The 57,644-nt window shown below is 37.4% G+C and overlaps 4 protein-coding genes across 6 annotated transcripts; 3 read left to right on the top strand and 1 right to left on the bottom strand.

Moving 5' to 3' along the window:
- Window positions 1–10,451: 10,451 nt before the first annotated feature.
- Window positions 10,452–13,205, top strand: LOC110107596 (zinc finger protein GAI-ASSOCIATED FACTOR 1-like). Its single transcript, XM_020837883.2, has 4 exons — window positions 10,452–10,943; window positions 11,023–11,419; window positions 11,499–11,656; window positions 12,244–13,205. Exons 1-4 carry the CDS (start codon window positions 10,823–10,825, stop codon window positions 12,975–12,977), a joined length of 1,410 nt encoding a protein of 469 aa, XP_020693542.1. The 5' UTR covers window positions 10,452–10,822; the 3' UTR covers window positions 12,978–13,205.
- A 3,867-nt stretch (window positions 13,206–17,072) lies between these two features.
- LOC110107585 (pentatricopeptide repeat-containing protein At5g48910-like) lies at window positions 17,073–18,583 on the top strand. The gene has a single exon (XM_020837865.2). The coding sequence runs from the start codon at window positions 17,099–17,101 to the stop codon at window positions 18,581–18,583; it is 1,485 nt and encodes a 494-aa protein (XP_020693524.1). The 5' UTR covers window positions 17,073–17,098.
- Window positions 18,584–19,616: 1,033 nt separating this feature from the next.
- On the top strand, window positions 19,617–48,013 carry LOC110107588 (J domain-containing protein required for chloroplast accumulation response 1). 3 transcript variants are annotated; one of them, XM_028698301.1, is made up of 10 exons: window positions 19,617–20,216; window positions 21,792–22,435; window positions 22,564–22,737; window positions 22,946–23,319; window positions 23,491–23,590; window positions 30,382–30,458; window positions 44,232–44,291; window positions 44,388–44,465; window positions 46,891–47,067; window positions 47,786–48,013. In XM_028698301.1, exons 1-10 carry the CDS (start codon window positions 19,738–19,740, stop codon window positions 47,822–47,824), a joined length of 2,202 nt encoding a protein of 733 aa, XP_028554134.1. In that variant the 5' UTR covers window positions 19,617–19,737; the 3' UTR covers window positions 47,825–48,013. The 3 variants fall into 3 exon arrangements, with proteins under 3 accessions (XP_028554134.1, XP_020693527.1, XP_020693529.1); XM_020837868.2 differs by having other exon boundaries at window positions 19,620–20,216; window positions 22,946–23,325; XM_020837870.2 differs by having other exon boundaries at window positions 19,621–20,216; window positions 21,792–22,423; window positions 22,946–23,325.
- A 5,675-nt stretch (window positions 48,014–53,688) lies between these two features.
- Window positions 53,689–54,981, bottom strand: LOC110107591 (homeobox-leucine zipper protein HOX14-like). Its single transcript, XM_020837875.2, has 3 exons — window positions 54,813–54,981; window positions 54,416–54,738; window positions 53,689–54,028 (listed from the first exon to the last, which is right to left on the bottom strand). The coding sequence occupies exons 1-3, from the start codon at window positions 54,877–54,879 to the stop codon at window positions 53,774–53,776; spliced, it is 645 nt and encodes a 214-aa protein (XP_020693534.1). The 5' UTR covers window positions 54,880–54,981; the 3' UTR covers window positions 53,689–53,773.
- Between the last annotated feature and the right edge of the window lie 2,663 nt (window positions 54,982–57,644).

Here is a 57,644-nt window from a genome sequence, read left to right as displayed (position 1 = left end):
ACGAAGTGACAGAGCGACTTGGCGCATCGCAGGCTTGCAGCATCAGGTCATTTCGCATGCAGGGCGAGCACGCTAGGCAGCACATATGGGCAGAGCAATTTCCGTGTTAATTTCGGGTCGATTTTTGGGTTTTCGTGTCAACCCGAACCCGACCCGAAACTCAAATCGGGTCAGTTTTTTGAACCCGAACCCGACCCGGAAAAATATGGTTTCGGGTCGACCCATATAGCATACGGGTCAAGTTCGGATCAGATTTTGGGTCCTGTCAAAAATTGACACACTATATTTTCCTAGTCGTATATTAGCAAACAAAGCTCTATTTGTGTAATATGAGCAAGAGTTATAGCAAATGAGAAGCTTTTTGATAGCCTTAAATATTATAATATTTTTATGTCATTTAAAATATTTTGACTCACAAATTTATTTGGCAGTCTAATAGTTAACACATCTAATGCTCTTAATTTAAAAGAAGGTAAAAATAGGCATAATAAATAACTTTTTTTTCAAATTAATTTTACAATTATAGCATTTTTTAATAAACAATTTAAAAGATGACCTTCCCACTATAATTTTAAAATTATAGCATTTTTCAAATTAATTAAAGTTAATACATATATTGCTGATCCAGTGGGGGCCCGGGACCCATCGCGGATCTGCTCCTGCACGTGCTTCAAATAAAGAGGGCAATATTTCATGGAAGCAATCTTCCCCTCATATTTATTTATGAAGCCAATAATATTCATATGATCAATTGCATATATTCATAATCAATAATATAACATTTATTTTAAATATTAAATAATATAATATAAAAATAACCATACTCCTATATATATTTAGATTTATATATCATAAAAGGGGACAAAACTCTTATATGCCCTACATAGGAAAAATGAAACCAAGTAAGAACTTAGGACTTAATGAATAAAGACATACTTTATAGCTCATAAATTAATTAAATAAGTGAGATAATCATGCATTTCTTAACCAAGATGCAACCCCACAAGGAAACAATTTGAAAATGTCTCAAATTATGTATCAATTCAGACTTGCGGTAGAACTTCAATTTCTTGTCACTTTTGCATTCTTCATTGCTGATTATTTTTTTATGTATGATAGTGATCTTATAAAGTTTTTTTTTTTTTTTTCCAATGGTATGGTCAAATTAACCTTGAATTAAATAATTTTATTTGAAATAGGTTTCATCTAGTAATAAATTTTAGTGACTTTCTAGTAATTTTTTATTTATTTAAGGATTATTTGATTTATTGAAAAAGAAATGTAAAACAAAATTGCATGTTGTGCAATAGGAATGAGATGTATGTAAAATGTTACAAGTTATTTGGATGCGTGTAAAATAAATGAAGCGGGTTATTTTTTTGTTTGACTGAAAGGTGAATGCATTGTAAACTTAAGATGATGGAGTTGTGGGTGGTGGTGGGCGGTGGACAGCCGTAGAGGCATTAACAACAACTGACAGTATATGGCGTGTGGTGTTTGGCAGCTGTGGAGGCTGACAGTGGCAAGCGGAGAGGGACGATAGTGGATGCATGCCAATGATTGTTGGTAGTTAACGACATCAATAATAGAGAATTTACATAATATTTTAAAAATATGTCAAAACTAATAATTTTCAAATATATCAAAATTGAACTCTTTTACTTTAGACCAAAATTTGAATCCTCTTTACTACGGCCTCACCACTAGTGGGGCAAAGCAAGTGTCGGTTTGATGCTGTTGGGTGGCCCCTTTAGGTTCTGCCGAATGATTAGTTACACTGCCAAGCGCTCCCTTTAGAATGACAATGGATAAATACCCCATTCAAAAAATTTATTAAAAAAAAAACTTTATACCAAACAACCTTCTTAGTAAAATTTATTGTTATAATTATGTACCATTTTTTTTATAATTTAATAATATTTTGTTTTAAAAGTCAACGCTGTCAAAGAAAGATGTTGATTGCTTGGCATTGCGGGTTCAAATACGGCAAAAGAGAAGGATACGCGGAATTGTAGAGAGGTTGGCGGGATAAGCCAGACAAGTAGAATTATCTCATAGAATTTTCAATATCTAACAAAAAATTCAATAAAATATTGACTATATTTGTTTTTTCATCTTTAAATAATTTATATGCAATCTTTATTTTAATTTGTTGACTACTGCATAATATGGACTATAATAACTTTTTTTAAATAATTATATTTTATTAAAATAGTCATGATGGTTGGGAACCCCCATCCCGCGTGCGTTCTCTCAATCATGGGAACGGGTTACCAACTTACCATGATTAGTGAGTGAGTACGGTTGGGAACACCCATCCCGGGTTCAAATCCCCTCTACTATGTCATATCTTCTTCATTAGGGCAAAGCAAATGTGGGCCTGATGCCGGTAGGTGGTCTCGCTAGATTTCGCCGAGGAATTAGTTACGCCGTCAAACGCTGTCTTTATAGTGACAGTGGGTAGATACCCCGTTCCCACAAAAAATTTCATAATGATAGAAGGAGAGTTTATCATCGTAGTATTGAATGAAAATTTCGCGCGCACATAAGTTTAGAGCAACTTGTAGAAAATAATTTTTTTAATTGAAAACTAAAAAAATCTTTAAAATAATGGGTATCACTCAATTGAACTAGTTTTAGTTGAGCGCTTGAACATTAATGCTTCGTTTGGAATTGCTTTCTTAATGTTTTCTAAGTCGCTTTTAAGTGAAAAAAATAATTAAACTTAAAAATTTATACTAAAATGTTGTTTTAAAAACCAGTAAGAAATCTATCACAAACGGAGTCTATGAGATGTGGAGTTGTTAAGACATCATGAGATGATTGATAAGAAATGTTAGAGATTGGGCGACTCTGAGTTTATTAACAAAATTTATAATTTAAAAAGTTATAATGCTTTTCTAATATTGTCGAAACATAGGCTGATCATAGCTCATGAATAATCATATTAATTCTTTCTTGGAGGATCTAAAATTAGTAACGTAATAGCGATCAATTTTTCATTTTATTTTTCATTAATTCAAAAAAATGATGATAATCTTGATAAAAATAATTGAAATTTAAAATTAGCTAGACAAAACTTATAATTGAAATAATTTAACTATGATTTCTTGTGATTAGTAAAGTATATTAATGAATATAGATAATATCAATTTCATTTAAAAATAAATATATTTTTTTAAAAATTCAAGTCAAAGGGGGCCAATATCACAAAAAAGTATTACTTCATATATCTTGGATAAGAAGGGTAAAAGACAAATAAGCTGAAAAAGGTGGGGGTTTATGGAGAAAAGTCCGCCTTAGATAAAGAGCTTGGGAAAGGAAGTCAAGAAACAGCCTAGATTTTTTTGTCGCGTCCAGTTAATTGCCGCGTAATCCTTTTCGTTATTATATTTATAAGGGTTTAATTCCTAAATAAAGATTAAATAGTGACTAAAATGCATTACCCGACCCTTTTTACTTACTAGAAGCCAGAGTTGGTGCAGCGGTGGTGGTAGAGGACAATAAGAGAATCTTATGGGAAAATGACCAAAACACTTATCCACAGCTGGTTCATTGAGGGGTTTTTGGACTTTTATCCCTTGGCCATTGATATAATGATTGTAAATTAATTAAATTTAATTTTAATAATATTTTATTTTCAAATTATATAAAAATTTAATTTAATTTAATTTTAATCATGTTAATTGCCATGTGGCGTACGTGGTGGCTTAGCGGCATTGTAGGGCATGTGGCAACACAGGGAGTCAACGCGCGACACGTAATCTGAGTTCTCTTAAGTGCGTCAGGGGTCGAACTGGGCTCCTAGATCGACTACAAGTTGGATGGATGGCCCAAATGCTGCCACGTCACCTCCCACGGTCTGAATTCCGATCCGTTGTTCATTTCGTCGGTTGAGTCATGCCGCCCGATCTATTTTGGACCATCTGATCACACATGTATCATGATCACACCCTTTTCCCTCATTTGGCTAAACCAAAGCCTAAACATGGCTTAGGGGTTGCACTATCTCTTTGGGAGGGGAATGAGTTGATCTAGAACAAATTATGGAAGGTTTGGTGTAGGGTTTGGATTGCAAAGGTAGCATGACTGCTTAAGCTCATTCGACCATTTTACTAGTCAAAATAGTCAATGGAGCAGACACGACATTCAAGGGAGTTTATTTGGTTATTTGGGTGAGTAGCCAAGTGTTTGGAGCCAAAGGATTGAAGTCTTGGTCAAATGCATGGAAATGTGGTGGGTTTAACCCCTCCAATTGGGTTGATCAAGTCAAATCAAGAAGGATTTGACTTTGAAAAATTTTAGACATGTTTTAAATATCCAATTAAATGATTTTGAGAGGTTAATTTGGCTTGAAGTTGGTTGGAATATTGACTTTATCATTAGTTGAGTGTATGGTTAATTTGGTTAACCAAGTCAAATTTTAGACATGTTTTAAATATCCAATTAAATGATTTGGAGAGGTTAATTTGGCTTGAAGTTGGTTGGAATATTGAATTTATCATTAGTTGAGTGTATGGTTAATTTGGTTAACCAAGTCAACCCATGGGTTGGGTTTGGGTCCAACAAATTTGGTTTGATGATTAGAGACCAATGGAGGTGATATCAGGTAAATATTCACCCCAGGTCTATAAGATACCGTTAGATGGAGAAACCCATAACTGCTCCCAAGGATCCTTCTGTGAGGTTGGATTGACTACCTCATATGACTAAGTAGATCATTGACCACAATGATCCGGGAAAATGAAATAATGGGATCTTAATCGGGTCTATCATCATTCCCCCACCATCTGCTTTAAGTATATTGTGGTAAATTTTTAATTTTAAATATCAAATTTTTAAATACCTAAAAACTGCTACTACTATATATCGAATATTATGTATCTATTTGATGACTAACCTTAATAAAAAGTTATCTCTCATTATCAGGAGGGGTAATTAACAATAGGGGCTTGCGCCTATAGGAAACCTGAACTCAAATCATGAAATCCTAGTAAATTGAGGATGAAATCTTTGGGTGACGTCTTATTCAAAACCCAATATGCCTTCTGAAAAATTTCCTCATAACTTAAATGTTTAGACTCCCCACGATGACCCAAAACGAAAAGAAAAAATGGGCTCCGCGGCTGGGGTTGAAATTTTTGGAGCCCTCAATGGGTGGAATGGATTTGAATAGTTGAAACACACACACACACACACACACACACACACACACACACACACACACACACACACACACACACACACACACATTATTAGTAGAGCAGTGCGACACAGAAGTGAAAGCACCGCAATGCTCCCTCTAAGAGCCCACAGTTTCATGATGCCACCATATAAGTACGCTCCTCTGACCATCATTGCCCAACTACAATTCTATTACCTTCATCACTCAACTGAGGTCATCCAACCACTATTGGTTGATTGTGGTCCTTTCATCTTCATATAACCTTCTACATTAGTCACGAGAGTTGTGATCAACTCAGCCTTTTGCTCTTCATCAAAGGCTATACTGATTTGGTGCTATTTGTATTTTCCTTAGATATCGACACTTCTTCCATTATCTTATTTATCTCCAATGCGAAATATTTTTTAGCTAAGTTGGATGCTTTTTTCTTTGTTATTTTCCACTTCTTTGACATAATAAATTCTTAATTATGATAAGTATCACCTAACTTTCAATACTTGACCACTCTTCGAGAACTTCTCAATGACATGATAAGTAGAGATGGCTTATTATAAATTATTTAATAGTGGTTGTCCAAAGATTACATTACACGTAGTTAGTGCATTGACTATTCTGGTAGTGAGCTAGCTATCTCCTTCTCCCCAAGTAATCAATAAGGCGATTACCCCTTTATCTCTTTGTGCCATCTAAAAAAGATTATGAAAGGAGCAGAGGTTAGTGTTGCGCGTGAAGTGCTAAGGTTTATCCTCTTATAGACACTCTTAAATATGATATTCATAGAGATTTGTGTATATATGATAATCATTATGAGTGTTGTAATGATCACCACATCTTTATATGTATTACCATTTATAGATTGATCAACTTCTATGAAGATGGATGATGGCACGTCAGTAGTAGGCGTCCTAGAGTTACTTGCTCAATTTACCTCTCATGACTTTAGTCATTTAAGGCTTGATTGGTGAGAAACTCCTCACTAACTCCTCCATGGATATCGATAACATTGTTCTAGATCACCTATGCTAGGATTGGTTTGTTATAAATCTTCTCCATTGGCGCCTGACCTAGCATTCTTTTGCATCAATAAGAACAAACTCTGTAGGTTTACATACTTTGATGAGCTCCTTCACCAAGCTTTACAAGTGTTGATAATCCTTAGTGTCATGGTTGTGGCCATGATGGTAAGTGTGGTACTATTATTGCTCATGCAGGTGACACTAGTTCTTATGGGCATCAACTTTTTGAAGAAGTTCCATTTTGAATGGTCTCAACTAACTTGGTTATGAGGACTCATACTAGAATTATAGTTTTCATTTGATGAATATGAAGTAATATATGCCTCTTATCATGGCGATTATCGCATCATTTTTTATAGTGCACTTGCCCATCCTAGTGTTGAGTTCTCATATGTTGGGTATATCTTCTTTGAGCATAATAGTTTCTCCTCTCATTTGTCTGGCGTTATGGTGACTTCTTTAAGTCCCTAAAAAATGTCAAAATTTTGCTTTGAAATAGCTTATTTCCTTTTTATTTGTTGTAGTAGAGGCTCCATACTTTATGTTGTATTCCTGATCATTTACATTTCAATATCTAATGTGAAAACATTTTCCCCAATTATTATTTTCTACATTCTAAAATAATATGTATAATAGCCACATTGGCTATAAAATAATACATATAATTGAAAATTTTAAAATGAAACCAAAACAATATTATTCTTAGGCCTCAAACCACAAGTTTCTTACATTTATCTGAAATCATATAAAATTACGTAATGAGGAGATAGCCCACAAATAGCTAAAATCTTACAACTAATGCAAGATAAAAAGGAAATAATATTATGCTGTACAACTCAACCAAAATACTTAGCTACTATAGGTCAAGTGCATATCAAAAAGGCCTCTCTCAGAAACCATGAGTGAAAGCCACTTGGGTGCCATCATGATCTAAATATGTCACATCCAATATATCCTTCTAAAATTTTTTGATGAAGCTCCGAAATAATTCACTTGTTTCTTGCCTCATTAGCATTAAGTCTTGAGAGTTCTAAATCTACCTTTGTGCGATGAAACATTATGTCACAGATATTCTTTTGAATTTGGCGAAAGAAGTAATGATTAAGTTGTAGATGTGAGAACCATCTCATAGGTGATTTTTTTAAAGTTAAAGATAATCTTCATTTTAATTAGTACTTCACTAAAATCCAAGAATGAGAGAGACAACCAACTCAACAAAAGCGATGCGATCGACAAGATTCATCCTTCATTTATATAAATTCATATGAGGGATTTTGAACTTTTTTATATACTTTACCTTAAAAATATCCCTCAAGAAAGCATTGACAGTCGACATCCTTCTCTTCTCAATTTACTTTCTATGTGACAAAGAGCTACATTCGACCCCTCACTATCAAGATAATAATGTCTTATCAGTGGCTGGACTATAGGTCACTGTTTTGGCTTCAAAAAGTAATTTTCTTCAAGCAATTTCACTTTATGAGTGATTCTTCAAATTTTCTTCAATGCTCCTTGAATCATTTGAACACCCTCTCCTCAAAATCAGAATGTTGATGAATAGTTACGTATTTTGATTTTCTATATTAATTGATTCTTCAACTCCTCATTAATGTTGTTCTACTTTATGTAAATCCTCTTCTAATTATTGGCATGCTCCACACTCACAGCATCTCTTGAGACGTTGAATCCGAAAATGTTAGTGAATCACACGCAACTATAATGAGAATGATGAGTAAAAATGAACATGAAAATAGAGAGAGAGAGAGAAATGTAAGCGTGAGAAGCTTTGAGATTTGAATAAAATAGGACTGAGCACAAAAAAATTACTTCTTAAAGATAAATTGAGAAAATTGCATAAGTAGAGCACACACCTAGACTCTTTGATACAAATTGAGTAGAACTGCATGAGCTTAGCTCACCCCCCAACTCTTTGACTTATAAATTTGAGTTGGGCCTTAAGCATTGCAAATTTGATTGCATACATGACTATACATAAATAAAAGAAAACACAATAATAGTTTAGACTAGTTAGAAGATCCGGCTTGAATTGTAATATGCCGGGCAATTGACTTACCAATCAATTGTTGGCCTTAAGAAGTTGCCCTTTGTCGAATAATCATCAGGGTCGAATTAACAAATACTAGTCGCTAGGTTTAACTGATAAGCTTTTCTCGCAGGCTGGGAAGAGTTCTTTGACTATGATTGCCTACTTAAAATGAATTCTTTTGCAGACCAGTGAGTGCGAGATTGAGTATTTCTAGTTAACTTGCTTGAACCGACTTGAACGAATCTTCTTTATACGAATCAAAATATATATCTTAATATAGGCTGTACAGGTCAACCCTTGATACATTTTTTTATTGATGAATATATATATATATATATATATTCTTTATTTTCTATTGTATTTAGCTACAGGCAGTTGTTTTAAAATTATTTACCTCAAATATTTTCTTCGTGAAGACTTCCAATCGCTTCAATATTTACTTAATTATTTTAAACAAAACAATTTTTTATAAAATTCCATTAATGATCAGATTTCATATATTTATATCTTCATACTTATCAGTTCATTTTATATTTTTATGTGCATAAAAATATTGATTAGCCGCTATTTTTCTGATCTTTAGAGTAATAAATCCTTATTTTAGAACTGTCGTATGTAATAAAAAGAATTTCTTTTGCTGTCAACTACGTAAATTGAAATCTAAGTAATTGATTGTAAAAATATCTAAATGAAATTCCTATAGTTACAACAAAATGAAAATTTATGCTAAGTTTCTAATTTTTTTTGGGTTAAAATTACTATTATTATATTCGATCTATAGTTTAATTCTTAATTTTTTAAACGAAGATTCAATACATACACAAATAAAAGGAACATTCAAGACTTCTAATTTATAGGTGGAAAATTCATAAAATAAAAAATTCATAAGGCCAATATCCAATTTTTTTTCGAATGATTCAAATTTTATTCCATAAAGGATTATATAATAAGGACCCAAAAGCTGACAAACCCAAAATACAAAGCTAATATCAAAAATTACAGACAATAAAACACCAAAAATGAAAAACCGGTGAAGAAGGCAAAGAAGCCAGGTAGACTCAAAACTTCATGCAACCACCTAAAAGAAAGTAAATGACCATCCATTGGAGCAACAAGCCACAAATCAAATAGAGGATAACCAATTGAAATATTCCATAATAGAAATTATGTTGTATAGTTTATGTCAATCAAGAGATAACGATCAAGCGATGATAGTATGGCGATATAAGTTGTATGATGGCGATCGGGAGAATGATAACGAGTGATGACAATCATGCGAAAGCTATCAAGTAATGACAATCTAGTGATGTCAATTGTTTAGTGTGATTGTTGGTGTCAATCATCTAATAAGTCTATGATGGTCATCAAATCCCTTAGCATTTTCTAACCTCATGTTCAACTCAATTTATATATTCTCATTTATGCGAAGAAAAAAATATCTATTTATAGTATTTTTTTAGTGACATTTTGATAATTTTAGTTAAAATATTCAAAATACTTCATCAAACAACTCATATTGATTCTCTTGATCATATACCATTCTATGACAATGTAGATATCTCTATGATATCCTTATAGAGTATTTTCGAGCTCGTCGGCATTTTCTCTTCGAGATACTCATTGTGAGTGTAGTAAGCACATAATATTTACAGATTGTATGACTCACCAATTAATATCACAACGATTCAAATTTAAATACTTATATTATTTTGAATTATTATTGAAATATAAATTTATTAAAATTAAGGTTCTATTTAAGTTTAGTAAATAAATTATTGAATTAGAAAATTTTTATTAAAAAATAGTAAAAAAAAAATGCTACAAATGAAGTCTAACTTTTGGATAATCTTAAAAAATAATTTAGATAAAGTGTTTGGGAGAATTAGTAAACCGAATGTGTGAAAAGTAGGGAAATAATGAAATATTCATCTTAGCAGGAAGCTATATGCCTACTTGTATTTGGGTAGACTCCACTTACATGGGTCGGGTCAAACCCGCCCATCATTACTAGGAGAGGACGAGGTCGGTCGAGTCCCGCCATGCACTAACCGACAAAAAGAACAAGGCCACTGCTTAAACCCGGCCAATACCAGGTTAGATGCCGCGCTTATTCGTCTACTCACACGTGGACGGCCAAGATTTCTCCACGTCTGACTCTAAAGGAACCTAACCACGGTTTTATCTTAACCAGTTAAAACACTCCACCTTCCTGCCTTTGCCCCCATTTTTCTTCCTTCGTTTACATCCTCTCTCTCTCTCTCTCTCTAAAATGTTCTCTCTGTACTGACGGCGGCGCCTCCTTCCTAGTGCCGCCGGCGAACTTGAGCTTCGACTTCGAAGTCTTACTGCACCCGTGGAAGGAGCCGAGGAGTTACGTTATCGATTGTTACTGGGTCTAGCTTGAAGGCGTTGGGAGCTTGATATATCTGGATCGGAGCTTTGCGGGAACTCTCCTGGCGGCTGCGGCGGCCGCCGATCTTATCGCCGGAGGCTTCCGGACATGAACGCGGGCTATTTGGTTTGAGGTTGACCTGCAATTAATCGAAGGGCACGCTCGATCCAGGATCGATAGTAATGGTGGAATTGGAGATTTCAACGGCGATGGCGGCGTCGAACTCAGTCTCCGCTGACGTTAGCGTATCGTCGGCTCAGGTGCCGCCGGTTAAGAAGAAGAGGAACCTCCCCGGAATGCCAGGTAGATTTACCTAGATGCTTAATACCGAGATATTTTTTTCATCTTTTATATGCAGAGATTGAGATTTCCTTTTCACTAGATCCGAACGCCGAGGTGATTGCTTTGTCGCCGAAGAGTTTGTTAGCGACGAACAGGTTCGTATGCGAGATCTGCAACAAAGGTTTTCAGCGAGATCAGAACCTGCAGCTTCATCGGAGAGGACACAACTTGCCATGGAAGCTCCGGCAGCGGACGGGGAAGGAGGTGAAGAAAAGGGTTTATGTTTGCCCGGAGCCCAGCTGCGTTCACCACGATCCATCGCGCGCGCTTGGGGATCTCACAGGCATCAAGAAGCACTTCTGCCGTAAGCATGGTGAGAAGAACTGGAAGTGTGATAAGTGTTCCAAGAAATATGCCGTCCAGTCCGATTGGAAAGCCCATAACAAGACATGCGGAACCCGGGAATACCGCTGCGATTGCGGCACCCTTTTCTCACGGTGAGAGACAATCGTCAATTATTTCTGGTTTGGGATATTCATTTTGCGCTCACTGGCTCGCTTTGTTCTCTGCTTTCAGAAGAGATAGCTTCATAACGCACAGAGCATTCTGCGAGGCACTGGCAGAGAACTCGCGGCCGCCACCGGCGAGTTCGCGGGTAGAGGAGGTACATACGGCGTCGCCGTTGCCAGCTTTACCGATTCAGCAGATACCGCCAGCGCCGCCGGAACAGCAAGGTTTGTTTTATCTTTTGTTTTTTGGATGGATCAAAAGCTCGCTTTTTCTTCTATTTTGGATTACCCTGGCTATCGATTCTTGATTTGTATATTTTATTTGGGGGAAAAGGGTAAAGCGGCAATCTTCTCGTCCTGGGTTCGTCGAGAAGTGTATTTTCCGTAGGTTTTGTCGGCTCTCTTTCTCTCGTTGCAATAAAAAACGGAGCTTGGATTTTCTCTGCCTTCTTTTCTTTTTTAAGTTTGTTAATCTTGTTCAAGGACCCAAGTTATCGATAGAAATAGAAAGAAAAACCTGGGAGTTAGACGGTGATCGAGGTTCCTTTCTTTCTCTCGAGAGATTAATCAAACGATAAATACACCAAAAAACAATTCTGATTGAAACATTTCATCTGCTTTCATTATCTGGACGGAGCTGTCCCCAAGCTTGCAAACTTGGGAGTGGGAGACGATAAAGAAGACCAAAGAGACAAAAGGATCAAATTAATTCCCCAATTAATAAACCCATCATTGCCCCTTTCTATTTCTTACATCTTTTATCCGAATATTGCGTTCCATTGCCTGATTTTTTCTCTTTTTGCCGCTTCCAGATCCGGAAAACGCAAGCAAAGTACTACACTGCCCGCCACCGCCGGCGCCGGTACCGGCACCAGCGCTTAGCAGCAATAGCAGTACCACAACAACAAGCGGAGGTAGCAGTAACAGCAGCCCCGCAGCAACGTCAACATCCACCAGCCTCTTTGCAAGCCTCTTCCCATCCTCCGCCCCCCCTGCAACCGCCGCACAGACCACGACATCCTTCCCAACCCTCCTCGCCTCCGATGCCTCAGTAATGGAACCTCCCTTGCTCTGCCTCTCCTCCTTCTTCCCTCTGGCGCCGGAGCGACGCCAGTCCCAGCCCTCTCCGCATATTTCGGCGACCGCTCTCCTGCAGAAAGCCGCGCAGATGGGTTCGTCGTCATCCAGCTCTTCTTTCCTCCGTTCTCTTGGCTTGGCCACCTCGTCAACAAACAACACCGGGAGCGATCTCTCCGGTGGCGGCTCCCTACATTGGAGCAAACAGCAACAGCAGCAGCACGCGCCGTCCGGGCTCGGATTGGGCCTCGCTTATGATAGCAGCGGTATCGCCACCGCCAATCTGCCGGAGCTAATGATGAGCTCTTCATCTCTCTTCGTGCCCAAGCCAGCTGCCCTTGACTTCCTTAGCCTTGGTATGAGTACGCCTTTTATGAACTCCATGGGCGGTGGTGTCGGGAGCTCTCCGCCGGAAAAGACATGGGAGGCCGCCGCCGACCAGAAACCCAACGGTTCGACGTTTCTCTAGCACAGTATGAAAACAAGTTAATCACGTCTCTCTCTCTTATTAATTTGCTTAATTTCTAATTTTGTTAGGTATAATTTCTTGTTTTAGCTTTCTGTTTTCGCCTTTTTGCTGTGTGTAACTGTGCTCCTTTTTTTTTTTCCTTTTGTTAGTGTGCTAAAGTAAATTATATTTTTCAGTTAAATGTTATTTATTTAAAAAGTTTATATATAGGGCTGATATTTTTGCTTCTTAGTGTTATCAAATCAATGTATTTGTGCACGTGTCTATATATTTCTACCATATTTTTCTTTAATTATATGTAAGATGAAAAAATGGTGATATAATTTTAGGGTATGTTTGTGTTGGCTGAGTGTTTTATAAAAAAAAATTGTGAAATTATTATTAAATTATTTTTTTATTTGATATGAATATTATTAAATGTTTTTTTTAATTGAACAGTTGATTTTTTTAAATTATCATATTTGGTTGTAAAAAATATATTTTCATTTCAGAATTTTCTATAAAGAATAGTAAACAAATTTATAGTTAAAGTTTCAAAAAACAAAATAGTGAGAAAATGCTCTCAAATTGCTCTTTAATATAGATGCAGTAGTAATATTTTTAATCATTAAATTGTTCAAAATAGTCTTTTTGTTTATTATCATATAGTCATTTTAGTTTTAGAGTATAATATTGTTTCAATTTAGTCTCTTAATGATACAAAATAGGTCTAAAATATCTCTTTGAGATTAAATTGGAATCAATTTTGTAAAATCAAGGGACTAGGGTTTCGTTTGGGATGCCTTTCTTATTGCTTCATGAAGCAATTTTTAAATATAAAATTTACTTTTTTAATTGAAAAGCTGCTTTAAGAAGTGGTAAGAAAGTGATCCCAAATGAACACTAAATCAGGTTCAATTTTGTAACAAAATTATAACATTCAGATATATTTTAGAGCAATTTTGTATAGTTGAGAAATTAAATTAGAGCAATGTATTATTTTAAGAATAAATGGGGTATACATTAATAATTAGGAGATTCTTTTGAAATTTATATGTAATTTTCACCATTTCTCTTATGGCATCTCTAACCGAAAAACTCAATTTTCATTCTAAAATACAGTAATATATCAAAATGCAGTAATTTGTCTCCGATTAAATTTTAGTTTTTAACATTAAAAAAGAATATTTCTAGTATATTCTTTCACATATTTTATTTTAACTTGTTTTTTTAATTTTAAAATAATAATAATAATAACTGGTGAACAAGCATTGTTCACCCACTTCCTTCTAGCATTTTTTTTTGGCGAGCAATTGAGCGACGCTATATAGTCGTTTGAAGTTCAGCTTGAGAAGCTATTAGCATGTAAGTGACCAGAGTTAAAAAGAAAAAAAAAAACATAAAAAATGTCATATTTATTTGTACTTTTTAGTTTCAGAATATAACATTATTGGTTCAAATTACTCTCTTAATTATAATACAAAATATATCTAAAAGGATTTTTTTGAGATTAAATTATAATCAATTTTGTAAAGTCAATGGACTAAATCAAGTTCAATTTTGTATCAAAATTATAACATTCAAAAATATTTTGGAGCAATTTTCTATAGTTGAGAAATTAAATTAGAGCAATATATTATTTTGAGATTAAATTGTGCATACACAATAATTTGGATATTATTTTGAAAATTTTCCATGTATTATTAGGGAGATTATTACGTGTGGAGTCAGGACACATAGAACCGTTCAATTTTGTGATTATTATTCACCACTTTGTTTTTATTTCGCTTTTACTATTCATAGTCACAAAACTGAATGATTCTATCTGTCTGAACTCCGCATGTAATAATTTCTCGCATTTTTAATCATTTTTCTTGGCATATAAATGACAAGAGTTAAAAAGAAAAAAAACATAAAAAAAGATGTCATATTTATTTGTACTTTTTGCCTCTAATTTTTATCAAAGAGGCATCATGAATTCTATCTATATGTGCAGCGGGGTGGATGCTTTATTCAACGGGTGACTATGTTTACCAAACTTTGAACGGTATTCGGTGGCTTGACGTTTTCTCCTACCTCGGTCTGTCACCTCTGCTTAGTAATTAGGGTGAAATAAATAATCGCATGAGAGCCAAAACGAGCATTAGAAAAATTTGTAAAAAATTCAAATCAGGAGAAAAAGTATTAATATTGTTCGGTAGTGTTGTCTCTTCTAAGAAAACTTGACAAAATAAGTTGCTCGCATATGCGACAATGAATCCTTTGGTTAAGGGGGAATTATGACGTCCGTACATCTAATTCAGATGTGCCACATCACCCGAATATACTGGATCCCAGTGTATTTTGATGATGTGGCGCGTATGGAGTGGTGTCCGGATGAATCCGGACACCGGATGTAATAATTTTCCTTGGTTAAGAGAATAAAAATATGCTAAGCATCATTTGGGACGGCTTTTTGACTGCTTTTTAAAGGGACTTTTTAGTACATATTTTTGTACTAAAAAACTGCTTTAAGAAGCAGGAAGAAAACCGTCCCAAATGAAGTCTTAGTTAATGTGTACAACTTTATTAACCTCTGTTTTCTACAATGGCAGCATGAAGGCCTAAATAGTCAGCAGAGGCAGAAATATGTGTAGATATATAACTAAGTTTTGCTTTTGCTCAAAGTTATATTTTGACAATGTATATTCTTTTGGTAGAAGAAATAATCATTCTTAGGTTAAAATATATCTATGTTTAGAATAGTGGTTTGAACGAGACGAGTCGAGTCGGGCTTAAGTTAACTTTAAGCTTGGGGTTGAGTTTGACAAGTGCGAGCTCTAACTTGAGCAAAAATTTTGAGCTGGCTTAAGAGCCGGCTTATTTATAATTAGTGATGGGGAGTGAATGATTACGATTCAAATAGTTTTTTATAATAAAGTTATAAATAGAATGAGAAATTAAAATATTAATAATAAAGAATTATTTGATATAAGAAAATGAGATATATTTTTTAACTATTTTTATAGTTTTATACATGAATTATTATAGACGATAACTTCCCAGCATAAAACTTTTTTAAAAGCAGCGAACCAAACAAAAATTATATTTTCTAGCCTTTCAAACGTCAACAGTGCCATGTTTAAGAGATGAGAGCTTTCAACAACATGACAAGAAGCTTATTTATTGTTTTCTTTAACTGATAAGCTTATTTGAATTAAAGATTTCTCGAGTTGAATTTATGATTATTCGAACTTCAATTTCAATAAATTTATAGTCAATTTGATTATCCTGATAATATGAACATGACAATATCAAAAGTAATAATATCTAAACTCAAATGAGTCCATCAGGCCACCATTGTCTGATCATTGCTATAGGATCGTTGTCGCTTTGACAATTGTTGTTGGATCGTCATTGCCCAACCATTATCACAGAACTCTACTATCGTTGGATCACCTCCATCAGATCACTGATGCCTTACTACTGTTATTCAATCACGGTCGTAGGCCTGCCGTTGCTTGACCAAATCATTGGATTGTCATCTTCTAATCATTGTTGTCAAACTTTAGTTGTTGTCGGACTATCCCTATAGGCCCCCTACCGCCCAACCACCATTATTAAATTGTCATTATATGACCAACATAATTGAATTGTCATTACTTAGCTTGAATCATTGGAATACCTCTCATTTCTAATTAATTATGTGATATGTTCTACATTCACTCATACTCTTATAATATTGCCTTCTTCGAATTAAGGGACTTAAAAATCAGTTCTACCATTGTTATCTTTCATTTGATTTCCTATATCAGGCCTGTATTGAGAGGACAAATTTCTATAAGATCGACATTTAAACTTGCATGAAATTGAGAGTTGAAATGTAGCGATGAATGGAGACAATAAAATAATAAATTTAAGTTTTGTTTGGGATGATTTTTTATCACTATTTTTTATTATTTTTTAAATATTTTTATATACTAGTAAAAAAATGGCACCAAAGAAAAATTAAAGGTATTGAAGAGTTTTTTTAGTGTTATATAAGCAATTAATATATTTTAGATATGTAGTTATTAAAATTTTAAGTAATACTTATCTAAGAAAATAATAATAATAATAATAAAAATAATCGTTGTTCTCCTAGACAAGGGCGACAGATTTTCATGGCCTCCTTCTCCCCATCTTTCCCTCCATTTCCCCGTTCCCACGCCGTCGACACTGTCGCCTTCTCTACTAAGGTTCTCATCACGCAATCTTCTTCGTTTCCAACTCAGCATTCGACCTTCACCTACAATTCCCGTATCCGGGCCGAAACCGAAGCCGGACGCCCTGAGCGGGCCCTCCTCCTTCTCCACCGCATGCTCGCTCAGGACACGCTCCCACTCGACTGCTTCACCTTTCCCACCGTTCTAAAAGCCTGCACCCATCTTTCCGCCTTCGCCGAAGGAGAGCAAATCCACTGTCTTTTCCTCAAATCCCACTTCGCCGCTTGCGACGATGTATTTGTGCTCACCTCGCTAGTCCATTTCTACGCTCGCTGCGGCCGTTTAAAAGATGCCCGCCTCGTGTTCGACCAAATGGCCAACAAAAATGTGGCTTCTTGGAACGCGATGCTCGACGGGTATGTAAGGTCCGGTGATTTACAATCTGCTTACAAGCTGTTCAATGAAATGCCTGATAGAAATGTTGTCTCTTGGAACACTTTGATTTGTGGCTTTGTGAGAACTGGTTGGGCTTGGGAAGCGCTGAAGCTTTTCGTCGAGTTTCAGATGTTGGGGATGAAAGCAGACGAGTCAACAATGGTGAGTGTCATTGCAGCGGTTGCGGATCTGGGGCTTCTTGCTTTAGGAAGAAAGGCCCATGCATATGCCATGCGCTGCTCGTTTTCTTTTGACAGAGCTCTTGGCGTGGCGTTAATTGATATGTACACAAAGTGTGGAAGCATTGGAGCCGCCCATAAAGTCTTCATGACTATTGAATCAAAGAATGTTGGCCATTGGACTTCCATGATTGCTGGATTTGCTTCTCATGGCTTTGCAGTTGCTTCACTGCAAGTGTTTGTGGAAATGATGAACTCTGGCACCTTGCCGAATGATATAACATTTATTGCTGTGCTCAATGGCTGTAGCCATGGAGGATTGGTATATGAAGGGTTGGAGTGTTTTAAGCTTATGAAGACCTTCGGAGTTGAGCCGAGAGTGAAGCACTATGGGTGTTTGGTTGACTTACTCGGTCGAGCTGGGCTCATAGATGAAGCAATGGAACTTGTGAGCGCTATGCCAGTTGAGCCCAGTCCAGTGATCTGGACTAGTTTGCTTGCGGCTTGTAAGAATTATGGATGTACTGAGGTTGGGAAGGTTGCAGCAGGGAAGTTGATTGAATTGGATGCAAGCAAAGGAAGCCCTTTTGTTCTCCTCTCCAATTTGTATGCAAATTTGGGGAGGTTGGAGGATTTCAGTATTGTAAGGAAAGCCATGGAAGACAGAGTAATGACAAAGGTTGCTGGGTTCAGTTCGATTGAAATTGATGGCCATGTACATGAATTTGTGTCTGGAGATAAGATGCATTTCAAAACTAAGGAGATCTATGGTGTGTTGGATGAGTTAAGGAGTTTCTTGAGATGGCAAGCAGGGAGAGCTGTGTTCTGATTGGTATATGGATGTAGAGCTGTGTTCGACATCCGCACAGAATTCTCTCTTCTACGTAACATATGTCATGTAAATAATGCAAGAGGTATGCTAGACTTCACACTGAAATATAGCTTGCTTTCTTAAACTATTACCATTTATGCTTCTATTTATAGTAAAACTCATCTTTAGCCAAGTATTGATGAACCTCGATAGGTCATTAGCAAACCTCGATTGGGATTGAACTAAAGTTTCTTTTAGGATGGTTTTCACCTACGAGCGAACTCCCCTCGTTGCTTTGGTGCTTATGATCAAAATGTTGTAGCTTCAGATCCGATGGGAAGAACGTCGTCCAGGAGCGTAGTTGAATAGCGACAAAGGCGCTAAACCGGTTTACGGGTCAAGTCGGGTTGACCCGAACCCAAAGCGGGAAGGGTTCGGGTCTGAAAAATTGACCCGTTTGTAAAAACGGGTCGGGTTGACCCGAACCTGAATAGTGCTGGATCAGTTCCGGATTCGACCCAAACCTGATCCGTGACCCGAAATTGACACCCCTAGTCTTCTTCTTGTTTTTTAAAACAATTTTCTAAAAACTTATTTAAAAAATAACTTTCTAAAAAATTGTTTTACAAAACAGTAAAAACGTTATTCCAATCGAAGTTTAAGTCATTACTCGTTGGGAGTTGGGAAGTTTAACACAAAAAATCAAGAGATATGAAATAAATTTAAAATTATTAAAATTTTGTGGAAGAAAAAATAATTTTAAAATATTTGGATTTGCAAAGTACAATTTTAAATGGCGCGGGAATTTCATGAAACTATAACCACATAAAAATCGCCAATGAAATTGTGAATTGTCCGGACGGTATCCTCACCTCCCCTGAGCTGGCAACACCCGTCCTAGTGTTTTACGCCTCTACCATCTCGTCGGATGGTGATCGGACCGGAGCTCTACTTCTCCGGGACCCATCCAGCGCAGCCAAACCACTGCGCGCCAAAAGAAAAGCAATGGCGGAATATCTCCTCAGCCTACCGTTATCTTCTCCCAAAATCTACTCCTCTTGTCCACTCCACATGCCGCTTTCCTCACAGGGCCCCGCTTTCCCTTCTTATTCCTGCCCTGGTTTCTCCACTGCTTCAAAGTTGGAAACTTAGTTCCTGTTCAGTGATTCCAAATGGAAATCGTCTCCGAGAGGGAGCGGATCCTCCTCGGCTACGCACCTCGCGACCCTTTCTCCGGAGTTGAATTGAGCTCGCAGCGCCGGAGCTCGGACATCGACTTCCATGACGTCTTTGGGGGACCCCCGAGGCGGTCGTCGATCTTCGAATACCGTCGGAACCGCGCGGATTCGATCGATTCGTATTCTAGAGCGAGTCGAGGGCGGGAAGACTCGGCCGAGTCTCGCCGCTCGAGTCGCGGGTCGGGGGAGAAGCCGGTGTTTGGCGATGGGAGTGGGTCAGGTCGGAGGCGGCAATTGGGAGATGATTTCTACAGCGATATTTTCCAGAGCAGCGACTCAGCCTGTTCTTCTCCGAAGAGAGGTGATCGGGATGCTTTACAGTCGTCTCCGGGCTCAAGGGTCAATAGTCCTAATCGGCCAACACCGATTAGGTCGGAGTCGTTGTTTGGGGGATCTTTGCTCTCGCAGTCCAGGTGCTTGATTTAATGTTCTCTTCTTTGTTTTATAGTTTGTTGGTTGATTTTACCTCTCACTAAGAATTGAAATGAAATTTCATAGTTTGAAAGTAAACCCTTTCCAGAGTTTGGTGGAAGATGAAGGAATTCAACATGAAGTTATACCATGTAAAAAAACTTATTCTTAAAAATTGAAGAATTGTTATTCTTGTTGATGTCTCAGTTATAGAAACTGACTTAATTATCTTTTGAATGCCATGAAATATTTATGGCAGATGACCTAGCTTGGTGCTTTACTTCAAATGTTATCACTGTTAGCTGCTAAACCTTGTAATTATGATGTTGACCTAAGTTTAATAGTGTAAGCAATTCCCGACCTTCTTCTCCAATAGTTTAATAAACCTGAAAAACACAATTCTATTTGGTATAACCTTTTTATTTCGTTTATGCATATCCTATTATTTAGTTGTGTCCCAAACATTAATTTTGTGTTAGACCGGTCCAATTACAACCGGTCCCTAGGGGGTAGAGAGAGAGAGAGAGAGAGAGAGAGAGATGAGTGGGATCCACTAAAACTTCAAATTCAAACTCTTTGGAGGGAAAGGAGGGGGCGGCAAGGGATCCTTAGTCATTTGGCTTGATTAATTAATTGTTTTTTTATTAATTAATTGTATGCTTTAAGTAGGATGTGGGAATTAAGGTTAGGGCATGTTTTGATTATTGTGTTCTTGTGAGAGTTTCTTCTTGGTGTCTTGGGCTCTAGATTCATCTAGAGATTGGAAGAGAACGGTCCTCCTCTCGAATTGAGGATCAATTGTATCTTTGCTTTCGTTGTTTCCGTTAGTTCTCTCTTTTGCAATCAAATTACTATTTGGAGAGTTTTCCACCAGATTTTGTGTGAATCATTTGCTATTTTTCTCTATCTTTTTTAAGGTTTACTTGAAATATTTAAGTATTTCATATCATTTTGTTCCTCCAATTTTTGCTGTTAAAATTGTACCCTATTCTAATTTTAAAATTCGGATCCATCGAATTGAAACTTTATCCCTTCTTGTAGATTCTATCTGTTAAATGCTCCACTAGCTCATATGTTTAGTTTGTTCAAATTATAGTTTTTTATTAATTAGAAAAGAAACCTTAACGTGTTTAAAATCTTTGAAATATTATTGAAGTGGCAGAAAACATGTAGTTTTCGTGCTTTTCCATTTTCACTAATTACAGTTAGGCATAGTTTTGTATTTTTATAGTACGATTTCAATGGCCTGTGGTAGAATCCTCTAAAACAAAGCCACAATTTGGTTGAATTAATTGCACGTCAAAAATGAATTAATGAAGTTATTTTGCTCCATCCTAACTTCTTAAAAAAAAAAATCCCAGTCTATGCACTGTTCTTATACTGCCCCACCCTGAACTTATCCTATAGAAAGTCACTTTAAGGTACCAGCTAGCAGGAGATTTCTTTGCAAAAAAGAAAAAAAAAAGGTAACAAGAGTCTGGTGGCATCCTGTAATATTCCAATTTGTTCTAAGAAAAAGTTCACCTTTTATTGTTTTCTCTCTTTTAAAGTTCTGATCATGACTATTTAATTCTCAGCTTATCAGAAAAAATGGATAAAGATTTGGACCATCCAGGATTTGGATCTATAACCCAGCACTCTGTATCCAGAAATGAGGATGAACGATCTGATGCTTTCAGCTTTTCATTATCTCCTAATGCTTCTTCTACTGATTATTTTACAACACAACCAGTTCTTTGTCATGGTGATCTAAGAAACAAGAGCTATGCTTCCTATCGTCAAAGTGCATTATCCCGCCGAATTCCTTCTAGCTTTGAGGGTTTGGCAGACACGATGGAACCTTCTTTTCAAACAGTTAAAAGCCAGAATGGAAAGAGTTCAAGCAGCTTAGAGGATTATATCAGCAGTCGGCAGTTCCATTTCTCTATACACAAATGGGCAGGAAAAGGGGTTATGCTTGTCATGCCTTCTTATTCTAATGAAAGAAATGAAATTGAAAGAGGACTCACAACATTACCTGAAATAGTTGTTCAAGAAGTTGATATACCTTCCCACTGTGATTCTTTCTCTCATTTGACTAAAGCTTTCGAATCTGAAACTGAGAATCAAGAGAAGAAATCAGACAAGAAGGAAGATGATTATATAGCTCTTAATGCAAAAGGCCTTTCACATGTTGAGTTTGGTCCAGAGCTTCTCAGAGATCATACAAGTAAAAAATTAGGTCACAGCTATCAATCTTTTTTTTTTTTTGGGTTTCAACCATCATTTAATTAATGCGTCCAAGAAGATAAGACTATTCTGGAATGTTAAACAATGCTTAACCAGACTGTTGGGCGTTTATAATGACAGGCAAATGTGGCAAGCAGAGTGAAAAAGTTTCAGTTCCATATTTTGACGAAAATTCATGTACAAATTGGGCAGATGATGAACATAATCCTGAATTCAAGTCCATTGTTCATGGTGAACAGAATCATGAGCTGAAAAGTCTTAGTCAATTGTTTGATGATGATGTCAACAATCTGAGTGAGTACTGTCAATGGGTTAACTGCGCACTTCAATTTCATTTCATATTCAGGCTTTGTTTTGGATGGCTTTCTTACTGCTTCTTAAAACAGCTTTTTAGTACAAAATTTTTAATTTTTGTATTAAAAAGTTGCTTTAAGAAGCATTAAGAAGCTGTCCCAAAAGAAGCCTAAATTGAGTGCATGATGGTGCTTTTCTTTGCCTTTAGGAACTGATGATATACCTAGACCGATTAAAGAAAGGGAGCCCCAATCTAAAAGTCAGAAAAAGCGACAACTTCCAAGGGAAAGTAGGCTAGTTCCTGGTAACACAAATTGTTCTGCATTGCATGATAATCCCCTTTTAGAAGATAAAACCCGTGGAAACAAAGTTACGGGGAAAGTAAAAGATTTCATAAGAAAATTCAACCAGGAAGGTTCACCCAAAAGAAAAAGTGCTTTTGAAATGCTAGTTCGTAGGTCTAAAGGTGAACAGAACAAACAGGACAAAGTCGATGAACTGGCCCATGTCTCCTCTATCGGGGCAGTTAAGTTACGGGGGAAAAGTATGAATAACAACATACCATTATTTGATATTCCTAAGGTCATGGTATGCCATTTATATGCCTTAAAGAATTTTAGCTTTGACTCATTTGTAATGCAAATCAATATGTTTACTATTTAAATCAAAACTTATGTTGTTTAATTGTAATAAAGAACATAAAAATTTACTCCATTAGGCTAAGATTCCTTTTTTAATTTCCAAATGTTTCAGGAAAATCATGTTATAGAAAAGGCAGAGGAAGACAAGTTTGGCATTTCTAGTGATGGTCACCCTTCAGAAGAAAGGATTGAAGTCTCACCTCCACAATCTGGTTGGTTTCTATTTTACTCTTCTCCTTTGTTTGCATTTACAATTTCATTAGCATGCCCTATCTGCCTGTTGGGGAAGTAAGACTAGGCAACGAAACAAACAAGAAACAAAAATTGTAGCGGAAAGAAAGGACACTAGGATTTAATGTGAAAAAACTCGAAACAAGCATATACGTAAAAAGGTTGGAGTAGCTCCAGTGGAAGATAAGATTAGTGAGGAGTTGCCTTAGATGATTTGATCACATAAAACGACGGCCTTTTGATGACCCATTTAGTAGAGTAGATGTATTAGATTTGGTTTATGTTAAGAAAGGTAGAGGTAGACCTAAAAAAACTTGGCTAGAAAATATTAGAAATGACATTTCTTTATTAGATTTAATTAAGAATTTGACTCTTAACAGGATACAATTGAGAAAAAAATATTCATGTAGCCGTCCCCACGTAGTGGGATGAAGGCTTGATGTTGTTGTTGAATATGATATGCCCAATTTTAAATTTTAAAGCGTAGTTATTTTATCAAATACTTAACTATTATGCCATGCATGCCAACGTATAAAATTGAATATAATGTCGTTATTTTGAAATGGAAATGTATTATTTCTTTATTAAATACCTAACTATCACAAAATTCATGGTAGTACTTTGGCATTTGAATTCAAATAAAAAACTATCAACTCTTTTATATAAACATATAACTATTAATTCATGTATGCCTAATATTATTTAATGACTAATTACATTTACTATATGAGATTATCTTTAACTTTACATTTAAATTTAATTGCTCAACATTTAATGCCTTCATGATGTGAAACAACCAGGAATTGCAAGGAAATAATAAAATTATTGTAAGCTTGCTAATTTAAGATTAATGAATCACATGAATTAATTTTATGAATTATCCATTGACGTTTGGCTCTGGCATGCAGTTACAATTTTAGGAGAACAGATCAATTTAAAATAAGATCAGAAAATACAATAGAACTAGATGTGCTGTAATAATAATCCACATGTTAATATCTAGAGCTTTTCATCTCGAGTTTTCCTTTCTCACTCAGACTCTATGAGGGGCTTTAGCGGCGAGAGATCTTCAGCAGACCAAACGACGCCACTAAGAAAGTTATGATGCCGATGGTCTGATCCACGGGAGGGTAGCTGGAGAAGGAGGCGTTGGTGGACGTCCGACAAGTTCCCATTGTCTGGATGGTCGTCGTTCGTCGATAGTCTCAGCGAGATGAAATAGTATGCGATCTACGTAGTCTTCAACGGAATCTTCAAACTCCCAGTCGGGGTCAAAAGGGCGATTGTAGGATATCAATTTGTCCTTGAGAATTGTACGCAAATCCGTGGTCAACTTCAGGATCGACCATGCATTAGCGAGGAGGCCAAGGAGGAGTAAAACCTCTCAAATAGGGGTGTCAATTTTTGACCCGACCCGAAACCCGACCCAGAAAAATTTCATGTTCGGGTTGTCCCGTTTGTGAAACGGGTCAGGTTCGGGTTCAACAAAATGACCCGTTTCAAAAAACAGGTCGGGTTCAGGTTGACCCGGCAACCCGAAAATGACCCGAAAATCCTCTGCCCGGTTTGCTGCCTGCTCTGCCCGGGTTCGGTTCAAGTCGTGTCGACGCCTCACGCCTAAGCGGTGCACGTCCCGAAGCGGCGACGCGCCTGTGCGGTGTGCGTCCCGAACCGGCGAAGTGCGAACTCGAAGCGGCCAAAGCGTGAACGCTTTCCGCGCATGCACGTCCCGAAGCGACGAACCCGAAGCGGCGACGGGTCCTGCCGCTGCTCCCGCTGCTCCACCTGCGACGCATGCAGCCACTTCCGCTGCTCTGTCGCCGCGGTAGTATTTCAAAATCCGGGTCGAGTCGTGTCAATCCGGCAACCCGCGCGACAGAGCCGACCCGTTTACAAAAATGGGTCGGGCTCGGGTTGACCCGTATAAAGTCTGGTCAATTCAGGTTTGACTCGAACCTGACCCGCTGACCCGATTTGACACCCCTACTCTCAATAAGATAGTATCACTTGATATTAAACGGAGTGGAGGAGCAAGGGAGGTGAGGGGAAGTAGTGGTCAGCCTTAGGAGGAGAGGAAGAGGTTAGGGTGTGCGCTAGGTTTAGGCTTTAAGTCAAGGGGAATAGGAGAAGTGAAATCTGAAATTAGGGAGAGAGGAAGGATGTCTAAATGCAATGTATTTGGGGCCCAAGCAATTAATGTTGATTGAGGAATAAATGTGAAATTAATTTCAAATTGGAGGATTAATTGGGATGTTTCATAAGAGAGAATTACATTAATTACGAAGTTTTGAAATTCAAAATAACTTGAATTTGAATTCATAATCTAAGGAAAGTATTAATGGCTAATTGACTGTGGATTCTATGGGTGAGGGTAAAGCCGGCGGCTAGGATTGACTAGGTGGCCGACGGCTTGAGGAAGGTGGGGAGGGGCGGACATATGGAGGGAACCTGTCGGATTCCAATGGGTTTGGGTTGGGTGTTGGAAGCCGACGGGTGGTGGGGAGGGGAGGGGATGTGGTGCCGTCGGGTTGGGGAGATGGGTAGGGGATGAGGACTGTCAGTTTGGGAGGAAGGGGAGAGGATAATTGACGGCTTGAAGCAAGGGGAAAGTTGGACCACGAGCCCGTAGCACCTCCGCGACTGGTGGGTATTGCTTTGCCCACACCTTGAGACTTCGTCACTCAAAAACTCTCAAGCTCGAGAGAAGAAAACCAGAAATTTATTAAGCAATCTTAGAAAACAATACAAAGTCTAGGACCTCTATATATAGGCCTCCACAACGAAGAAAACTCAAAGACAAATATGCGCTCTGGCAACAACTCACTAAACTCCCTCATAGGGGTACAAAGGTTAACTAAAACAAATAATGAAAATAATACTAATACAATAACATAAAATAACTCATAAATAGATGCTCCTAATCTTGGCCGTCGATCTGCGATGTCTCCTGTGATAGACGCGCTGGAACCTTCCACTGATGTCCTCGTCACTTCAACTCAAGCCAGGTTAAATTAATAATTTATCTTCAAGCCTGGGTGTTTTTACAGTACAACTAATTATTCAATTTTATTTATATTATTTTTTCATCCATTGCAATGTAAGGGTATTGATTAGTTTGTACCTAAAGTAATGCGTCTAGAACCTTCACAATTGGCTGGATGAAACACTTCATTTCGCTATTTGTCTGGCAGTTGATCCCAACAATCATATGAGAATGCCTTGCTGACAATTATTCTCTTTGAGCATATGAGCAAATGGCGGGTATTATTTTTTCAAGTTAGTAATCTGCTAGAACTCTAAAAGCTAAGCACACGTGAAAGAAAATTTTGTCAAGGGTGGGAGAAATAATCTTTTAAAGGACTATGAAACCTCGGCTGACCAAATAGATTGGCCAAGGCTAATGACGATTTGAATAGGCCCTCTTAAGATGTTTGAAGAACTTCACTGTAATCTAAATTGAAAGAATCGTATCTTTTATATTTACATTTACAACCATTTAACCATTCAATGAATATATGACAAATAGAAAGACTACTAGAAGCCAACACGTAGATCACCTTCAAGCTTCTTTACTTTTCCCTGAAAACATGTAAAAACCAAATAATGAATATTTTAACCTAACAAGTTACCAATATCTACAATTGAAACCAATTTCTATCATATACTTAATTATATCAGTAGCATATTCAATAATATAGTGACATTTTAGTTTCACATCAATCCATCATATATCAATTTAGCATTCAAAATCAATGGTCATCAATAGTTAGTATCTATCATGTCATGTCAATAATAAGTCGTTAGTTTTATCCTCCTTATCTTTCATAGACTATCAGTGCACGTATCCATACCATATGCTATTTATGCACATGCATCAATGTTATATGGTTGTCTATTAATATTATCAATGTATGCATGTATCAATGTTAGATTCAGTTAAGCAGGACATCCAGCTTTAATGTAGTATTTTCATCATTCCATCTGTTACTTGTCCATATCTATCCATATGTCAATTATATCTTATCTTTCATTTATTTCTATTTATCATTTATTTTCACTGTGGCTTTCAATAATCCTTTAAGAGTCATCACCCTCTACCCGTGGTGTAATTCAGTCAATCAGTTATAGCGTGACATGTTGAATCCATAATTACTGTATAACATAGCCTTCAATTCCGTGACAACAATTTCTAACGCTCAATGCAGTGTCGAAGCGCCCTTGTTCAAATAGAAATTCAAAATTTCCTTTTAAAAATGCTTTTTCATATTTTTGGGTTGTTGCATTCACGGTCAAGTTTTGGCTAAAAGCATCTTTTCTGTCTGGCTGATCCCTAAACTGGATACGGTGGTTCAGTTAATGAACTTTTAGGTACACTTGTAGTCCTAGTTCAAAAAGTTGTAACAATTCTTTGACCACACCTCTTAATATGGCCTTTACTGCATCAACGCTAATACCATAATTCCAATGATACCTTTTTGTGCATGTTATCTTGGTTTTCAGAGTTTGTATTAGAAAAGGGATTATGGTGGCAAAACATGAGACTAAAACATGAACTTTGAAGATGAGAAGAGGAGACTGAAAGAAAACCTTGGAAGGGAGAAGGAAGAAGGAAATACAAACACCTTGTGTACACAACTTGGAGGCGATATGCCTACACTACTTTATAATAAAGAAAACGAACAAACACCTTGGATGAGATGCTAATCTCATCGTGGAAGGGATTGCTGAATAGTCCATGAGGGAGGAAAATTTATTTGACTATTCATTATCTCATAATAAGAAGTCTGATGTGATGCAAGGTGAGTTACACAAGATTATGAAAGAAGATTTACTAGTTGCTTAACCTCTTATAAAAATATGCATCAATTCAAAGTTGGTTATCAAATTCTTTGTGTTCCACTTGCTTAGGCAAAGAAATTACAAGGAAATTAATCGTACGATTTAAGCAATACAAAGGACAACGTAAAGTTAAAAGCTAATAACTTGAATCTAACAATTAATACGGAGTTGTTCACCTTGAGGCTTTCTCTCGTTCCTACGAATCTAGGTTGAGCGGAGGAAGATTGTCCACGCTAGAAATGAAGTCGCCACGAGGAGGGAGGAGCCAACGAACTCGGAGGTGGAGGTGGCACGGGAGGTCGGCCGTCGATGGTCCACTCGTAGTCTGGACTTTGTCTGTCGATGGTGTGTATGAGGGTCGGGAGGATCCGATCCAAGTAAGCTCCAACGGTGTCGTCGTCGGAGTCAAATCCCGCGTCGAAGAACGACGATTGTAGGACGTCGAGATTACCGTGGGCGTCGAATACAAGCCCCCATTCTAGCTCGGGATCCGCCATGCGACATGGAGGTGAAGATGATTGGTCGCCACAAGAAGTTCCAAGAGGAGAAGGGGGCGGCTTGGAGAGGAGGAGGGGAGGCCGGCGGTAGAGAGAGGGAGAGGGATGGGGTTTACTTTAGAAAACTGAAAGTAATTTCAGTTTAAGGGATTTGGGAGGGAATTATTTGAAATTTGATTCCCAATTAAAATGCAATTAAAGCATTAGAGGAAAAATTAATGGGGTGGAGCCAAAGGGGGAGGCCGGTGGTGTGGAGAGAGAGGGGAGAGGGAATTAAAACTGAAATTAATTTCAGTTTTAGTGCAATTGGGGGAGGGGGGAAATTATTTGAAATCAATTTTGGATTTCAAATAAGGGGAAGGAGTTAATTGAATCATTAATGGGGAGCCCAAAGAGGGGGGCCGGCGGTATGGCTAGAGAGAGAGGGAGTTAGGGAAAGAGGGAGAGGGGTTTCCAAAAATTGAATGATGACTAGGAAAATTTTAAATTAAATCCAAATCAATTTAATTTCAAATTTGGATTCATTTAAAAATTTCCATATATGGAATTTCCAAATTTTGAAATTCAAATTTCAATTCGGAATTAGTGGAGAGGGGGTTGGATGGGTGGTGGACAGCTGGTGGCTAGGTGGCCGGCCGACGGTGAGAGGGTGGGCGGCGGATGGGCTCTAGGGGCGGCGGCAACAAGGTGGGCTCGGGTTCCTTCAAGTTTCTATGCTTTACTTGTGATCTTCTATAACGGAGAGGCAAGAGGCTAGGGTTGCAAGTCTTCAATGATTCCTCCAAGTGAACTCACAAAGAAATCACAAAGAACTCACTAAGAGATCTTAAAGAAATTGAACTCACAAAGAGAACAAAGAGTAAGAAAATTTCATTCATCAATAATTCATTCCCTCATACAAGATACAAGAGCCATATAAATAGGCTCCAAATGACAACAAGTACAAAAGTCTAATATGTCCCTTGGGCTACAAGAGCAAACAAATACCTACGAGGGTAAAATGGGAAAAACTGAAAATAAATGCGTAATATATAAAATGCAGATACAAATAGTCATCAGTAATAAAGGCTCTCCATCATGGCCGTCGATCTCCGGTGTCGTCTCTGATAAAGGCGTCGGAATCTCCTGTCGATGACCCCATCAAAGTCCTAGCACTCTTATATAGAGTTGTAAAAGATAATCGAACTAATGACCAAATAGTCCAAATGTTAATGCAAAAGGCATCCAAGCAAAGATATAAGACACCATTAAATTGTTCTTTGTTTTCAGAGAAGAATATAAATAAGCATAATAAATCCTTCAAGAAGTTTTTTAGGCAAACGATTAACCTGCACTTGCTTGCACTTCTACTTGATCAAAGTGGTTTACATATTTGCTTTTCAAGATGTTGTGATTGATTTTGTAAATATGACTATATGATCAATGATGAGTTTCAGAGCCACCAACTACCGAAGTCATTGACAATACAGCATGCGATGAGGAGAGTATTCTTGAAGATTTTGAGGGGTATCTGGTATGTCAATGTTCCATTGTTTTATATGGTTTCTGCTTTTTTAGAATTTATGATACTAAAACGTTTTTATATATCACGAGGCATGTTGAAAATGGCCAAGCTCATAGTGAAATATTGACTACTGCATGTTCGTAAGGGATGCTGTATAATGTCTCTTAGTTGCAAGTATCTATCTAAGGTGGCTTTGTTGTCATAAGAAAAGATAATGCCATAGAGCTCAGTTTGAAGAAAATTCAATCCTTTTTAGGCTTACGAACTTGTCATGTTGCATGCTTCATAAAGTTGATCTAACAGTGTTTTCAGTTATCTTTATTTGATAAATGAATTCATTATTATTTTATTTGTGTATGACCTATTTATCTTTTTTCTCAAATAAGCTTCCATTCTGAATGGGTGGTGATGAGTGGCATCAATGGAAGACCCAAATACTATTGTTACACCTCCAATTAGAGGAGATATGCGACACCTTTTTTTGGGAAGAAACATTTATAGAAAGTTAAAAATATGAAAATAAACTTTTTGAATTTTAATAAAGCATAATATTATTATGTCAAAATATTAATCATGCTCTCGAAGTAAACTTCTCAAAAAGTTCAGTGTCCTACGAGGGATAAGTTTTCATTACATCGGATCATTATTATGCTAAAGATTAAATGTCATTACGTCCACCCACCTAATTGCAAATATCAATCAAAGTATGTATTAATGCATGAAGAAACATGCATATGAACAAATAATAAGTTTTATTTCAAAGTTATGCAAAACCATCAGAACTACATGATGTCGACACACTCTTCATCATTGGGGATTTCTTGAAGTCCTTTACATCTTTCAAATTCGGGCCTCACCTTCCAATAAGAGATCTCTTCCCACTTATTGCAATCTATAAGGTAGTAACTTAAGCCTTGACCGCAAAATGTTTGAAAATGATTCAAATAGCATCAAATTCAACACCAATGCTTGCATCACTTATATTGGTATAACTTCTGTGAAGATGTGCAAAAATAAGCCTTGACCTTCTCCAAATTTGGTCTATCACGTAATGAAAGTCAACGTCTCTTTCAAGAGATCGGGTCTCACTATAGTAACTGTAAGTCTTGATTGTCACTAAATCCTATTTGCATGATGAGAAAAGTCAATTCCTTTTTTAAGGGGAGACTTGAGCATCTCCATAGGGATTGGAAGTCTTGAACGTCTCAAAATCCGATTTGTCTGATGAGGACAATGATACGTCGTGGAAGTGAATGTAAAAGAGAAGAAAAATGTAGGAACACCAAGATAGGGATGATTTTTGAATTATCTCTTTAATAATAAAACAAGACACAATTAATCTTCTATTCGAGAGGTAAAACAGCTCTTCCACAAACCCTAGACGCCGCTAGAAACTGACAACAACATTATAAAAACAAAACTTAGCAATAACATAAACTAAATCCTAGACAACTGTTTAAATAGCCCTATAACACAATAACATAAATAGAACTTGTTATGTGTGGAATATGATTATGTTGATCAATCTGGTTATTTTGTTGTCTCAGACCTCAAAGCTTGTTTTGTTCACTAAGGGGTGCGGGGGTTTACCTCCTGCTTGGGTTCGGGTGCAAAGACTTTGACTGTGAATTTTTTTTAATAACTATAAATTTTCTAAGAATAATTTTTTTTATAAATTTTCTTTTTTTATTTATACATTTTTTTGGTACGCAAAATGAAGCTCATTGTAGGGGCTATGGGTCTTGATTTTTAAACTCCTGCCTTATATTTTTTCGCTCTTTACAGGGGAAAAGCATGAGTTGGTTAAGAAAGTCGTACCTCTGCCTAGTCTTAAAGTGTGGTTATTAATAGGTGGGGGGGGGGGTTCCTAAAAAAATATTTTAAAAAATTATGTTAAATTATTTTGGACCAAAAAATTTATTTTTTTATTGTTAATATACAATTTAAAAAGAAAATTACTTAAAAGAAATTATCGTGCAGGCCTTAGGCTCATGCGTTGAGGCACCTAATTACCACCCCTAGGTGCAATATGTGAGCCGAACGCACACAAGCACCATTACGTTAGACGGCGGCTGGTCGCCTACATGTGCGCATGCCAATTTTTTTGGCCCATACCATCCATTTCAAACATTTTTTGGGTCTGTTAGGCAGGCCCAGGAGGGGCCAGCTGGACCGGTCCAGCCCAGACCGATCCTCACTTACTCCAGGCGGAACCGAGCGGCACAGGAGCGGAACCGAGCAGCATAGGCGGAACCCGTGGGGGGCCAGGAGGAGTTTTGGGAGGGAAATTTTGAATGAGAGGGGCTATTTAGACATTTTGTAAAACTCTTTTATGGTTAATTAGGAGGTTAGGAGGAAAAGGGGGGATGATCCTAAATTTGAATCTTGTTTTTGATATCTAGGGTTTGTTTTGGGCTCTTGGCGTTGCCAGAGATTGTGGAGAGTATTTCCTTCCTCTCGAATTGAAGGAAAATTGTATCTTGCAAATTCTTTTCATCGACTAGTGGAATACAAGTGTTTGCAATTGCTTTCCTACGATTTTCTCCTAAGTTCCTCTCATATTTTCCATTGTTTGGGTTGTTTTCTTGCTGTGGACAGCAGTTTTCTTTGTTTGATACTTGATTTGGGTTAGGTTTGCTTGTGAATACAAGCATTTCCTATCAAATTGGTATCAGAGCATCGATTTGGGGACCTTAGGCGGCTGAAATCCCTATTTTTCAGCGAGCTTTTCGTTTCTGGAAGTGATTTTTTGAGATCCGTTGGGAAGAACGATGGCCGGAAAGAAAGTTGACGTCTTGGAAGGCGAAGTCGGCCAATTGAAAGCCGATTTGGAGGAAAGATTCTTCAATTTTCAAAATCAAATCACCTCCAGCAATGAAAGGTTGGAGGGGACGTTCACCGCAATGGAGGAAATGATGAAGAAACTACTTGAAATGAAGACCAATCCGGCGACATCGGAAGTAAGAGAGACCACTAACGACCATGACATGGGAGGAAATCCGAACCCCTTGCGGGGGAAGAGGAATTTGGAGGTGGAGATCCTAGAGGAAGAGAACGACATGCCTCTTCTAGAGCCTCTTTCGAGGGAAGAGATGAGCATGGGATATGACAGAAGGGGGGCTGATTTTGGTGGGAGGAGAGAGGGATCTCATCGCCGAGGTGCTGAATTCGAAAGAATTCAGCGTCGAGGGGGAGATTTTGAAGGAAGAAGGGAGGAACGTCATCGTCGAGGTGTTGAATTTGAAGGTATTCAGCGTCGAGGTGATGATGTTGAAGGGAGGAGAGGAGAGTATGAAGAGGGGTTCGAGTATATTCGTCGGAGGGACGATCGGGACAATTGGGGAACGCCTCCTCTGAGGGGAATGGGAGGCTATGGAGGATATCAGGGAGATCCCAAGGTGAGGAAATTGAAGATGCCCATTTTCGAGGGGGAAGACGGCCATGGCTGGATCTACAAGGTGGAGCGTTACTTTGTTGTCAACGGGTTGACAGAGGATGAGAAGCTGACGGCGGCAGGATTGTGTCTGGAAGGAAAGGCTTTGGCATGGTACCAGTGGCGTGACAGGAGGGAGCCCATCCGGAGTTGGAGGGAGTTTAAGGACTGCCTATTAGAACGTTTCCGAGCCGATGGGGGAGGAGATTTCTATGAGCAGTTCTTTGCCCTAACTCAGGAGGGGACGGTGGCGGATTATCTGGACAGATTTGAGTACTTGGCTAGCCGATTGGATCACATTTCAGAGTCGGCCCTGGAGGGGAACTTCATGAAGGGGCTTAAGCCCGAGATACGAACAACGGTCAGAGTTTTGGAGCCGAGGAACCTAGGGAAGGCTATGGAGTTAGCCCAATTGGTGGAGAATCAGAAGAAATCTGAAAGAGGAGCTCGAGGAAACTATTCGGGAGGGTCGCACAGGATGACGACTACCATCTTGCCTTCAAAGGTGGGATCCTCAGAGAGTCTGAAGGAGGCACCAAAGGAGAGAACTGGAGGAGGGGGAAACGGGGGACAGTTCAAATAGCTGACCGAGAAGGAGATGTAGGAGAAGAGAGCAAAGGGGTTATGTTTTCGATGTGATGAGAAGTACATGCCCGGACACCGGCGCAAGGATCGAACTCTTCAGGTTCTCCTCGTTTGCGAAGATGAGGAAGACGAGGAGGGAGGTGGGAGTGGGTCAGAAGGAGAGGAGAAGCTGCATCTGGATGTGGCAGAAGTCTCTCTGAACTCAGTAGTGAGATTCACTCCGAGTCACATTATGAAAGTAAGAGGAGAGATAGCTGACCGCGAAAGTGTTGATACTGATCGATAGTGGTGCAACCCACAATTTAATTTCTGCTCTGATCGTGGATCAGTTAGGGATGGAGCCAGTCGATACAGGAGGCTATGGGGTGATGATGGGCATGGGGAAAGTGGAGATGGGGAGAGGAGTTTGCAAGGGAGTGATCTTGACCATCCAAGGGCTACAGGTAAGGGAGGATTTTCTTCCCTTAGAATTGGGAAGTACATATGTCATCCTGGGGATGAAATGACTACAGACTTTGGGGGAGACCAAGGTCAACTGGGTGCTTTGAGGATGGAACTAATGATAGAAGGGCAGAGGAAGGTGATCCAGGGGGATGCAGGGCTGACAAGGAAGTCGTATCTCTCAAATCCATGATCAGATCCATACAGGAGGTGGGAGGGGGATTTTTGGTAGAGCTGCAACGTTTGGAGAGGGTCAGTGTGGGGGAAGAAGGAGACATTCCATAGGTGGTGCAACCGATCATACAACAGTACAGAGAGGTGTTCCAGCCACCCCAGGGATTGCCACCCCCTAGAGAGCAGGAGCACGCCATCCTTCTGAAAGAGGGAGTGTCACCGATTAGTGTTCGACCATATCGCTACCCCCAGATTCAGAAAGATGAAATTGAGAAGCTGATCAAGAAGATGTTGGAGGCAGGGATCGTCAAACCCAGTGTGAGTCCTTTCTCCAGTCCAGTCTTACTGGTCAAAAAGAAGGATGGGAGCTGGAGGTTTTGCGTGGATTACAGAGCCCTGAACAAGGAGACAGTACCGGACAAATTCCCCATTCCAGTGATCGATGAGTTATTAGATGAGCTGCAGAGAGCGGTGGTGTTTTCAAAGATGGACCTGAAGTCGGGCTACCACCAAATCAGAATGATGGAAGGGGACATTCAGAAGACTGCGTTCAGAACACACGAGGGGCACTATGAGTTCTTAGTGATGCCATTTGGGCTCACTAACGCCCCCGCTACCTTTCAGTCCTTGATGAACAGGGTGTTCAGGCAACACTTGAGGAAGTTTGTGCTAGTCTTCTTTGATGACATTTTGGTGTACAGCTGTACCGAGGAGGAACATTTGAAGCACCTAAAGGAGGTTTTGGGGATCCTACAGACACATCAGCTGAGAGCTAACTTAAAGAAGTGTAGTTTTGCCCAATCAAGGGTGGAATATTTTGGACATGTAGTGTCTCAAGAGGGAGTGGCAGCTGACCTGTCAAAAATTGAAGCAATGCAGAAATGGCCCATGCCCAATAATATCAGGGGGTTGAGGGATTTCTTGGGACTGACGGGATACTATAGGAGGTTTGTGAAGGGGTACAGTTCCATTGCTTGGCCATTGACGGAGCAGCTGAAGAAGGACAACTTCTTCTGGGGTGATGTAGCGACCCAGGCCTTCGAAAGGTTGAAGAAAGCCATGACCACTGTTCCAGTTCTAGCGCTCCCAGATTTTAGCCAAGTATTCGTGGTGGAGACCGATGCTTCAGGGTATGGCTTGGGAGCAGTGTTGATGCAGAATCATAGGCCTATAGCTTATTTCAGCCAGGTGCTATCGACCAGGGCACGATTGAAGTCAGTATACGAGAGAGTGCTGATGCCATAGTCTTGGCCATTCAGAAGTGATGCCCCTATCTTTTAGGATGGCATTTGAGCATTTCATTGTTCGTACAGATCAGAGGAGTCTGAAATACCTGTTAGAGCAAAGGATGGTGACTGAGGAGCATTAGAGGTGGTTGTCAAAGCTACTAGGATATCTTTTTGAGATCCAGTGTCGGCCTGGGGTGGAAAATGAGGTAGCTGACACCTTATCTAGGTGTGTGGGGGAACTTCAGGAGGTGGCAGTTTCAGTACCCCTGATGGTTGATTGGGGGGCCATCAAGGAAGAGAGCATGCAGAACGAAGAGTTGAAGAAGATCAGGGAAGGATTAAAGAAGGACAGTAGCGGCAAGTCAGGGTACTACCTGGAGGGAGAGAGGCTGCTATACCAAGAAAGGTTTGTGATGCCACGAACATCAGTACACATTCCTCACCTATTACAGGAATTCCACGGCAGTGCAGTTGGGGGTCATTCAGGAGTACATAAGACATATAGGAGGTTGGCATCGGAGCTGTACTGGAAGGGGATGTTTAAGGATGTTGAGGAGATGGTGACAAAATGTGAGGTGTGCTAGAGGAATAAGTACATGGCAATGGCGCCTGGTGGATTACTCCAACCGTTAGCACTTCCGAACAGAGTGTGGGAGGAAGTGTCTATGGACTTCATCGACGGCCTACCCCGTTCAAAAGGATTCACCGTCATCTTAGTCGTGGTGGATCGACTCAGTAAGTATGCACATTTTATCCTCCTACGACACCCTTACACCGCAGTATCAGTGGCGGTAGCATTTATCAGGGAAGTGGTTCGATTACACGGGATTCCTGAATCAAATGTGTCGGATAGAGACAATGTGTTCCTCAGCCAGTTTTGGAGAGAACTTTTCAGAATGCAGGGCACAATTCTCAAGAGGAGCACCGCCTACCACCCACAGACAGACGGGCAGACATAAGTGGTTAACCGGAGCGTGGAGACATATTTGAGGTGTTTTGCTTAATGGGCTAAATGGTTGCCTTGGGCGGAGTATTGGTATAACACTTCGTGCCATTCAGCATCCCAAATGACTCCTTTCAAGGTGCTCTATGGAAGAGACCCCCCACACTTAGTACATTATGGGAAGGGAAACACACCTGTCTCTTCAGTCAAACAGTACTTAGAGGAGAGGGACCGGGTGTTGGAAGAGTTAAAGAAACATCTAGAGAGGGCACAACAAATAATGAAGAAGCGAGCGGATATGCACAGAAGAGACATACAATATGAGGTGGGGGAGAAAGTGTTCTTGAAGCTGAGGCCTTACAGGCAGAAATCAGTGGCTAGCAGGAGGAACGCGAAACTGGCCCCAAGATACTTTGGTCTCTATGAGATCTTGGGGAAGATTGGAGCAGTAGCGTATCGTCTGAAGCTACCCTTCTTCGCGACTATACACCCAGTGTTCCATGTGTCACAGTTGAGGAGAGCTTTGGGGGAGCATGCAGTTAGCGTCGAGTTATCAGCAACCATGACTGAGGATTGGGAAGTGATGTTAGAACCCCTGGAGCTTATGGGGGTAAGATCAGATCAAGAAGGAAACAAGGAAGTGTTGATTCAATGGAAGGATCTCCCTAATTTTGAGGCGACCTGGGAGCCATTTGAAAGAGTGAAAGACCAATTCCCCTCCTTTCACCTTGAGGATAAGGTGAGTTTTTGGGAGGGGAGTACTATTAGGCCGGCCCAGGAGGGCCGGCTGGATCGGTCCAGCCCGGACTGGTCCTCACTTACTCCAGGCGGAACCGAGCGGCACAGGCGGAACCCGTAGGGGGCCAAGGAGGAGTTTTGGGAGGGAAATTTTGAATGAGAGGGGTTGTTTAGACATTTTGTAAAACTCCTTTATGGTTAATTAGAAGGTTAGGAGGAAAAGGTGGGATGATCCTAAATTTGAATCTTGTTTTTGAGATCTAGGGTTTGTTTTGGGCTCTTGGCGTTTCCGGAGATTATGGAGAGTATTTCCTTCCTCTCGAATTGAAGGAAAATTGTATCTTGCAAGTGCTTTTCATCGACTAGTGGAATACAAGTGTTTGCAATTGCTTTCCTACGATTTTCTCCTAAGTTCCTCTCAGATTTTCCATTGTTTGGGCTGTTTTCTTGCTGTGGACAGCATTTTTCTTTGTTTGATACTTGATTTGGGTTAGGTTTGCTTGTGAATACAAGCATTTCCTATCAGGGTCTTACGAATTGTTATTCAATATTTTTTTAATCCAATTTTGACACTTTCAAAGCTCTAATAAGCTTGTATCATTAATTTCGAGCAAGTTTGAAATTTTTTGTGTGAAATCATTAAAAAATTTCTATGAATAATGTGTTGACTTCATGTAAGTTTTATTTGGTTAAAGGGATGTTCATGGAATGGTCGCATCTTTTTAAATTTTCGGTATGAAGTTTTTGAAGAATTAAACATATGTTTTCTAATGAAAAAAGCTTTGGTGCATGAAAAATGGAGTAATTGATACATCATGAAAAATCGACTTGATATGATATGGAGGCATTTTGAGTTGAAATTTTCAAGAGTTAAATTCAAAATTATAATTAAATTGAATGTCTCGATGAGATGAATTCAATGATAAGAAAAGTGACATGATCTGAGTTTGTTTGAGTTCATATTATGCACTTGAAGCGTAATAAAAAAACTTCAGCATATTAATTGAAGGATCAAAAGATCTCTAAATCGTGTAGATGCTTATAGTTAAATCGAGCGTCTCAATGAGACGAATCAAACAAGCCCAAAATCTTTTAACCCTGACATCAGTAAGGCATTTAATGCTGAAAGAAGGATTTATGATCAATAGAATTCATAGGGATGTCTGATGGCGTTTTGGATTATGGCTATGTTTACTAGGTATGACACTTGAAAACTATCTATAAATAGGTATCCACTCTCTATGGGAAAGGAGGGCTTGAATCTTAGTTTGAGATTCAAGAGAGCTTAGAGTCTTGAAGAATCTTGAAACTCTAGCGTCAGACTATTGTCCGATCGCTATAGTCGGACCAAATTCTGAACATCGCCATCAAACCACCATCATTTGATCATCGTTGTTGAACTATCACTTGGCAACTATTGTCGGACCATCTCTTAATCACCATTGCCCTATTATCATTCCTAACCACCATCGCCCAACTATCAACTCTTAACTACTGTCACCTGAACACGATCCTTTAACCACCATCGCACCATTATGATCCTCCGATCATCATCACATGACTATGATCCTCCGATCACTGTTGCTTGAATACGGTTATCTGAGCATTGCCACCTTACTATGGCTCTCTAACCGTTGTCGCACAACTGTGGTCCTTCAACCATCATTGCCCAACTATGGTCTTCTAACCTCCATTGTCAACGATAATTCCCTAACTACTATTGCCCTGACTACAGCCTTTTGATCACCATTACTCGACTATAGTCCTCTGACCATCATCTTTTGGCTATAATCTTCCAACTGCCGTTGCCTGACCAATGTTTAAAATTGCGTATTCGGGTATTGAGGCGTTTTTCGTTTGTGAGACAGGCGTAAGCCTTAAGGCGTTTTGAGGCATAAGTCTCAAAATAAAAAAATTGCGTAAACATAAAATGATAAATTGTATATATAATAATGAGTAAATAATATATAAAACATAAAAATGCTACTTACCACATCTTTGAGGATAAATAAGGGAGACATCACATAAGAACTCACTAGTCATCAGCACTGTCATCACTTATCACTAAGGGGGTCTTCATTTGAATCATCCTTATGATGAACTGCTCTCTCCTCTCCCTCCTCTCCTATAGAGTCCAATATCTCTCAATCAGCTCTTTCTTCCTCATTATCAGTTATCTTCCTCTTCCCTAAATATTTTTGAACAATATTATAATGAATAATAGTGTAATACATTAATAAAAGTCTAAGAAAAGAAAATTATATTATTTATATACCTTTTTTGATTTTGTTCCTGAGTTGTGGTGGATGTTGATGCTTTAAGACCATCAAAGAAATCAACATTTAAATCTTCATCTTGTAATTCAGACGGCTTAATTTCCAATGATGTAATTGAAGTATGTGATAAGGAAAGCCAGGATATTTCTTCTCCTTTATTTGGCAGACCAGTAAGAAGGGCCACTTCATCAGTAGTGAAAGGAATGGGTTACCTTTTAGAACAAAGCATTGCTTTGAAATGTTTCACCTTGAGATCAGCTCATAAATAAGAGGGAAATTTTGCTCAAACCCAGGAAATTCCAAAAACTGTATGATCTTTAGACGTTTCAATGTGTCCACGACTTCAGGAGTAATTTGCTGAGCAAAGTTATGACAGATTGTTCGAAACGTAGAAACATAGTTTCGATAGGTAATTGGACGAACATATATCTGAAAATTTTAAAAAATAAAAACATAAAAAATAAGTAACTGAGATACGCAAAAAAAAAAAAAAAAACGCACAGCATACGCGCAATATAAGCATTGAGTACACACAAAATACGCATTGAGTACACACAACATATGCATAGATTACTCGATGCTTAAAATTTAGTTAGGGTTTATATTTCAAATTTCAACATAAATTCATAAACCCTAAATACAGAGAAAATACGATGGCATCAAAGTATCAAACATTTAAAAAGTTTCGAGAAGCAATGCATACGCATAGAGTAAGCATAAAATACGAAGAACTTCAAAACCTTGAACACCAACGCATAGCATAACCATAAAATACGCAGTACGGAACAGAAAACATGGCATTAAGTTACCTTTTTCTTTGGGGGTGATAACATCTTAGAAGAAACTGAGTGAAGAATACTTGAAATTGCTCCGGAGTGAATGCTAAATATTTGTTGGAACTTGAAAACCGAAACGTCGCCTCTGCCATTCGACCTTTACCAGGGTTTAAATGTTGATGCCACGTCGACATCTCACTAGGCGCGTCACGTCTACAACTGGCGAACCGAACTGGAAAAAAAACTTTAGGTTAATTTTTTTAGAGGCGACACCTTAAATATGTTAGGCGATGAGTGCCTTATGGCGCGCCTTAGTAAACTTGAGGCGTAAGCCTCATAAACTGAACTTATTGCGTGGGCTTTGAGGCTTAAAGGGACCATATTGCGCTGAGGCGCGCCTCAAGGCGCACCTTTTATTGCGCAATTTTAAACCATGTGCCTGACCACGAACCTCTAAGCTCTGTCACCCGACTACAATCGTTTAACTATAGTTGACCGCATACGAACTTTGATCTTTTGTTGCCTGACTATGGCCCTTCAACCATTGTTGCATGGCTACCATCGAAGCACGCCATCAACACTAACTTTGACTCTCAATGTTAGCATAAATATTTATGCTGTATATTTTGGTCTCTGTCTCCCTTCCTCAAGGGGTAAAGACCAAAACAAATAGCAAACAATATCTTCCATGGTAAAGGGCCCTTTTAACTTCTTCCATGAAATATATTTTGTACGTTATGTCTACTATATTTTATTAACAACTTCTCTAATAATAGGAAATGACATCATTTGTAATTGATGAAAAATATTTGTAGAATCATTTCAATTGGGTTAGATCCCATCTATGTTGCACCGATACGGATACGGCGACACGGATACGACACGATACGGATACGGGACACGTCAATTCTTAAAAATACATGATACGGGTACGGCGCGGACACGACATCATAATTTATAAATCATACATAAAAATTAAGAAAGCAATCAAAGCATAATATTTGAAATTACAAAAAAAATGACAACAATATCATTTGTAGCCTTGTAGCTTATAATATCAAAATATAAGTAAGCATTAAATGTCTAGTACAACAACAAAAGCATAAACATAAATTGTCTAGCACATAAAGTTTCAAATATTCAATAGAAGGAATGATATGATTAGCTTCTTCAGTGGTTTGTCTTTGAACTTCTATATCATCTTCAATAAATATCATAGCTTTTAATTCAGGCTCATCAAGTGAAAGATCAGTAATTTCTAATATTCTCATATCATCAAGAGACTCAATTCCATCTTGGAAATGAGAGCTTTGCTCGCTACCGCGGAAGTAAATACGACGTTTGTTTTTCAACGGACACGTGTATTGGATACACGTGTCCTTTTGAAATTAAATAGTATTTTAATTGGATACATCTTTGGCGTATCCGACATGTATCGGTGGAGTATCGGAGGCGTATCCGTGTATCGGTGTATCGGATACAGCACGCCTTCATAAATAGGTGTATCGGTGCAACATAGGATCCCATGTTTTTTCCCTATCACGGATTTTTCGTGTAAAATTTCTAGTTTCTCTTACAACAAATCATTTATCTTTATATGTGTACTGAATTTTTGTACCTAAGTAAGACGTTAAACTCTCTTTCTGTCACCATGATGTTGTGGCATGCAACAAGTATTGTGCTTCATCTTTGCGGGAACATTTCATGCAAAAATGGTTTGCGACGAGTTAAAGTGTAAATGACACACTAATTCAAAGATCTAAATATTTGGGTATTATTGTGACCAAATGAATGTATATTTGTGGGGAAAGAAGCCACTAACGAACTCTTTGATGGAAATTGCCGCCGTCGGTGTTAGTTTGTTGATATTTGGCGATACAAAATAACAACAACAACATCAAGCCTTTATCCCACTATGTGGGGTCAGCTACATGAATTCTTTTTCTCCATTGTGTCCTATTAACAGTTAAATTCTCATTTAAATCTAATAAAGAAAGGTCATTTCTAATATTTTCTAACCAAGCCTTTTTAGGTCTACCTCTACTTCTCTTAGCATAAGTCAAATCTAATATCTACTTTCCTAACCGGGTCATCGGAAGGCCGCCGTTTTATATGACCAAACCATCTAAAGCGACTCTCTCTAATCTTATCTTCCACTGGAGCTACTCCAATCTTTTGGAAATGGACAACATTTATTCCATGGTTGCTATCCGTAAGCCCTTCCTCATGAAACTGTACACCTGATTAAGGAAGAGAACCGGTCAGGGAAGTCCAATTTTTAACTTGTAGGGCCGTGGGATTCAATTTGCTTGATTAAACATTATTGAACTGTCAGACACAACAAAGATTGTGTTGAGGTTGATTGATCCAATTTGGAGCCATCTGGGCACAAAATCAAGCAAATTGAGATGTATTGGACTTTGGTTCAGTCTTTTGAGGCTCCTTGATTTTTGTGTACTGTTAGAATTTATGCTTGACCAAGTATGAATCTATATTATTCAAACAAACGTATTTGATTTTCTCCCTTAATGCATTCTTTTGACGTTTGGGTTCAGTGGTTGACTAAATCGATTTTGTGTATTATATTTTGGTTTAGTCTTTCATCTATTTAAACTATGCTTCTAGTTTATCCAAAATAATCACAAGTATTTAAATGTAACCTCCCCTTCTTGACAATTAGTATAATTAGTAAATTCAATTGCATCCAGTGTTTTGGTATTCCAAATTGATGCAGGGTGAGAGAGCTTTAGTTGAGATAGTTTATGAATCCTTCAATAAATATAAAGGCTTATTAGCCTCACGCAATCAGTTTTTTGAGATCACATAATAAAAGCTTCACGATTCCAGAATTTGTGAAAAACCTTTTATTTGTTCCATCCAATAAAATAAAGAAACAAAATTTCAAAATTTGTATTAAAGCGAAGCCTCGAACCTTGATCAATCTGCATCGTAGTATAACCCAATGTTGATCCATAATACAGAAGTGGAATAGTAACATGAGATATACAACTAACCTAATGCAAATGACTGTAAGATACTCCTCAATTTACTCACTATGTGTTATTAATAGTTGGTTGACAAAAATTTACACAGAAAAGTTACATAATTCATCACAATCCCGTACGACTGTCTCATTGTCTTATGGATTAGCCTTTGTAGTATATGAACGTGTTTTCCTAATGCGCAGGTACAACAGTTGCTGGTAAACCTGCCTGAACCGGCACAAAATAGTCCACAACAAGATCAGGTTAAAGTGACAGTTCTCTTGCCTATACTCTACCTATATGATTTCTGTTTGATAAAGTGTTTTTGCAATGACTTGTATTTATCCGCTTTGGCGCAGAACTTGGATGCTAAGATACGGCAGTGGTCAAGAGGGAAAGAAGGAAATATTAGATCACTGCTCTCAACCTTACAACTAGTAAGCCTACCTTTGTTATCAACAACTAAAATGATTTCTCCTTTTGTTGTAACAGTTGTACAATACATCTCACTCTTTATAGCTGTGCATAACAAATGAACTTGTTTATGGGAAGTTTCTTGTGCAGCAAATTCAAAGCCTGAGTCTAATAATTTCAAAAATCAGAAATTTCTCCTTCTGTCAAATGTCGAATGCAATAACACTTATGATGGTGTTCACTTTTTTGTTTGCAATTTCTGTTAACCATTGGTGTCACTGGCCTTTTTGTCATGCATATATTTTGAACTGCTAAATTGATAAAATTATTTAGTGAAGGTTAGAAGTAATGGAGAGAAACAATGGTTGCATTGTCAGAAAATATATGAATTATCTTTTGCTTGATTTGTTGACTTGTTTAACAAGAAAAAAAAAAGAAAAGAAAAGCTCACCTACCTGTTTGTGATCCATCCATGTCCACGCTGTGAGAACATCCATGACTAAAACAAAAAAATATGGGCTTAAAATTGATCCCTGATGTAATCCAACTGAAATAGGAAAAGACATGGTCAAACCACCTTATGTTTAAACACAAGTAACAGCTCCTGCATACATATCCTTAATGACTTGAATATAAGCATTATTAACCACTTTCTTATGTAGAACTCTCCATATAACTTCTCTTGGAACTTTAACATATGCTTTCTCTAAATCAATAAAAATCATATGTAGATCCTCCTTATTCTCTCTATACTTCTCCATCAAACCTCTCAATAAATGTATAGCTTCCATAGCAGACATACATAGCATGAATCCATAGCAAACCTAGAACCAAGTAATAAAGTCGCAAATTATTGGTGAAATCTCTATCTTCAATCTAACTATTTCATGAAAATTTGACTCGTAACCACTTAAAATCTCCCCGTGAGAGGTAAGGGTGCGAAGTTTTGTAACCCACATGGTTATGGTTATGTTGCTTAGATTTGTTTGAAAAGAGCTCACAAGTCTGGATAGTGTTATGAATTTATTAATAAAGTAGCCATCTTTGCTCTGCGAGAATTGCTTCGTTGCATATCGGAGCATAATTTCCGCGATACCATGAAATTTATGTTGATTTATCGTGAATCATTGTAGAACCCACATAAGCCATAGGCAGTTAGCTTAGTGCGTTTACTGTTTCCTTGTTCTTCTGCCAATTCTATTCTTTGGCTTTCCAATCGATGATGTTAAAGGCTTAATTTTAGTGCTTCACTATTACATTTAGGCGATACTTTCATGATTTAAATTGTTAGTGATGTGACTGAATTTCTCATGTTCTTTTTTGCGTAAGTTGTTGACAGTTTAAAAATTTTCATTAAAAGTGTTGGAGGAACTGGGATTGCTACGAACAAATTTTGGCTTCGTTTGGGACGGCTTTCTTTCTGCTTCTTAAAACTGCTTTCTAGTTCAACAACAACATCAAGCCTTAAAACTGCTTTCTAGTTCAAAATTCAAAATTTTGAACTAGAAAGCTGCTTTAAGAAGCAGGAAGAAAGCCGTCCCAAACGAAGCCTTAGTTTGCAATCTCAAGGCAAGGCGGCATGTCAAGCATCACACGAAGCTTTCTAGTTCACCACCCCGCTGCACTGCACCTTATTTGCATCTAATAAGATACATAAACTTCCTCGTGTCCTTTTCCAATGGGCTAATGCATATAAGTTGCGTGAATACAAGTTGAAAGTCAGGTAACCTACATACATTCACCTGAATATGGCTGGAAAAGCTTGTCATATGTACCTGCAACACAGGCCTGTTGCCTACGTTAGTCCCCACCTTCCCTTATTTATTCTCTTCAAGGGTTTTAGTCCTATGGTTTTTCTCTTTTTTAGGAGTTTTCATGTAAAAATTATGGTATCTCCTGTGATTGATACACCACCTTTTCTATTTGTTTGTGTACTGGATTTTTGTGTGATGCTTAGACGCTAAACTTTATATCTCTCTACCGCCGCAAATATTCCAAGACGCAACAATAATAACTATATTTTCCCTGATCTGTCGAGATAACTATTGGCAGTGCTCCCATTCATACAGAAGAAGTATTAGGCTAATCAAATCTTGACAATCATTAATTTCGAGAGTTCCCAGACAAAGTTTGAATAAAATTCAATTCGTACCCCCTTCAAGAACTATCCTAGCCTGAAGGAGTAAAGCAACACACCTTAATAAAGCTATGATGCTCTGCAAAATGAAGAAATCCTTAAATGGTCTAGCATGGTTTTTTCCCAATGGAGTTTCACTCTATCTTTGTCATACCAAAATAGGTTCAACAACTCAAGGTAGAGCTCCCTCTGTACCAGCACTATAAGTACATAAAAGCTCTAAAACCTCCATATATTTGCAGTGCAACAGCACCTATACACCTGAAATTGGCCAATTATTTATGTTTTTTTTCTTATTTTTTGTTCTTTAGATTCTTTGGCCAGAGAGTGGATGGAAACAGGTTCCACTGGTTAATATAATAGAAGGACCATCAGTGAAGAAAGCATACCAAAGGGCGTTGCTGTGCCTTCACCCAGATAAACTTCAGCAAAAGGGCGCTTCATCCAACCAAAAGTATATAGCAGAAAAGGTTTTTGACATTTTGCAGGTACTTTGCCATCTCATAATTACCCTCTGCCATATATATAATTTGTTCTTAACATCCAAGAAGGATCATTTTAATGGAAATGCTCTTCTGTTCTTGTGGGTCGCTACAATTAAAACTAGCAACAACATCAAATCCCTTCGTCATTTTATGTTGAATGTTTAATGATGCATGTAGTATGTGATCTGAGCTAGCACTAGACTTGTCTTTTTATTCATCCTATGTATCTATTTGAGGATCAAAAACTAGAGTAACCCACCGATGATTAGCTTGATTGGTGGGCGAGTAACCCGTGCTCGATTCCCCTCCAGCGGCAATGTCTCTTAAGTGGGGTCCAATCAAGTGCGGGCTAGGAGGTTTTTGGGTGGGTGTCTTTTCTAAGTCAACCGAGAATTAGTTACGCCGCCAAACGCTCTTTCGGATGTGGCAATGGATGGATACCCCGTTCCAAAAAAAAAAAAACACTAGATTGAAGTAGAAAATTGCGGGCTTCAGTAAAACATCGAAGTTCTCTGAATCCGAGACAATTGAATTACTTAAACCCATTAAAGTTTTGTTTGGAGCAACTTTTTTACTGCTTTCAAAAACAGTTTTTGTAAAAATTTTGTACTAAAAAATTGCTTTGGAAAGCAGGAAAAAGTTGTCCCAAACAAAACCTAAATATATTTTTTTATTCTGAGTATTTTCTTTTCTTCTGAGCCATTTATTTGCTTTATCACAGGAAGCGTGGGATCACTTCAATTCAATCAGCGAGTTTTAAGGCCATGGAGATCAATCTGATTTATCAAATTGGATTTGTGTGTTTTTATGTGATATAAAATGATTATCGCAAGCTGCTTCGATTGTATGAAAAATAAAATAAAAATTTTGCGTGTATCATATGATTTCATGCTTTGATTGTATAAATTAGAGCTCTTATTTTTCAAATATAAATATAAGATGATAATCTCTTTTTAAAAAGAACATAATAATAATAATAATAATAAAATTAATTAATTTTTATCTCATTATGTGCAATTGGCTATATGAATTTGAAGATTGACTAGGAATAATTTTCTTTTTTGTGTGATAAATTTAGGCTTAATTTTCGATAATTTTTTTATTGTTTAAAATTTTGATAAAAATTTTCTAATTCAAAAAAACTTTTTGTACTAAAAAAATATTTTAGAAAACATTAATAAAAATTCTGAACTTTCAAGCAAAGCATTTAAAGCGAGTAGAGAGTATGGCCAAAGTCTTCAGTTTTTTGAAAGAATGGCGTGTGGAATAATGTTACGGCTTGCTTTAAATGTAATCTTTGCTGCACACTTAAACTCCATTGAAATTTAGAATTTTTATTGCGTACTTCCACCTGATGTAGAGATACGTCCTTCCACCACTAAAAAATTGGGTTTTTGCTTGGTATTGCTAGCTATTATTTGGTATTAACGAAGAATATCATCATGTGAAGATCAATACTTAGTTATACCGAGCAATACCGAGCTATACCAAGCAATACAAAAAAATACCTTGTTTTTCCTAGAAAAAACTCGGTATTGCTCGGTATAGCTCGGTATTGCTCGGTATAGCTCGGTATAACTCGGTATTGGTATTCACATGATGATATTCTTCGTTAATATCAAATAATAGCTAGCAATACCGAGCAAAAACCGAATTTTTTAGCGGTGGGAGGACGTATCTCTACATCAGGTGGGAGGACCCAATAAAAATTCTGAAATCTAATAGAATGTTTTCAGCAAACAATGGCATTCAATATAGATAAAGTATGCAAAAAATTCTTCCATTGTTCCATAATACAGAACATTCCTTGCAGCTTTATTGGATCATTAAAAACTCTTTTTTTTGGCCCTCTAGCTGTAGATCTCTTAGGTTTTGTTTGGAATAGTTTTCTTATTATTTTTTAAAATAATTTTTTAATACAAGAATTTTAATTTTTTTATTAGAAAGTTGGTTTAAGAAGCAGTAAGAAAGCTATCTCAAACGAAGTCTTAATTGATGGTCAAAATTTTTAATCAATAGATCAAAATAAATTGCCTTCGGAAAGCTTTATATTGTTTGATGGATACTGTTGAGAAAATGAGCCTTTGTGAGAAATGATAATTACAAAATGAGAAAAATAAATAAGGAGAAGATTATGAAAAAGATAATTTGAGAAATTTATATGATTTGATGAGATTTATCTGTGTCAATAGTCTTAAAGCAAAAAATGTCAAGTAATTAAGAAATAAAAATAAGATTTAAATATTCATAAAAATGCTTTTATTTCTTTTTTTAATCTCATTAGTATTCTCTCTCTTATTTCTCATTTAATTTTGAGCATAATTCCTCCACTAATTACAGTCAATCTAAATAGGAAAAGCTTGTTGCTTCTTATGTTGGACCATCTCATTTGCCCTCCAATCAAGATAGTTATTTTCCTCCAATCACTCCACAAGCCGCCTCTCGGAACTTCGCCTTTACTCTATTTTCTAAGATGATGAGCAATAAATTATAAAATATATTACTTTAATTCATCATAGCAGATATATCTTTCGCTTGGGACAACTTTTTTACAGCTTCTTAAAACAATTTTTGTACTGAAAAACTGCTTTAAGAAGCAATAAGAAAACCGTCCCAAACGAAATCATAATCATCTCTTTTAAGCAATTGGTCTCAATTTCTTTCACACCTTCACTTTTACATTTGATTGAAGAAGCATACTGATTTTTACCTTGAAATAATTAATTTTTTTTTCACTTTTTACTGAGTTTAGATGCAAATAAGAACTTGATTTCACAACCTTACTCAAAATAAATTAAAAAAACTTGCAAAATCAAATCTTATCCAAACTTTAATATCAAAATGATTGACAAAAAAATTAGCCTTCACATCTCCTTAAAAGTCAACAAGAGTGTGCTGAGTGTTTCTTTGTTCTCCTCTTCATTATTGAACAGAAGAATCAATCACTGGTTGAGTCATCATGTCACTATATCTTTCCTTCTTCTTCTTTTATATAAATTTTCTTGTTCAACCTTTCTTCTGATATCTATTGGAGAGATTAGGACTATTGATGTAAGCTTTTGCCTTACTCAGCTTTCCTGGCCTTGTTCAGGAAAAAATTATAGTCCAGGTTCAAAGGCTTCTCCTCCAACCTTTAGGAATTTCATGTGTCCCTTACTGTACACAACCAGAAGCTTTTTGATCTCTTTAGGTCTGAGAGAGAAAAAAGAACAGTTAGCACTTCATCAGAAAGGGAAAGGAGTGGCCAAAGCAGTTTTTAGCTGCTTTAGATGAAAAAGGACAAAGTCATCATCATGTGAACAAGAGCCAAAGACATTTGGCATCATCATATAGTTGAGGATAATGCATGAGTCCATTTGTCTCTTATTTGTGGCAAACATTTGGAGGATTCCTCACCACTTCAATTCATATCATTTTTTTTTTTTTTTAGTAGGCGAACATAGAGAAATATGACATGAGAACCTATGTGAGAATGAAAATGATATAGGGAAACATTGTGGAAAATGTTTTGCTAGGACAATTGTCTCTATACAAAATATCAAAATATTTATTTTCACCCGTTACTTATAGAGATCTGAGGGTTATAGAAAAGGCTGCATAAAAAAAGAGTAAAAAATACAATAATTAATGACCCATGGTACATACTACCCTGGATACATGTCATGCTATGACTAACATGGTGAATGGCTGCATCTCTTATTTTTACACCTTTGCCTTGGGGTAAGTTTCCTTGTATTGAGTGCATACTAGTCATGAGCAAGTTTGGGCGAGTCTATCAATGAGGGTCAAACAAAGAGAGCTATGACTGAGGAGCACTTTGAAGTCCTTGTCGAGGTTTTCATGGAGCTCCAGATTGTTGCGATGTGGGAAGCAAGAATGGCCAAGTAGCTGGAGTAGTAGGCTCTATGGTTGGCTAACTATGAAGATACGAGGTAGAACCCTCTTAAAAAGATTATTTCCTATAATTTGGATGATGAGTGACCAAGTTCCACCCTAGATTACGACGAGTGATTTTGATGCATGCTTCTCACTAGGGGGCAAATACAAAGCTAAGTGGTCTGTGCGTACCCCAAGGTTTCATGTGAGAGGTGGCTCCTCTCTAACTATCCCACCAAATTACGTATTGATGAGTTCACTTTTTAGGACGTGTCAATTACTTATTAAACACATGAAAAAGACATACATGAGTATGCAATGTGTACTTCAACGTAAATATAAATTAAATAAAATGCATTTTAATTTCTTGAATTTGATTGGTCGATTGTATAATAAATTCACGAAGTTCATTGTTTGTATTTGATTGCACTAAGCTTAATTTCAGAGTATCAGCAAACTAACAATGATGACTATCGGACGATGGAGATAGTTGCTAAAAAATATATACAAGTATTATTATTATTACTATTTTTTTTCTTAATTTATCAATTATGATATACACATGGGCTCCATTGGTGACAACAATCAGGATGAAGGCTACATATCCTTTTCCTTTTATTTTGGAATTGTCATGAGAAGTCTTCATCACACACTAAAATCTATACAATTCCAACCAGTGTTAGGTGTAGAGAATATCTATTTCTTGTCATGGCCAAAATCCTTAATGGCTTTGCTATGGAGCCATAAAAGACAGGCTTTGTAACAAAAATTAGGGAGGAAAAAGCCATGGCCACATGCTATGATTCTCCTTAACATAATGGATTTAATAATTAATTTGATTAGTTCTTTATATAAATTTGATTGTATGTGTTTTAATTTATTTGATAATGTCAATCCAAATTATTAACATAATTCAAGTTGGATGTATCATTTAATTTATTTTACTATATTTTAAAAAATAGCTTTTAGAGTGACGGTGAAATAGATGGGGCTATTATTAGCAGAGTTCAAGTTGGATAGTTCAAGTGGAAGACTGGATCGGGTTTGTTGTGTGATAGAAAAGCCTAAGAGAAAATTCTAAAAAATGGTGGCGAGACCTATAATACTTTATTATAATGTAGAATGTTGGTCATTAAAAGAGAAGCATAATATTAAATTAAGTGTTGAAGAGAAGAGTGAGTTTACTCTTAGAGACATGATACGAAATTAGCATATACATGAAAAGATTGGAGTAGCTCCAGTGGAAGATAAGAATAGAGAGAGTCACCTTAGATGATTGGTCACATCACCTTCTGATGGAACTTTTATTAGGTCAGGACACCTGACGTCAATAAAATGTCGTCACGTGCTCTTACTCTTTACCGCGTGGCCCGACAACCTGACCCGGATCGGAACCCGGTATTGCTATGTTCGTGTATTGCTCAGTATTGTTAGGTATTGTTCGGTATTGCTTGGCAATAACGAGAAATATCACTCTTTCAAGACCAATACCGAGCAATACCTACCAATACCGAGCAATACCTAGCAAAAAATGAGGTATTGCTCCATATTGGTCTTGACATAATGGTATTTATGGTTACCGAGCAATACCTAGCAATACCCTGGTCTGCACAAATCAGCTAATAAATAGCAATATTGAGTTCCGGTCCGGGCCGGGTCGTCGGACCGCGCGTTAAAGAGTAAGAGCACGTGACGACATTTTATTAGCATCCGGATGTAGAGTTACGACAGGTGTCCTGACCTAATAAAAGTTCCTTCTGATGACTAAATTTTAGAGTAGATGTATTAGATTTGGCTTATGATAAGAAAGGTAGAGGTAGATCTAAAAAAATTTATACAAAAAATATTAAAAATTACCTTTTTTTATTAGATTTAAATGAGAATTTGACTCTTACAAAACACAATTAAAAAAAATAGTATTTCATTAAAATGTTAAAACTGAATCAGTATTATTAATTTAAATCCTAATCCAAGCAAGCCTTACCACAATTGAATTACTCTCTCTCTCTCTCTCTCTCTCTCTCTCTCTCTCTCTCTCTCTCAAGCAACTTATGATTCTTATTAAAGAAAACACACGTAACAAATACAGTGAACAAAAATGGTAACCGAACAACTTTCTGAAAAATAACCTACGTTCGTTTGTTGTCACATACAAACAATACATTGATATATATAACAAAAAAAACAAAGAGAAGTAAAAAATAGTATCATAGATGGTTTCATTCATTCAGTCTCACTTATTCCTCTTACAGTCTATTAATTGCTCTCTTTTTACTCAACTAATTTATTGCATTTTTATAATGCATAAAAATGCTATTTACATTATGCTTCAAAATTCTATATTCGTTATGATATTTTTCGACTCTTAGAATTTTACTATACACAGATATTTCCTTGATTAATCTTCTAAGTACTCTATCTTATTATATTTCACTTTACTTTCCCTGATGCACAAATCAAACCATCCTTTCACAGGAACTGCAGATGAAGGTTCAGTTCATATCCATCATGTCAGGTTATCGTCATCATCTCCAGATTCTTATCGATCAGTTTTTTTTTTTTTTATTATTATAAATTTAAACACATCTATGATCTTTATAATGAGCATGCCACTCTTAGCCTGCAACTTAAAATTAAAGCATTAATTACATTAATTACAAGTTAATCTTCCTATTAATAGAAAAAGTCTGAGATACCATCCGCCTAGCTCGGTGTTATCACTTGTCAGATTCATTCGGCGAGAGCAGCTATTCTAAACTCAGTTAATCCAACTTATTAACATAAATCACACATTAATCACATCTTAATTGCCACGCTAATTTAGATATCACATTCAATACAGATAGCCCAACTCCATCATGTACTTGTAGTAGTAACTGTCCCCATACGCCGCCGCCGCATACATTCCATCCCCCTCATCCATGCCAAACTCCCCCAAATGCGTCGCCGTCGTCATCGAAGAACTCGGACTCCCGGCGACGGCCACCTCGCCGGTTCCTCCTCCTACTCCGCCGCCGCCGCCGCCTCCTGAGGTTAATCTCTTGATCTCCTCCTCTGATTGAACCAGCTTGTCCTTAAGCATCAAGACCTGTCATTATTCAATTATAATTCATTTAAAATTTATTCACTCACTCTTTAAAATACATATAATATTTTTTTTAAAATAAAAATAATTTCCAATTATTTCATTTTATTTATTTTTCTTCTTTAACATGGCTTAAATTAGATTTGATTATTATCAAACGATTGTTGATAACTTTCAATTTAGTCGTAATTTGACGATACAGATCAATTAATAATTAGAACATCCAAAATAATAATAATAAAATTCAGAAACAAGGTAGCCGAGGTTCAAATCCTCAAAACAACTTTGAAAGTCTTTATCAGTATGGCAACCCGGGATTAAACCGGAGTAAATGAAAGATCTACCATGGTTAGCTAGGGTTTTAGATTGAGGGACTGGGAAAAAACTGACCTCGTTCTCGAGCCGGCATTTCTCGATTAAGACGGAGTCGTGCGATGATCTGAGACGAACGTACTCATCCTCGAGTTGCTTGCTCTTCCAGCGAGCTCGTCTGTTCTGGAACCAGACGGCGACCTGCTTAGGATCGAGGCCGAGCTCAATGGCGAGATGAGCTTTCCGGCCGGATTCCAGCTTGCGCTCCTTACCGAAGTTCATCTCCAGAAACCTCACTTGATCATCACTGAGCCGCCGCTTCTTTCCCTCGCAGACAATATCCATCTCTTCATCGCCGACAATCTTCGCCTTCTTCCTCCGCCTCCGCGCCTTCGGCTCACCTGCATCCCGAAACAAAATTAGCCGGCGATTTTCGTGTAGAGAAGACAGAAACAGATAGATAGAGAGAGAAAACCTTGGGCCATTTGGGAGTAGAGTTCGGATGAGACCATGGATGAGATCAGAGACTTCTCTTCTTCCATTGAATTGACGGCGATTGAGACGGCGATGAATTCGTTCTCTCTCTCTCTCTCTCACTGTGGAGAGAGAAAGAAATTCGCTTCTGGTTTCTGGTGCGGGGTGGTGGCCCTATGGTGACAGCGGGTTGGAAGGCTCGAGACGTATTTATAGTGTGTGAAATCGTTAAATTAGTCATGACCATAGAGGAAATTACATACATGCCACTTCAATTAGGTACTTTTGCGGAGGAACTACCAAATTGCCCCCAGTGTTATTTTAATTTACCACTATGGTACGCAGAACTCATAGTCTTGACTACGACAACTTTTCACAACTTCCAAACAAATAATGCCAATTTCCCTAAATTTAAGAATTGACCACTATATTTTACATATTATATTTCTTTTATTTTTTCCTTCTCACTATATTTGATTGAACAATATTATTTAATTAATATACTAACCAAAAAAACATATGGGTAAATATGTAATTTTTAGATCTCATAATGGTAAATATTTTGTGAATTAATTGAGTATAATTTGAATTTATTTTGGGAGATTTACATGCATACCTCTTAAAAATTTGTATTAGGATATTATGATCAACTAAAATTTGGACAAAATGAGGCTCAAAGCTCTTAGATTTGCTTTGAGATTCGTGTAATATTGATACATATTGTACTACTCTTAAAGTATATTGGAGGGGAGGTTTTTTTTCCTATTAAACATAAATAATGATCTCAGCCCATATATTTGAGAGCTAATTGAGCAAAAAATAAATAGATTAAATGAAAAAAAATGGGACATAATATAAAATTTGATCATAATGAGTCTTAAAATTTGTACATTTATTGAGATAAAGATAATTAGGGGGTGTCAATTATTGACCCAACCCGACAACCCGACCCGAACCTGACCCGAAAAATTCAGGTTTGGGTTGACCCTTTTAATAAACGGGTCGAGTTCGAGTCTCAATTTTCAACCCATTTAAAAAACATGTCGGGTCTCGGTAAACCTGATAACTCGAAATTGACCAGAGTTGACCTGTATACGCCTCTGCCCATTTCATTTTTCCCGCGTGGGAGGGATTCGAGGGACGTCGGCGTCACGTCGCGTCGTTGCAAAGCCAGCCATCCGCGTCAGGCCTACGACGTCAATCTTGCACGCCTACGCGGGAGTTCGCCGGAGCGCGGGAGCACACCTACACAGGAGTCGCCGGAGCACGGGAGTTCGCCGGAGTACGGGAGCAGTCGTACGCGGCTACGCCTGATCCCAGGTCGCGCTCGCGAGGACCGCGTGGTCGACCAGAGCGCGGGAGCACGCCTACACGCCTACGCGGCTACGCCTGAGCCCAGGTTCGCGAGTCGTGTTCTGGTTAAATCTCTGATCCATTTAACTAAACGAGTCGGATTGGGGTCAACTTGTTTATAGTCGGGTCAACACGGGTCTGATCTGAATCCGACCAGTTGACCCGAATTGACACCCCTAAAGATAATGCACAAAAATCAGTCAAAATTAGATTACAAAAATACTAAAATAAATTGAATAAATTTAAGACCCATAATACCAAAATTTTCATAAGAATATTCAATTTTTCGGTAATTCGTTCTATTTTTTTAATTTTAATTTACTTTCTTCAAGACTTTAATATTATATTTTCCAATAATTAATGCTCCTCTTTCTGATTATTATTTTTAATTAGTTTGCTTATCAGTCGTAACAATACGATAAGAAGAGGTACCTATCCCGATAGATTGTTAACATGAATATAATAAACAGCCTAAGCCCTTCAATTCCGGGGAAAAAATTAAAAAATAATAAATAATATAAAATAATATAAAATACTGAAGTAGGTGTATGCATACCATGTTATGCTATACTTCCATCTGCCAATATAATATTTATAAATAAATTTTTTTATAAAATATTATATTTATTATTATTCTTATTTTTTCTTAGCATATTCAGTTTTTTTAGTACTTTTTAAAGCATTTTTTTAGAAATTTTTTTTTAACTAGCAAATTTGAATTAAAATTTGCTTTAGAAAACAGCAAGAAAGCTGTCCCAAACGAAGCCTAAGAGGCAATTTCTTTATTGGAGGTAGGAGTGTCGATGAATGACTTGACTAGTCAACTTGAGCCAGACTTGACCTGAAAATTTGGGCTCTCATTGACCTGTTTAATAAATGGGTTGAATTCGGGTTTGGAATTCTGACCAATTTATTAAATAGGTGGATCACCCTGACAATTTTAACCCGAAAGTGACTCATTTAATTTTTTTCTTTTAATTTTGTATTTCTTAGTATGACATTCTTGTTTTAATTTTATATCAATTAATTTAAATTTCAAGATAAACAAGTTATTAAAATATGAATTATTTTAATCAAAATATGTTATTATGATGGGTTTAGGTCATTCGGTTTGCTGTCAAGTTAGGTTTGAGTCCACCTTTTTTAGCCTTTTATTAAAAGGGTTGATCAGATTTGGGTTGAGTCAATTTTGTGCTGGACCCAAAATTGAGCCATTAAGCCATTTTTTAACACCTCCTAATCTGAGGGACAATATTGTTTTTTTATGAAATTGTTGATTAGCAAAAAAAATATAAAATTTTACAAAGTAGTAGAAGTTATAATTTTTAAATGTATTGGAAAATAATAATTAATTTAAATACTAGAAAAGTTATTCTTACAAAAAATATAGAAAAATGACTTAATTATTTTTTCTAATATTTATATAGAAGAAAAATATATTTCATAATTATTTTTATGATAAATAATTTAAATTAATGTT

This window comes from Dendrobium catenatum, unplaced genomic scaffold (assembly GCF_001605985.2).
Source record: "Dendrobium catenatum unplaced genomic scaffold, ASM160598v2 fragScaff_scaffold_1061, whole genome shotgun sequence".
In the NCBI taxonomy this organism is placed as follows: Eukaryota; Viridiplantae; Streptophyta; class Magnoliopsida; order Asparagales; family Orchidaceae; genus Dendrobium; species Dendrobium catenatum.
This window is presented reverse-complemented; position numbering and strand designations above follow the sequence as displayed.

Excerpts from the sequence above, each read along its gene's own strand:
- LOC110107596 (XM_020837883.2), top strand. The coding sequence starts at position 10,823 with ATGGTGGAATTGGAGATTTCAACGGCGATGGCGGCGTCGAACTCAGTC. Across the intron at positions 10,944-11,022 it reads GAACCTCCCCGGAATGCCAG|ATCCGAACGCCGAGGTGATT; the intron begins GTAGATTTACCT and ends CCTTTTCACTAG. Across the intron at positions 11,420-11,498 it reads TGCGGCACCCTTTTCTCACG|AAGAGATAGCTTCATAACGC; the intron begins GTGAGAGACAAT and ends CTCTGCTTTCAG.
- LOC110107585 (XM_020837865.2), top strand. The coding sequence starts at position 17,099 with ATGGCCTCCTTCTCCCCATCTTTCCCTCCATTTCCCCGTTCCCACGCC.
- LOC110107588 (XM_020837868.2), top strand. The coding sequence starts at position 19,738 with ATGGAAATCGTCTCCGAGAGGGAGCGGATCCTCCTCGGCTACGCACCT. Across the intron at positions 22,738-22,945 it reads TGATGATGTCAACAATCTGA|GAACTGATGATATACCTAGA; the intron begins GTGAGTACTGTC and ends CTTTGCCTTTAG. Across the intron at positions 23,326-23,490 it reads TTGATATTCCTAAGGTCATG|GAAAATCATGTTATAGAAAA; the intron begins GTATGCCATTTA and ends CAAATGTTTCAG.
- LOC110107591 (XM_020837875.2), bottom strand. The coding sequence starts at position 54,879 with ATGGAAGAAGAGAAGTCTCTGATCTCATCCATGGTCTCATCCGAACTC. Across the intron at positions 54,739-54,812 it reads CTACTCCCAAATGGCCCAAG|GTGAGCCGAAGGCGCGGAGG; the intron begins GTTTTCTCTCTC and ends TTCGGGATGCAG. Across the intron at positions 54,029-54,415 it reads AATGCCGGCTCGAGAACGAG|GTCTTGATGCTTAAGGACAA; the intron begins GTCAGTTTTTTC and ends GAATAATGACAG.